Here is a 60,948-nt window from a genome sequence, read left to right on the forward strand (position 1 = left end):
TTTGCCTTCTCGAAATGATTGCTTCCACCCTAAAATCCAAATTGTTGAGGGCAACGCCAATTGAATATTATGCCTTATTAAACATCAGACAAGCTGGTGCATTAGTTAATTAAACTCCATTCACTTTTTTTTTGGGTAGAAAACTCCATTCGCTTTGAATAAGAAAAGTTGCCTAAAAAAAAAAAAAAGACAAAACCACCTCTAAAGTATTTTTAAACCAAATCTGAAGATGGACACTCCACCACACTTGCAAGCCTGCCGAAATCTACATGGAAGGCGCTTAGATGCCATGATTGAAGGGTGGTGTTCGCCTCTTCGGCCAATAAGGATATGACACGTCTGCATGCTCAAGATTCCCATTGCATTCACGAGAGGCATCCTAAGATACTTTCCTGCGATTCTCTCGAAAATAATTAAGGATTCCTCCTCGGCACCTCATTCTTGTCTATCATATAGTATGGGAAAGGTCTAAGCGTGACATGAAGAAGCAAGGGAGGAATCTAGGTGATGTCATGAATCAATTGGAGGGGGTGCGTTTCAGACTTAGATGTCAAGTTGTCTCTCTCTCTCTTTAAGGGGGTTTAAAAGACCTCGTCGTGGAGGCTGCGTACTCACCTCTCGGTGTCCTGGTGGTAGAAGGGCCCCGCCGTCAAAAACAATTACGGTCTACGTAGATAGTGTGTTCAAAAGGGGTTTGGTTGTTAGAAAAGCAGGGCTTTTCTTTCGTGGGCTCGCGCACACTTGGTCCTAGTGTGTGTCTATATATATATATATATATATATAAAAAAAAAAAAAAAAAAAAAATATATATATATATAGTGAATTTCAAACTTTCAATTATAAAAAATTTTTATTGTACCACGGATGGTGTAGAACCATATGCACCTCGTGGTGTAGAACCGTGCACACCAACCTGTGATGATTGGTTCACACATAGAATCGGAATGCGATGTGCGAAAAAAAAAATTTTTTTTCTTTCGATCCTGTGCATGAGCCAATCATCGTGAACGATGCGTATGATTCTGTATCATCCATGATGCACAGTGTAGAAATCTATTATAAGTGTCTGAATTCGAGTACAAATTGATTAGCGTTAAAGAGCTTGACCCTGTTAGATAACGCAATAATCAATTGAATGGTTAGAGAAAGAAAGACAAACCTCCAATATTTTGTACAAAATATTTAACTCGTGGGAAAGATTTCTTAAGTTGACCCTCATAATAAAATTTCAATTTCAATAGTAGAATAAGCATATGCAATTCATCAAATATCCATCTTCGGTGGGCGGTAGCAAAATCCTTACGGTATTTATAGAGTGACACCACATAATAGAGAAAATAGGGGTCAAACCAAGTATTGGATTCTCTGACTTGTAGGATGCATGCATAAAAAAAAAAAAAAAAAAACGAAAATCTACATCTTTTTGACCGTCCAATGGCAGATCAACTTTTGAATTGAAGGAAGTTAATTAAATTAAGCGAAGAACACACAAAACGGACCCATTAGAATTTTTGCGTGCGAGATCGAGAGCATGATAAGGGTCACGAGCCATTGTCTCTGCAATGATGGACACAAGTGCGCGACATTGGACGGCTCTGCTTTTGATCTTGAAGTAGACCAGTTAGGCTGACCAATTACTTTTTCGAATGCGAGCTCGCATGGGTGCGCATACCAAAGGTGCAAGTACATTGGAGAGATGGCCAGATCCCACTAAATAAAGAATCTAGGCCTAGCCCCTTGTGGAATCCAATTTGCCAGCAGAATCTTCTCATTTGGTGGAGATCTTTTTCCACGACTTCATCATGCAACTAACGTGATTCCCAGTGGCTTCCCCAAAGTTGGGATCCATCTTAACCTTCCATCCGTGAATCATCTCCATCCGGCCTCTCCCGCTGTTGCATGTACCGAAGGGCCAAGAATATATTTTTTTTCTTTTTTTCAGACACATCCGAAGATGGACTGTATCTTCTGCATGAATCCATCATTGGACTGCACAATAAATACTTTGAGATCTACATAAATGGATGAATGAAAGAATTTAGAGTGTTTGAAGATTCATGTAGGATGCGAACCAACAATTAGGGTTACAAAAGAAGATAAATGATTCCTTCACACGAAAAATACAAACTGAACCAGACACCAAATGGGTCTTATAATTAGGTGGTGCCCGGTGTTAGTGGCCGTGGGGCAAGCATGGAAGGCATCCCACCAGGGGCCGGAGGGTGAATATTTTAGCCAACCCAAGTGGAATCCAACAGCCTCAAAGGTATTCTCCCAACTAGATTAGGTTCTCGTGCTTCACTCAAATGACATGATACTCGGAAATTCTCGATCTTGGGTTCTCTTGCCCAAGGATTCAGGTCGCATCCATTCCCACCCCTTTCCCTCTTCACTGAGAATCTGATTTCCTCCATAGGGATGGAGTGACCAAAGTAGGTATAAAGCAACGCCAATAAGACAGTGGAGACGTTTCCAAGACTACTGGAGAGCTATTTATTATTAACAGGTTGTCCAGAGTTTGGCAAGCAGCCTGTCTGGAGAAAGAGATTCCAGTGAAGGCCCTGCTCTGCCCAACCATCATTATTTTTTAAATTTAATGAGTAATGTGCTCTGTACGTCTCTTCCTTTCTGTGAGAGTTTGCATCCACTGGCTAAAGCTAGCTCGCAACAATCTTGTGATTCTCCCCGTAACGTCCCATTAACGAACAAGTCACCTACTTCCTTTTGGTTCACCCTTTCATGTGCGAAACCGAGTCCTCGAGACAATTTTATCCGTTTGTACAAGGATGGGTACCGCACCCTAAAGAGTATTTTATAATAACATGGATTCTTTTTCCTCTCAAAAGGAGAGAGAGAATCTACTCCCCTCCGCTCTAAAATTCATGACACAGTATTCAAATCAAAGACCCATATGTTGGTAATAATCATACTATTGAAAGTACCTAAAAAACATTAAAAAAAAATCATGTATTTTATAGTCTGTCACAATTGAAATAAGTGGACATAAAAATGAATTATTTTCTTCATACTAGCATGCTAAAATACATACCAAAGCATTTAAATATATTAAGAATCTTTCTTATCGAGTGTATAAAATGAAAATCAATATATTTTAAAATTATATGATTCTGAATCCATAGATATTTTTAGTTATAGTAAAAATCATGATTAGTGGTATAGATCTTTATTTGAATACCTTATTATAACTTTAGACTTAAAAGAAAAGATAGAGTAACATAGTCTACCCTTTTTATTATAACACACTAAATGTTATTCACTTCATGAATGGTTTGGTTTATATGCAATTAAATCGTAAGTTGCTTGATATGGCTCAAAGTAATTGAAGCTTTTAGCAACTAATTAGATACTCATAAAGTGTTTAAGTGATTCATTGCTGGTGAAAAGTCATTCACCTAAGGATTTGGCCTTCCCCAAGGCAACCTCAACCCCAGACCAAAATAATGCAGACATTTCAATGGGCTTATGTAGTTTTACAAGGATTGTGAGGGCTACTTAATAATGCTTTAGCATTGCACTCAAGCGAAAATGTTTTAACATTTCACAGAATGAAAACAACCTGAGGACCAATTTGTGATGACACAAAGACAATGAGATGATCATCTTTATAACCGGACATCGAAAGAGACCACCATGGTTGTAATGTTCCTTAATTGGACGTTTCTATTTTCAAGGGGCATCTCAATTAAGTTAGTTCTCTTAGGACATATAACTTATTGATAGCACTAGATGCCTCCTCAAAGGGTGTCTAACGTGACCAAACGACATAACTTTATGAGATATTGGAAAGATGCACCCATATATACGCAATGATAAGTTGTATGAGAATACATATGGCAGTGGGAAATGAGACTTGTGGTCACAAGACAATTGCAAGAAATTTGGCTGCATTTTTTTTGATGCCTAACTTGATGTCCATATCTTTGTTCTAAATTATTTCTTAATCCAAAAGCTATCCGAAACCTAGCCAAGCTAGCTCAACTGTGTTCTGAATGAAAATCTTCTGCATCCAAAACGAACCTATTTATTCTCTCAGTTGGGACATATCAAACAAACATTTTAGAGGATCAAAGACATGAAGAAGTTTTTCTAAACAATTAATCTTCCGCAAGGCCACAGGAAAGGAGAGACATGCACTCACAGAAGTTCATACGTGTGCATGGTAAAGATTTCTTAATTAGAGGATATCTTTTCAATCATGAAAAAAAATATAATTTTATGAAGGGCTCTTTGTCCTCGGGATACCTTCTGAAAGAATTTTTTTAAAAAAATAATATTGACATGGAAGAACAAATCAAAGATACGGATTGACTCCATTTAAAATTAGTCTCGTGTATCGAAAAATTAAGGTGATTTGTATTCATTATTGAACTGACTTGCATTCCTTTGGAGCTCAATTCTCCGTCCGAGGTGACAATCAAAGAAATCAATTAACTGCTTATTCAAAATAATAATAATAATAAATAAATAGATCATGTTGTTGATCCGCAAAGTAAATTAGAGTTTTCTGCATGGTTCCTAACCTATAAAATGCTGTAGTTTAATTCCTGTGATTTAATATTATTCTCAAATATGATTTCGATAATTTTTTTTTATCAAAAATTCGATGTGGCAACCTCCGATGCTTATATAGTATTAAAATTTTAAAAAAATATTGATGCGATAAAAATAATGATTATTTTTTCTTTTCCAATCTCATTTTTCTTTCTTTTTTTTAGATTATCTTTCGATTTCTTTTCTTTGAGGAGGATAGGGCCATGGAGGGAAAGGAGATTTGGAAAGGGAGGAGAAAATGAGGAGACCGATGCCAGCTCAGCTAGAGACATTGGAAGGAGGTGTGGGAGATAAATGGAGGAGAAAAATCAAGCAAATTAAAGGAGGATGAGGCCATGAAGGGAAGAGGGTTTTTTCTTTCTTTCTTCTTTTTCTATTAGGATTTTGGTGATGAGAAAAAGAGAGATAAAAAATGAGGGATATGAAAAGATGTGGGTAGGGAGAGTTTAGTGAAATAGAGTGACAAAAAATAAAGAAGAAAAGATGGTGAGAGAGGAGGAGAATGGGGCCATAGAGAGAAGTGGATTTCCTTCTTTTTCTTCTTTTCTCATTGGGATTTTGAGGATAAAAAGAAGAGAGATAGGAGACGAGATTTGGTGAAGAAGATGAAGATTTGAAAAGATGAGAGATTAGAAATTTTGGCCATATCAGTAGATTTGGAAAAGAAGAAGATGACATGGCTCAAAATATTTTAAACCACATTAATATCAATTGAGCCATACGAGCAAAGGATACTCCACATAAGCACTAGAAGTTGGCACATCGGACTTTCGATGAGAGAAAACTACTGAAATCATATCTGAAGATAATGTTAAATTAGTTCAGATAATTCAAGGACTAAATTTTAGCTTTTTATATTTTATAAATTATTTAAAAAAATCTAATTTAGTTCAGAGATTAGGAACATAATTTATCAAAAAAAAATAGTTAACACCATTTAAAATTAGCCTCCCATATCAAAATAAACTTGATTTGAAATCATGTCGGCTTACATTTCCTTTCACTTTCTCTCAAAGGTCTTTGATTGCAAATTCTCGAACAAGCTAATGAGCAAACAAATCCATATATGCTAGGTTGTAGCACCGACAAAAATGAGTAGTGAAAGATGTGTGTGTACGTGTGTATGTATGTATATATATATATATATATATATATATATAGACACACACATATGTGTATGTATTTGAATGGGATGATAGTTCATGAATAATTAGAAATGTCTTTTATCTGAGCCACATTCGTATAAGTGCGCATCCTTTTGCTCCACTTGTTTAAAAATTTTGCATAGCAATATTTAAAGTCCTTATATAATATTTTGTCAAAAGTCTTGAGTTTGTTTCCAAGAATATATATATATATATATATATATATATATATATATATATATATATATATATATATATATATATATATATATATATATATATATATATATATAAAATTGATTTTCAAAACTTACGCAGCCTCAATAAAAAAGTTAGGAGAATTTATATTGGTAAGCAAACTTTTTGTGAAAAGACAAAGTATTAAGGTTACAAAATAAAACTAAATATTTTTAAATTCTCCATATTTTTTAAAAACATTCATTATAGAAAAAATTGCAAAAGAAAAAGATAAAATTGCTTTTATCATTTGCAGATTTGTATTTTTGATAAAAAACAAGATGGAGGTCTAGTAAAAAAATTAAACAATGACCTAACACTTATCATAACCTTAGAAAATCCTGTATTTCAATTAGCATTGGTCAATTAGCCACTCTACTAGAATATCCTTCGTCAACATAACTTCAAGATTCGATATATAGAGTAGTTTGACAAACAAGTTAGAATTGCATCTCTTAAATATAAGAAATAGATAAAGAATATTAGATTACCAATCAATCTTTCAATCATCGAAAGGTAATGGTTGCATGACATAGAGATCTTGGAATATTGTTGATTTGTTTGACCATGGTAATCGACTACAAATTTGATATTCTTAGATTTTTATTTTTTTTGAGTGGAGGAGTGGGGGTGGTTGCTATCACATGTTATCATGCCTTTAGTCTCTTTTCTAACAATTCATACCTTACTTACATAATGATATTGCAAATATTATATAACTTTTAAATATTAATTATAGAATTTGTAAAAAGCTAAAATTAAAATTTCGATCTTAAGCAATGTAAGCAAAGTCACATAAATTTTGCATGCTATTTATATAGTTCCACATATTTATTGTATATATAATGTTGTGTGTGTGTCTAGTATATATAGTATAGATTTTTTAGTAGACCAATAGCATGATTGGGTATGCTATGGCATGGGTACTTTAAATAGTATTCTATAAGTGTCACACCCTAAATCTAACATCTGAGTCAGCCATGTGATGGCTGCACACTCCCTAAGGTAAGACTCTAAAGAATATGTAAAGCCTTAAAATTTATTACAATCTCATAATCTCATGAATATTGTTGATTTCAATTAATAACAAATATTCTATATTAACAAATATCAAATCTTATATAATTTATAAAATTTAATTATCTATCTGATATTGATTGTATTCTATCTAATCAAACTTTTCTAATCATTATCCCAATCTTCATCAAGCGCAAGCATCCTGCAACTCTAAAGAAAAGAAAAAAGAAAGAAGGATGGTGAGCTTTACAATCCAGTAAAAATTTTTACATACCAATATCAATATAATAATAATAGATGAGAAACTAATAATAGTTGTTAGTCATATAAATTATATACCAAAAGATACCATGATTCATAAAACATGTATAGTAAAATATCTTCTTGTGTGATGAGTCATATTATACAAATATCTCAAATCAATGTACATCGAATCTGATCATATTAAGGTGCTCAACTTCGGACTACTATGATTATGTTTTTAATCTATAATAGGACAACAAAAGTGACTAATCTTATGGACTACCGCAACCACCCATGATAGGATAATAAAGTGGGTAGTCCTATGGACTACCATAACTATGTTTTAAGTCTATGGTAGGGTACCAAGAAAGTAGCTAGTCCAAAAAATTATAGATGCTCAACTCTAAACTACTACAATTATATTTTAAGTCTGTGATAGAGTACCAATAAAGTGACTAGTTCAAAAGATCATAGTGCTCGACCTTAAATTACTACAATCATGTTTCAAGTCCGTGATAGAACACCAATAAAGTAACTAATCCAGAGCACCACAACCCCATATTTAGTCATACAATTCAATTACATGCTTATTAAATATTATAATTCAAAATTTTATTCTTTTATAAAATTTGATGCACATGATTATCGAAATCCATCTAACTCAAACTCAGTGATATATCATACATAGCTCCATAAAAATCATATACATATATAATAAATAAGTATATGACATATAACTACAAAATCCACATATATTAAAATCACTGATGCATAAAATAATTTTTATATAAATAGATGATCAATGTCTAGGAATTCTTACTTTACTGATGACAAATCTTGAAACAACCTTCTCCGGTCCATAACCAACTTATCTAGCCAACCAATATAATTTGAACTTGTTCTCGATCAACCATTAGCATAAAAAATAATTATTAAATCTCTATTTTCGAAGCTTTAATATCTGAATTACTCTTGATCTCAAATTTCTCAATCTTACTTAAACTTGACAAATTAATTAAGATTTAGGGATTTACCTTTATTTAAGGATTAGAACATAGATCCTTTAGCTCAACATCTTCTTTTCCAATTGATCGCAACACCATAGAACTGAATCAATATCCAAAGAATTATAATGAATATTTATGGTGAAATAATTTAAGAAATAAACAACACATTAAACCAGATAGCAACATCTAACCATCCAAGGGTTTCAAATCCGAGTAACTAGTGGATTATGAACAAAAACCCAAGTTAGTTTAAAGATAGTATGAAGGATGTTTATCAATGATGATGTTTAGGGATGATCATGAACAAGAATCAAATCCCCCCAAGTCTTGCATCCAAAAATCATTTGATCCAACTAGAGAGAAGAGAGAGAGAAACATGGAGTGAGAGAGAACAAAAAAGAGAGAGTGAGGAGAGAAAAAAGAGAGACAACTCTCTCCCTTGTTCTTCTTCAAAAGAGGGGAACACCCTCCCCTTTTTTCCTTCAAACTTGGCAGCAGAAAGGCCAAGGTCGATGACCTATGTCGGCAACTAATGGTGGTGCCGGGCGTCCGTCCAGGCACAATATCCAATGAAGAATCATGATAACAAACAACCTTGTTAATTCACGATGGAAAAAAAAAAAGGGAACCGATCATGGATCGGCTTAAACAGAGAAGAATAAAGCAGCCCAACTCACCAATCAATAACTCCTCCTCTAATCATGGGGGAGAGGACTAGGAACTCAATCTAATCTCCAGTGAGGGCTTTAACCCTGAAAATAGCAACTCAATCAGAACCAAATCAAATATGAAAAAAGAATAAAAATAGAGCAATTTTCCTTTCAACTCAAATCCAGCAACTTGCTTGTGATAACCTGATCATTGACGGTAGCTGAGGGACTAAAAGAAGATGGAGAGACAAGTGAGGATCTCTTACCTTGATTCCAATGATGAATCGATGGTGAATTATCAAGCATACCCAACAGATAAATAATAGAAATCGAAGGAGTTTCATCAATGATGGATCGAGAGGAGAGGTGAGATCTCAAAGAGAAATAGAATGGCCCTTTTTACAGATGAACTCCTAGGGTCTTAAGAGATTCCAGCATGCCCAAGGAAACCTCCTTCTGACTGAATCAGAGAAGAAAAATCAGACTCCGATCAGCAGTCATTTTCCACAAAGCACATGTGTCTTGTGTGTGGGAATGGGTTTGGACCATCTCATAACTTAGTCGGTTAGCAGACCAAGCTTGGTTGGAAAAAGATCGACCCAAGGACCAAATCTTACAATAAGGAAGTGGAAGTTGCACATAGCTGAATATTTTTATTAATCTATTTTTTATTTTAAAAAGTTCCTTCATTGCAAGTTGAATAATTTCAACAAAGAAAAAAAAATCCATGGTAGGATGCACCATACCAGACATTTATGACCTAGGTTGAGGCATCTTCTTCTTTATTAATGAAGTACACATTACACACATTAGGTTGACCAGGTTCGGATTTGATCATTTGCACGACGTAAACCGTTGGATCATGTTCTATGCAAATCTGAAAGCACTCCAAACTTCTCTTTCACCATCTACAAAGAGCTTGAAGCGGCCATTATGGCATCCAACAGTGGATTCGCATGAAGGAAGGTGAATCCTTCTTTCATAAGAAAGATACAACACCATCCAGGTTGACCAAATACATTATATCATATTGTTTGGGAATGTAGTAGTTCTCAATTGCCAACTGCATTTCTTGCCCATGCCATGCTATATCTATCCGGAGCTATACCCACAACTCTACAAACCGGCCTTAAAGAGGATTGTTGAGGGTAAAGTTGGAAATTCAATTGCAAGAAATCAAGAAAGAGAAATCCAAATCTAGGGATTGCAATGGATTGAATATGGATCTGATTGTCCATATTCATGCCCATCCTTCCATTAAAAATCTCATCTCCATATCTACTTTGTACCCATCTCGAGTCTGATCAAGTAGAGATAAAGATCGGATCGAAGCGGATAGGATAGATAGGAGGGATTGGATCAGAATGGTTACACGTAAATAATATTAAATTATTATAATTTTGAAAGAAGGATATATATAAAAGTTATATTAGATCAAATTCATATTAGGAACATATCCTAAAATCAATCATTTAGACGATTGTACTCATTTTGTAATATACATATGAATTATTTATCAATGAATAAAAATTATTTTAATATTTTTTATCATAAAGTTATATCTTTCTTGCTAGAACTCTTGTATTATGATGAAGTTCTTAGAACTATAATGTAATCGATAAAGAAGAATTTATCGTATAGTTCTTAAACATATTCACGATCAAATAATACGTCATTAAAAGATAATGATGTTTATCGAGTGAAGGTCATTGTGTGCCATATAGATTGATTGTCCTCTTAACGAAAGAGTATGGAGATACTAGTATAGCCTACAAATGAGATATAGAAGTACATCATCACTGAATAAGTGACTCATCCACTGAGCGCTCTGCTGTCAAGAGTAGCTCGCGAAGTGTATAGGCATAAATGTCCCTCAGACTTGAGATCATCATAGTGACTTGCAAGCAACTCACTGTACTTTAGTGTCAGACTATCTGTATTTCTTATACAGTGATGGAAGACTATTAGATACAGTCAAGTACTTACGAAGTCTGTGTGTGGATCAAGATGAAATTGATCCCTCCGAATCATAGGAGCTAATGTATCACTGTATTTCAATTTAGTATCTTGATCAAGATAATTTATGTGATAGATTTAAAAGGTTAGAATACAATATGGATGATTCTTTCAGGGTTAACAGTTTAACCCTAGATCATTCTAGAGCATTCAGAGTTAAGGGGATAAATTATACAGTAACCATATGCATAGGTTCTTGAATATTGTCTTGCAAATACTCTATCTATTCAGATATTGAAAATTATTGCTAGATGATAATTTTGATTAGTACAAAAAATAGTTCTGTACTACCGACTTAGTGTACGAAGCTATGGAGTCATGCACAAACTCAAGTGACGTGGGAAAAAATTGACCTAAGTCTATATGTTCAATTTGATAGTACATGACTTGATTGAACAAATTGATTGACTTGATTAAGAATTAAGTTATGGATCATATGGAATTAAATAGTTGACTATGTCTAACTAGCACTAGACATAAGGTTCAGGTTCAATCCAGAGATGAACAAGATTTGATCTATGATCCAAAAAAATTATGAGAGATTAGATTTAAGTGGTAATTAATTTTAGATTAGATCTAATTTAATTAGATTTAATTAGTTTAAAAATTCAAGTTAGATTTAGTCCTAAATTCTAAATAGTTTGAAATTAACAGCCTATTCAAAATTGATTCGAATCAGGTTCGAATTGGATTCGAATTGACCTATAATTGAATTGGATCCTTAGAGTCTACTTTTGCTGGGACTCTCCCTCCTTATGGCCGATCAAAGGAGGGTGGGGGTGTTGGTTTTTCTATCCTCCTCTTGAGTATAGGGTGGGTGCATGGGGGTGCCTAATTAGGCACCTATCTTATCACAAATAGGATTTCTTGTTAAATAAAGGAAGGATTAATTCAAAACTGATTTGAATTAGAACTCCTAGTCTATTGGGTCATGGAGAATCATTTATAAATAGGAAAGATCTTTAACCATCAAAGTATAACAATTAGATTATATGCTAAGATGAGAAAGAGAAAAAAGGCATCCAAGAGAAGGAATCGGTCCCTCTCCTTAGCGTGTTGTTTTGGACAACCCCTCTTGGCATGAAGAGCTTTAGGCATCCCAATCCCTAGTATGAGGCATCACATCCAAGGTTCAAATCCTTCTCCCTTGCTATTTTAAGAAGGAATGAGGATCTGAGACTTCATCCCACTTTCCTACGAAGCCTGGCGTGCGTACGAAGTAGAGGATTTGTACGTTCAAATCTTTACGAGGCTTCAGATTCAAAAAATCTTTTTGAATTTGATCTTTATTCCACTGCATATCGGTAAAAGATAAAATCTTTGTTAGTTTATTATAGAAAAAATTTTAGATGCTCCCTGACGATTCGATTTTGAATCACATTTTTTTCTTCAACTGGTATCAGAGCCAGGCTTTGATACATAGATACATAATTAATTTTTTTTGATAGACTTATATATGGTATGTGATTAAAATTTTATGTTAGATATTAAATCAGATTTAGATCTATTTAAATAAAATTTATGATCTAATTTTGATTAGATTTCATGAACCTAATCAATGGTTGGTTAAGGTTTGTTATAAATTTGTTACAACAAAATTTTATTGTTACAAATTTTTGTTGAAATAATAATCTCTTTTAAAATCTATTTTAAATTAATTTTAATAAAAATTTTTTTGTTATTTCAAGATGAAAGTTAGACTTATTTTAAATCTGAATTGAATCTGTTTTGACAGATTTTTATATCTGATTTCTATCAAAATTTTGCACAACGTCGAAATAGATCTAACCAAAAATTTAATCTTTATATGTTCATATGTGCATCTAAATATTTTTTTATATAATTTTAGATCTAAATTTAATGCTTTATATCCTATATAAATTAAATTTTAGATCTGATATGATATATATTATGTATTAAATCTGATTAGATTAGATAAAGAACATGGTTGATATGATCAAAGTCATGTTCATGCCTACTTTGTTTTGACGATTACATATACATGTGATTTTTATTTGAAATTAGATTTTAGATCTTAGTAGTTCAATACTCGAATTGATGAGATCATCAGACCATTCGATCATAAGAAAAAGTAAGGATTGATGTTTCTCTCGTACCCATTCGATGGGTTCTCTTATGACGTGTAGGGATGTCATTATAATCCTGTTTTATGAAGAAGAATAGTGAATAGATTTTTATGAATTATTTTGATCATAAATAAGTTTAGATTAAATCTAAAGTGATTTATGACTTATTACAATAAGATAAATTTAGATATAAAAATTATTTTAAAATCTAAATAGCATGTTACATTAAATGTAATTGGTAATGATCTAAAAGTAATCATAATACATATGATATATATATATATGAAGTTTAGATTATACTTATGCATGTTTAATTATTAAACATAGATATGAAAATTAGTTTCATAATATGAAATATATGATATGCTTCACTTAAAACCCTAGTAGAATAGTTCTACAAACTAAAATATACGTTTTGCAGACTTAATTTGAAATTAAATTTTAAAATAATTTAGATTTGAGAATTGAAGATTTTAAGATACCAAATAAATTGATGGATAATGGGTTCGCATGAATCAGGTCCTCCTATTAGGTTAGACCTAGAATTAGAAACATATATAAACTAAATAGAGAAATTGATTAAATCTAATCAAGAGTTAAATTAGATTAGATCGAAATTTCTCTAAATCAATTTCAATAGTTGAAGCTTGATCAAGTCCATATTTTTAACCTTACTAAATAAACAATGAACATGGCTCAGTGATTGAGCCTGAATCTTTTGATGGACCAAACCGAAACTAATTAACCAGTTGGTGTCTAAGATAACTTTGATAGTTTTGATCGATGGTCATTATACTACAAGAAAAGAGTATTTTTGTGATAGAATTATTTACAATAAAAATATTTTTATCACTACTAACGGTATTTACGATGATAAAAATATTCAACATAAATAATTTACTATTTACGATGAAAATAATTTTTCATCACAAATAGTCCTATATCAGCGATGAAAAAATTTTTCATTGTAAATATTTATTATTTAGGATGAATATTTTTATCAAAAATATTTTTTTATTTATTTTAATTTTAAATTTTTAAATATTAGTGATAAAATTATTTTAGTCATAAATAATTTAAGTATTTATGGTAGAAATTTTTTTTTATCATCAATTTATTTATTTCCAACATAAATATTATCATCATCAATATTTAGAAAAAAATAAAAAATTTAAAAATTATAAATTATTTATGATGAAAATATTTTATCATAAATAATTAAATATTTGAGATGAAAAAATTTTCATCATAAATACTTGATTATTTATGATGAAAATATTTTTATCATCAATAGTTAAAAAAATTAAAAAATTAAAAATTACTCATTATTTACGATGAAAATTTTTCATCATAAATAATGTAGTGTTTACGATGAAAAAAATTTACATCATAAATGCTTAATTATTTATGATAAAAATATTTTCATCATCAATATTTAAAAAAATTAAAAATTTAAAAAAATCAAAAATTATTAATTATTTATGATAAATTTTTTTTATCATAAATAATTATATTTTTATGATGAAAAAAATTTATTGTAAATACTGAATTATTTATGATGAAAATATTTTCATCACCAATATTTTAAAAAATAACTATTTAAAAAATTATAAAATTTAAATTCTTGATTTTGTGTAAGAAAACTGCATCTATTTTTTGTAGTAGTTGTATACATCTTTTATCTTTTTACGTGGTAAAGAAGCAAATATGAATTATGATCCATTTCAAATTTTTTGTAAGAAAAAATTATATGAAAGTAGGTGATATTCGCAGAGTAGAATGAATAGATCCTTTTGAATAAAATAAGCTATACGTTTATTTGTGATGTAAAATTTATCTGTTCATCATGGTCACTGTTACTAATGATATCAATAAATCTTTCTGATGGAGTGTCTGCCTTAAACCGTATGAAAGGAGCCTCCTTTCATGCAGAAATCATATAGTTAAGCAGCATATTCTAGCATGTCTTCAATGAGCTTGAAAGGTACCGTGCTTTCTGCATTGATTGATGCTCAAATATATCTCTATAGGAGTTTCAATCATAAATATGAACTTGTTCTTTATAACACAACTTGCACTACCCACAAATTTGCTTTAATTCTAATTAATTGCTAGATCTTTGATGCTCGTATAATTTCTCTTGAATTTCTCAAGCTCGATCCTCACATGCATTCAATACACAAGATTCTGGACCTCTAACTTCTTATCCCTACCCTATCATCCAAATCTCAATCTTGATGAATTTCTCTCACGATCTTAGAGTATATCACCACGATATTCTCGTACTCTGACTATCGGAACAAGGAACTCCAAGAAGAAGACGAGCTTCTTGGAGATTGAAGATCTCAAAATGATCGATCTCCCAAAGTATCCATTTCATTGCGAAAGCCGAAGAGCTGTTCTTATAATAATTATTAGCGACATAAATTAATTTTTTATCATAATTATATTTTTTATTTTTTATTAAAGAATTTTTTTAAAAAAATCAAAAATTAACTATTTATATAAATTTTTTTGATTAATAAAAAATTAATTTCTTTAATGAAATTATTTTGAAAAATTTTTTTAGATAAATAATTTTTTATATTAAAAAATTAGATTTACTTTTCATCATGAATATTTTTTAATGTTATTTTTTTGTTAAATTTTTTGGATGAAAAATTTTTTTAGTGGAAAAATTTAAAATTAATTTTTTATGAAATTATTATTGAAAAGATTTTTTTAGACTGAAAAAATTTAAAATTATTAGCAACGTAAATCAAATTTTCATCACAAATAGTCTTTAATTTTTTTAAAATTTTTTTAAAAAAAAATTATTTGTGACGTAAATTTATTTTTTATTGGTAATCATGTTTTAAAAATATTATTTTAATCAATTTTTGTGAAGAAAAAAATATTAATGGAAAAAAAATTAGTAGTGACATAAAAAATTTTTGTTGGCCAAATTATTTTAAAAATAATTTTTTTATTTTTTTGAAGAAAAAATTGTTAGAGAAAAAAAAAATTTTGACGGTATTTATTAGTGATGAAACTTTATTTCAATCGCTAATAGCCTTATTAACGATGAATATTTTTATTTTTATCATCAATAATTTATTTCATGAATATTTTGGATGAATTTTTTTTAGAGAAAAAAATTTTTTAGTGAAAAATTTTTTGACGAAACTTATTGACAGACGAAAATTATTTTTTGTTGCTAATAATGGTATTAGCGATGAAAATTTTTATTGCTGATAGTTCTACGTTTATTAGACGTCAACTTGACATCTTTTCGCGTGAAACCCTCTTCCTCCCTCTCCCCTCTTCGAGCCCTCCCTCTCCTCTACGAGTGCCCTCCCTCTCCCTCTCCTCTCTGAGCCGAGAGCCCTCTCTCTCCTCTCCAAGCGCCCACCGAGCCCTCCCTCTCCCTCTCTTCTCTTTGAGCCCTCCCTCTCCTCTCCAAGCCCTCCCTCTCCGCTCCGAGCACCCTCTGAGCCCTCCCTCTCCCCTCTCCGAGCCCTCCCTCTTTCTCTTTTCCCGTCGGCGACCACGTCTCCACCATCACTGCCGCCGTTGTCATGGGCTTCTCCACCGCCGCGTTGCCGTCCGTCGAAGGTAAGGATTTTTTCCATCTTTTTTTTTTGGTTGATCGGGCCATTGGGGGGCTGAGGGGGTTGCGGGGGTGGGGGGCTGGAGGCGACATGGGGGCTGGGGGTTCGGGGGCCAGAGGGGGTTGTAGAGATGGGGGTGGGTAGCCGAGGGTGACACGGGGGCGGGGAGGGGGTCAGGGGGTGGAGGGGGTTGCAGGGGTGGGGGTGGGCAGCCGGGGGCAAGACAAGGAGGGAGGAAGGTCGGTCGGGGCGACCGAGGAGAAAGGAAGAGAAGAGAGAAACGAGAAAAAAAATAAATAAATAAAATAAAAAATAAAATATTAATCAAATATTTTATTATTTGATTAATAAAAATAAAATTTAGATCATGAACTGAATTAGATCGAGGTCGGGATCTGAGTCGAGATCCTGATCCGGGTTGGGATTCAGATCGGGATCTGATCAGGATCCGAGTTAGGATCCAGTTAGCGGGGGGTTGGAGAGGGCGGCGGCACCGTGGAGGGTGGGTCGTGCGGGATGGGTGACAGTGACGGTGCCACAGGAGTGGAGATCACGGGGGCCGAGTTCGGGCGGCGCGGGATGGATGACGGCTCCAGCGTCGTGGGAGCGGGGGTCATAGGGGTCAAGTCCGGAGACCGTTTAGGAAAAAAATATTTAGAAAAAAATATTTTTAAATAAAAAATATTTTTTAAAAAAATAAAAAAATATTTATTATATATATAAAAGTTAAAATACGGATTGGATCGGGATTGGAAGAGGGGGGTTAATTGACCCGAACCCAATCGGATCGGCTCTGGCCGGGCCAAATGTCTGCCCAAGCCCAGCCCAATGGCCAAATGAGCCCTATTTTTTTGGCTGCAGCCCGATCTGAATGGTTTGGGACCGAGTCCGAAGTCCGACCCGATGGACCTCCTGACGGTCGGACCCACTTCCAGCCCTATCTGCTGGATTGCCTCCACGGTGCTGCTTTTGGTGAATTTGAAAGATGAAGAAGAGGGAGCGGAGGATATTCGATACGAAATTAGATTTCATATTATTATTTTGCATTAATATTATTTTACATGATCAACTACTTATAGTTTATTTTATATTTATGCATAAATTTTTTAGTGTTACTGCTGAAATTTATAAATTTTTGATTATTCCACTAGCACAATGCATATTGCTTTTGCTTATTATAATTTAATTATTCTGTGTGCTATTTTATATACTTTTGCTTATTATAATTTGTTGCCCAGCTATGCAACCCAAGAGGGGGGTGAATTGGGTTTCTAAAAAATTTTAAGCCCAACAGATACTTTATGAAGAACAAAACAATGGCTTTAAATCAATATTAATTAACTAAAGCAGTATTGCAAGGATATAATAAAGAAATAAGATAAAGCGATAAAGCACACCACAAACACAAGGATTTATAGTGGTTCGGTGCTAACCTTGCACCTACATCCACTCCCCAAGATCCCACTTGGAATTTTAATCCACTATCCTTTGTATTCAACCCGAATACAAAACGTCGGAAACTCCGACACTAGCTATCCCAAGCTAGAATACAAGACGTCGGAAACTCCGACCCTAGCTATCCCAAGCTAGAACACAAGACGTCGGAAACTCCGACCCTAGCTATCCCAAGCTAGAACACTTGTTTCCCGGGTACAAGCAAACCCAAAACACTCCGATTTCAGGTTCGGATCAACCTTTCCTTGTTTTGGAAATCCTCCAAAAACAAGAGCAAAAACTCACAAAGAGTAAGAATATTTAGAGCACAGATGAATACAATAACAGCTCCTTAAATGAGCAAATATAACAATAAAAGCTTTACTCAAATGAAGAACCCCTTTTTCAGATTTTCTCAAGATGAATGAACGGTTGAACGTTTGAGAAGAGGTTGATTGTTGATTGAAGATCTCTTGAAAGCTTTGAACGATCTCTAGATCAAGGTTGAAAACAATCGACTTGAAAGATTCTCTCTTTGAATGCTCTTGCTTTTCTTTTTCACAAACTCTCTTGAATATTGTGGATCCTCTCTCTTCTTCTTGAATATTTCGTTGATCTCAGATTTAGGATCCTCTCTTCTCTTTTGATCTCACGTTTGATCTCCCGATTTCCACACTTTTTCTTTGCAATTTGATCTGCTATTTAATCTGCAATTTCCTTTCACCATTTTAAGCATAAGGCATTAGTAGCAAGAGAAAACAATTTAGGCAGATAAAGAGCCGTTAGAGGATTTTTAGGAAGCATAAATGACAATTAAAACGGGCAAAAAAATAGCCGTTGCTGACATTTCCCGTCGCAGGGGTCGACTCATGAGTCGACTCATGCTTCAGGAGTCGACTCATGAGTCGACTTCTGTTGCAACAGACCAGAAGATCTGATTTCTGGATTTTTCGGCTCAAATCAGCAGAGGTCGACTCATGAGTCGACTCATGCCTTGTGGGTCGACTCATGAGTCGACTCACAGGTCGTGCCAAGCCAAAAATCCAGCGTGCCATGGGAATTTTTTTCGTGCCATTCAGCTCATAGTGCCATGAGTTGACTCATGAGTCGACTCATGCACTTCAAACCTTCATAACTTCAAAAATATTAGTCCAAACACAATGAAATTTTCACCAATAGATTTCAAATCATTTGTTCTACCAAATGGTACTATCAAATCAGGATTTTAGTAAATTACGATTTTGCCCTTGAAGAGCATAAGGACTTTTTCAATTGAATGTATCCCTTCAATCTGCTTTGTAATCATCAAAATCAATCTAGGAGCAACATAATTAAATATAAAAAATATTTATATTTAAAAAAAAATATTGAAATTTTTGATAAAAAAATTTCAATGTAGAGTTACTTTTTTTTGATAAATTAAAAATCTAACTTTGAATGTATGTTCAAAGATAGTAGTTAAATTGTATTGAGCCGTAAATTTCTATTCAAGAGTCGATTTTGATCAAAATTGACTCTTGGATGTCCCATATTCAAATTTTTTGAAAAAAAATAATCTTATTGTTGTTAATAGTTGATATTTTATTTCATTATATGGTACTCAGCAGTTATCTGTCCACTGTTCTCCGGGTATATGGTGGATAGGATCCGTTAGTACCATTTCACGTTGTATATTCGGAGAACCATGAGAAGATGCTGTCAAAATTTTCATAATAATGAAATAAAATATTAACTAATAATAATAATAAGATTATTACTTTTCTGAAAGGGATAGGGCCACACCTATTAGTAATGATTTGAAATGGATAGGATTATATATTTTTGCTTCATAAAATTGATGGAAAAAGATTTTTTATGTTATTGTTCAGTCTGTGTTCCTTAATGCATACTGTTTTGTATAAAATAATCTGTGTCTGGATCCAAATCAAGATTTAGTCTGGAATTTGGGTCGGGATTCGATCTGAAATCTGGGTCGGGATCCTGTTCGGATGAATACCACTGAAATTTTTTTTGTTGTTAATGATTTTTGTGTTCATTGTTAGATGGATATCAACAAAAATTGGATGAATGTCAGAGATATTTTTTTACCTGCATATCGAAAAAGTGTTCGAGATTTTAGTGAGTTTGCACAGCATAAGGCTGACAGTGCTAGTCGGATAAAGTGTCTATGCAAGAGATGTTTCAATATGGTATATCATCACATAATACTTGTTGAGAAGCATCTACTATATTATGGTATGAATAAAAGTATACTTGCTGAATATGGCATGGAGAGGGTGATCTGAATGAAGTTGTGCACGACAATGGCGATACTGAAGATGATAGTGATGCTACTGAACTTGTCGAACATGGTGGTATAGGAGAACTATTAGATGATTTATATCAGAATATTTATTCAAATGTATGCATGAGTACTAGTGCATCTGAAGGCAATTTTGATCATGAACACAATATCCGACTTGAGGTAGAAGGAACTTCTGAATAGTTTGCAAAGCTTTAAGGGATGCACGAGAGTCACTCTATCTAAATTGTGCAAAGTTCTTCAAGTTAGAGTTTTTAATAAAATTGCTTCATATTAAAATCATGAATCGATGAAGTCAAAAGTTATTTGACCAAAATTTGATATTGATTAAAGCAGCTCTTTCCAATAGAGAGAAATTTTCGAAATCGTATTCTGAAGTAAAAATATACATGTGAAAATTGAGACTTGACTATATTCTTATACATGCCTGCAAAAATGATTGTATATTATTTTATAAGGATAACAAACAGGTAACTGAATATCCAAAATACAGTGAGCCTAAGTACAAAATTGATAACAGAAAAGAAAAGAAGATACCTCAAAAGATTTTGAGGTATTTTCCATTGATTCCAACACTTCAAAGATTGTATACGTCCACAAAAACAACTGAAGAAATGAGATGGCATCATAAGCAGTGGATTCCGGAAGAGAACATACTTAGCCACCTGGCTGACTCTGTAGTGTGCAAAAATTTTGATGCAAAACATCCAAACTTTGCGAGTGACCCGCGCAATATCCGGCTTGGTCTAGTGACAAATAGATTTAATCCCTTTGGCAATTTGAGTACTTCCTACAGCAATGTGGCCTGTGATGCTAGTTGTATATAATGTGTCATCTTGAAAGTGCATGAAAGAACTATTTATTTTTATGTCACTGTTGATTCCAGATCTGAAAGCACCAAGTTATGAAATTGATGTATATCTATGACCGCTAATCGATAATCTGAAGGAACTATGGAAAAATAGAGTACAAACATATGATTCTGTGAGTCGAAAGAATTTTAAGTTGTATGCTTCGATTTTATGGATATAAATGATTTTTCTATATTTAGAAACTTTTCTGGGTAGAGCACCAAAGGATATCTAGCATGTCCAATATATAACAAGGATGCATCCTCCTTACATTTAAAGCATGGATAAAAAATATACTTCATGGGTCATCGACGGTTTCTACCTGATAATCATGCTTGGAGGATCCGTTACAATCAATACTTTGATGATAAGTCCGATCGATGTTTCCCACCTAAAGAGTTAAGTGGAGCAGAAGTTTTAGAACAACTTGAAGTCATTGGAAACGTCCAATTTGAAAAAACATCGGGTACTCGCAAGCGAAAGCATACTGAAGCTGAGTTGAATTAGACAAAGCGAAGTATTTTTTCGAACTATCGTATTGAAAGCAGCTACTATTTTATCATAATCTAGATTTAATGCACATTGAGAAAAATATTTGTGATAATATCATCGCTATAGTATCGAACATCTTAAAAAAATAAAATATAGTACAAAAGCTCATTTTGATTTATAAAAAATAGAAATCTGATCAGAGTTGTATTTAGTTTATCAAGGTGATAGATTTTTTATGCCACCTGTATGTTATTCACTGTTTGACAAGAAAAAAAAATTTCTGTGGATGGTTCAAAATCGTAAAGTTTCCTGACATATATGCTTCAAACGTATCGCGATGTGTTGGCAACAATAACGGCAATATCTCTAGTATGAAAAGTCATGAGTCCCATATGATGATGTAATGTTTACTTTCTGTAATCATGCATGGCTATTTGGGTGGTGATGTTCAAACTGCATTAATTGAGTTGGGAGTGTTCTTTCGAGAACTGTGTTGTCAAAAATTGAAGATTAACTTACTTGAGAAGTTTGAGAAGATATCGTGCTCATTCTTTGTAAGTTAAAAAAAAAATTTCACTATCATTTTTTGATGTTATGGTGCACCTGACTATTCATCTTCCAAAAAAAGCTCTTTTGACTAGACCGGTACATCATCGATGGATGTATCCTATTGAAAGATAAAAAAATTATATTCATTTTATTTTATCAGTTATAAGATGTAAATATATCTTTAAAATTTAAATTTATTTTTAATTATAAATTTTTGTGTATCCTAAAAAAATATGTGCGCAATAAAGTATGGCCTAAAGGGTCTATAGCGAAAGCATACGTAGCTATGGAGTGTGTCATATTCTGCTCGATGTATCTTGACGATATCGAAATTAGATTCAATCGTATAGATCGTAATACAGATCGTGAATGATGGATAATGAACTGACACTGTCTATACTTAAACAAACGGTTCGACCCATTAGTGGAAGGAGATATGAATTTATGGACGTGAATGAGCTATCCAAAGTATACTTCTACGTTCTAAATAATTATGAAGAAATTAAAAATTTTACTGAGTAAGTACCATCTTAGCATACTATTTAATATTCTAAGTAATTTTTTCATGTCGATTTAAATTAAAAATCATGATTTATTGCAGTGAGCACAAGAGTATACTATGTCGAGAGAATAATACGGATACTGATGATCGACATAGGAGAGAATTTGCAAAATGGTATGCAGACCTTGTAAGATGCACTAGTAATATGTTATTTTTAATAATTATAAAAATAATTATTTGAACCAACATACTTTTTTATATTATGCTATAGATGAAATATAAGTATTTCAATAAAGAAGAGGGTGTGATCGATGAGTTGTATGATTTAGCATGTAGTCCCGATCGAGGGATTAATCACTGCACATTCTGTATCATTAGAGGAATGAGATTTCATACAAAGAAACTTGAGATACAACGACAGATCCAGAATAATGGGATTGCTATGATAGGATATGAAGAAGAAGAAGAGATTGAATATTACGGTATACTAATAGAAATCATAGAACTGAAGTATGGATCCAATAATTCTGTATTCTTGTTTCAGTGTGAATGATGGGATATTAGCAATAAAAAGATTGGTATTTATATCGATCTATACTTTATCAGTGTAAACTTTGCACGAACATCGTATCAGAATGAGCCATATATATTAGCAACTCAAGCAAAATAAGTAATATATTTGAAGGATCTAAAGTATCGAAGTAATTAGCACGTTGTACAAAGAATAATACCTAGAGACGTATATGACATACCAACCCGACTAAAAATGGATGAAAATTCAAATTTACATGAAGAAAAAGCTTTTCAAGAGGAAGAACAAATATTAGCCAAGCTTCTTATTGATGAAGAACTTATAACAGCTCCTTTGAATAGGGCTAATCTGCCGTCCAACGAAGTTGAAACTAATTTTATATTTAATCTTGATGAGTTAGAGGACGACGATCAGTTCATAAATGGCGATGAGATAGAAGATGATACATTAGTCGATTATGATAATTTGGAGGAGGATCTACACATCGAGAAAGATACAAATATTAATGAGTAGATTTATCTTTGTTGAATCTTCTCTTTCAATAATGGTATGCAATATAATTCTATTCATTAGAATGTAATTTATTTTTTACTATTATTATTTAATATTATATTTATTTATACATCAAAAATTACAGGTATGGCACCATGAGACAGACGATGATGTTCGCATTCGCAACCTACCCCTGAGGCTGAGGCACCTTCATCCATTTTCACTACCGCACCAACAGAGATGCCAGAGGGTCCTGCACTGGCAGGTCCCAGTGAGATAGGTCCGAGTGAGGTAGATCCGAGTGAGGCACGTCAGAGTGGTATTATTATATTTTTTATATAATAAAATTTTATTTTTTTTATTTGGATAGCTATCATATTAATGATTTATTTATTGTTGTTTCAGGCCAGTCTCCACCGGTGCTGAGGCGAGGGTGAGGTTCATCGAAGAACCTCGCTCTAGATTATTGGAGATGCGAGCACCGGAGATAGCATCTCCATATTGAGATACCACCCGGTTATACCAGGTCTATTAGGGGATGCTGCGAGCCGTGGCAGATCGAGCTGGGCATCATATGCCGCTGCTATGCCCCTGTGACGCTTTTTGATTGATGTCATATTGTACGGACTCAGAGAAAGATTTTCTACATCTAGTTATAGGTAAAATAAATTATACTGTGAATATTTAATTAGCACAGTATTCTTCTAATATTTATTATTGGTAGGATGTATTTGATATTATTGATTTTGAAGAGGATCGCGTGTGGTGAGTTGTGGACGCTCATTTATATTTGTGTTTCAAGGAGTATCACCACCGCATTCATCAGCATTAGTATCATGTGATGTAGGACCATGGGGTGGAGGCAGCATGGCAGCAGCCTTATGACAGCATCACTATGGATGATTGGGCTCTCGTATGCTGGTATTACGAGGATCCAGCAAATCAGGTTACATATTTAAACTTTTTTTTTTAGAGTTTAATGATTGAATCATTTATTCTTAAATTCAGTTTGTTACCTACTAATTTGACTGCTAACTGTATAGAGACGATGCATCCAGAACACCACGAATTAGATGAAACAGACCGTGTCGCATTGTTAGGGTTCGAGGTTGTTAGCTCGTCATATGGAGCAGATGGTAAGTAATTTTTAATTAACATATTTTAATTTTTTAATTATTTAAAAAATAATAATTAATTATTCTCAAATTGCAGAGAGATGCAGAGAGTGACAAGCTTCCTGGTAGGATCGATATCTACCAATGGATCCACCAGCAACGGTCAGAAAAGTGGATGATGGGGAGCCAGAAACTTTTTGTAAGTTTTTTTAATTATCTTTTTCATTCATAATTTAATTTTTAATATAAAATTAAAATAGCTATAACTTTAATTTTTAGGATCATATGATAGGCATCAGATCTCAGTCTACCCCTAAGGGCTCGATCACACCCACAGATGACGAGATCTGTGATCAGATGCTTGGTATGAGATTCTGTTATGTTAGGGGTCTAAGGCATGGGATCAGTGCTCCCTCTCCTCACGCTCGTCCAGGACTGACATCCATGCTCCTTGCGATGCTCGACTAGTGGAGGTGCAGAGACAGACTACTGAGGATCGACAATGGATAGAGCAACGAGCTGATGAGTTGGCTGCACGCATCGATGAATACCAACTGCTCCAGACCCAGATGATGGAGCGAATAGCACAGATGGAGCAGATGATACAGCTGATGAGGCAGCAGCAGGTCGGTCCGAGCTCTTTCGAGCGCTCTCCTTCCCCAGTCCATTCTTGTTCTGCAGATGCTGACACTTGACGGTCTCTTTGTGTAGCTTTTTATTTTTATTTCAGATCTCTTATAATTTTAATTTAATATAATAAAATGATAAAATTTATTTATAGATTGATTGTGTTAATTTTTTATTTTAATTTTATAGATTATAAATAAAAAATATTATAAATATAAATTAAAAATATATATTCATAAATTATTTTTAAAAAAATATATGTAAATTTTTAGTGATGGAATTATTATCGATGAGATATTGATCGCCAAAAAAATATTAATGATAAAAATTAATCGTAAATAATTTTTTAATAAATTTAAAAATATTAAAATTTTATATTAAATTAATGGTGATGAAAATAATTTCATCATAAATAATTGATAATTTAGTGATGACAAAAATTTACGTCAAAAATTGTATATTTATGATGAAAAATTTACGTCGCTAATATTTTTTAAATCTAAATTTCATAAAAATTTTTAATTAAATTAATAATGATGAAAAATTTTTATCATAAATAAATTATTTTTTTATTAATGACGTAATAATTCATCATAAATTTTTTTTATGACTAAAATTTTTTATTGTAAATAATTTTTGAAAAAAAAAATTAACGATAAAAATTTTTGATCGGCCAAATCGATTATTGGTGATGAAAATTTTTTTTCATTGTAAAAAATTATCAATGACGTCAGTATTTGCAATTAAATATTAACGATGATAATTTTATCGCTAATAACTATTACCGATGAAAATTGATTATTAGCAATGAATTTTTTATATCGCTAATACCCCGTTCTGTTGTAGTGTTAATTGGAAGCTACTCACCTAGATGGCGTCTATAGCAAGTTAATAACATATCCCTCCAATCAATCTCACTTACCTGGCCAATAAGATAGATTATATTTTGATTAGGTTACTAATCGATTCGAGCAAATATATACATTAAGGTAAATCAGTATGACTGATTTAGGTATCTTTAGATCAGCTTGTATAAAGTTCTCTTCGTGACTTAGTGAAGTCAGTCAGAGGATTTACTACTTGCAGGTTAATTTCTTCTCTTATTCTTAAATCATTAAATCAAATCTTCTAAATTATTAGATCCTTCAAATGTAATAGTTATGAGGATAACTAATTTATAGCCTCCCATTAAGATGCATGATAACGAGTCTAATATTTTAAATAGGCATTCGAGGCACCGCACGCCTGATATCTATTGGATATTAGAATTATCATTCATTATATGACCATCTTATTATGCCCTTCAGATCAATGCTCAGGTTGGCTAAGCCACACTTGGACCTGGATATTCATTTATTGGATGCACTTGGTGTAGTCATATTAATGGTTGGACCTAACTAAAATTTTCAATGGAGGTACCACACGTCTACTGAAGAGATATCTGAGGCAAAACCTAATTGCTAGAAGTTGTTTAGAGAAACAATTGATTAGAAACCTACCCATGGATGTACTAAGATTGGTCGAGCCACACCCGAGTCTGAATGCAGTCTGTGTGGATTCTAGTACCCACTAAAGAATTAATGTAATTCCTTGAATTGGAGGTAGAGACTATCAATTCATATAAAATAGTGGATGTACCTTCAGACTAAAATTTATATTTTTAAGATTAAAATAATTCATATACTGATAGGTTTATGTTTCTTCTTTTCAGCTATGGTCAATATACTATTGCTCCATTCACTGTTGGACAGCGACAAGCTTACCGGACCCAACTTCGATAGCTGGTATCAAAAGTTGAATATTGTTTTGGAGCATGAAAGGATCTTGTACGTGCTTACGGATCCAGTACCCGAAGAATCTGCTGCCAACGCATCCCGTGCTATGAGAGACACTTATTTGAAGTAGCTCAGTGCTTGCATGATTGTGCGTTGTATCATGAAGACAGCCATGAACGATGAACTTAACCGTAAGTTCGAAGATGTGCAACCAGAGGATATGATTCAAATATTGAATGAGTCCTTCGGCACCTCTGAGGATATGGAGAGACATAAAATCTTCTGCATTGTGTTCAATATCCATATGCGAAAGAGGGTGTCAGTCACTGATCATGTATTATACATGATTGAGCAGATTGAATGCTTAAGCAAACTTGATTTTTTGTTATATGAATATGCAGTTGGACAATGATGCTATTCGAAATTTGCTATCGAAATCCTACCTATCCTTCTTGAGTCATTACAGAATGACTAAGCCTGCAGTAAACTACCATATTTTGTTAGGATTGCTGCAAATGTTCGAGAAAGACCATCAGCTCCAAAAGGAGCCAATGCATATAGTGGCAGGTTCATCTGCAGGTCATCGATTCTCTAAGAGAAGAAAGAAGAAAAAAGGTACAGAAGAATCGTACAGCCGATCCAAAGCCAAAGTAGAGCAAAAAATCGAAAGTCAACAAGAGCCAGACAGAATGCTTCTTTTCCAAGAAGCTGGATCATTGAAAAAAAAATTATCCAACATATATAGCTTTTCTTGACCCAAATAAGCCAAAGAGCAAGAGAAATAAGTAATCAGTTGCTTCACAAGGTACTTATATAACAACTTTTTATAATTTCTCTGTTTGTAATACTACTACCTAGGTATTGGATACCAAAAGTTCAATTAATATTTGTAATTCGTTGCAGAGACTGTAGATTAGTGAAAAATTTAGAAAATGTGAGTGTTTTCTGAATGTTGGAGATGAAAGCTTTATTTCAATTCTGACTTTAGAAACAATGCAGTTTGTTTTCAACTCTAATAGTGTCATGTTAGATGAGTGTCATTATTGTCCTTCTTTTTTGATGAATGTCATCTCTTTAAGTCTTTTGGTCAAACTTGATTTTAAATTTTTAATAAAAGATGATTTTTATGATATCATTGTGAATGATACTACAATTATGCGTGGATAATAAAAATATGGCATATACATATTATCACAGCCTGTTAGTGCAATGTACACATCGAACAAATATTCTAGGATAGATAATATCTACGACTCCTATCTTTGGCATTGTAGACTGGATCATGTGAATAAGAACAGAATTGATAGGTTAATTAAGGAGGGTGTCTTTGAAATTAATGATTGTGAATCATTACCGACCTGTGAATCCTGTCTACTTGGTAAGATGATCAAATCATCTTTTAAAGAAAAAGATAAATGAACCAGTGATGTTCTAGATCTAATACATAGTAATGTATGTGGATCCATGAACATAAGCATCAAAGAAGGATACTATTATTTTATTATATTTACAAATGATCTATCGAGGTATGGGTATATCCACCTTATGAAGTATAAATTTGAATCATTTGAAATATTCAAACTATTTTATAGTAAAGTAGAAAAACAGACTGAAAAGAGTATTAAAACTCTTCGATCAGATCGAGGAGGTAAATATCTCATCAGTAATTTTCAGACATATCTAGAGGAGAATAAGATTCTCTCATAGTGGACCCCTCTTGGAACACCATAATATAATGGGGTGTCTGAAAGGAGGAATCGAATCCTGTTAGACATGATTCGATCCATGATGGATTTTGATAAGTGATATATTTTTATATTTATTGAAGATATTTTTGATAATTTAAGGTGCTAACATCTTCTTAAAAATCTAATTTTATGAATAAATTAGATTTTCTGATAAAAAAATAATTTTTAAAAAAAATATGAAATTAGTGCATATTTATGAAAAATAAAAGTTGATTTAATTAAAAATCTAAGTACCAAAATGTTGAAAAATTAATAAAAAATTTAATACATATTTTTTCTTATTTTTTCAGATAAAAATTAGAGCAAAAATAGAGCAAAAATATTCTAAAAAATAAAAAATATTACCTCCGGTGTACGGTGGACCGGTCGCTCAGGAATAGTGGCGCGATCCATGAGAATAGGTGCGGCTCACAGCAGATAAAAGATTCTAGGCGCGATCCAATGGCTGAGATTCAATCTGATCTAGATCTAACAATCCAGACATGTTGCCGACTTTGAATAGGACTCTTCTGTACGATCCGATGGTCCAGAAATAATCTATCATGCGATCGGACGGTTGAGGATATTTTCGACTTTGAATAGGAGATCAGAAGTGCTGATCGATGGCCTAGATCTCATCTGAAGCACGATCGAACGATCAGAATTGAATTCGACACTGATCAAGAGAAAAGAGCTGATTTTTGGGCTAATCTGGGCGGTCCAAGCTCCATCCGACGGCTAGAAATATTCTTATGGGTTTAATACATTTTCTAAGGATTTTATGACTCTTTTTTCTATCAAAAAAATATAAAAAATTTATCTAAAAATAGGAGGTCCAGAAATAAGCTTTGAGAGAAGAAAAAATTAAAGAAAAAATAAGAAAAAAATAGAAAAAAAATCAAGGAGCTTTAGGAATCAAATATTGGGAGATTATGGAGTTAGAGAGCTTGATGCATGGCTAAATCCCTTCAATCTAGGAATACGATGAAACCTGTAAATGGATTTTTATTTTTTTTTCTTATATTTAATTTTTATGTAATAAAATTATACTTTAATTTCATATCTTTTTATTTTCTTTTGATATATTGATCTAGCCTACACGGCCTATATCCTCTATTGACGTGCCGTAATCTCTGAATACGGTACGTACTTTGGAGAGATAGATCGTAGTATGTTAGATTGAATCTTATATCTTGTAATTGAATCTAGATAGTTTATACTCTAACAGGACAAGCTGTGATCTACTGATACAGTTCATACCCCTTAGAGTAAGCTATGCTAATATCTTAATCATAAGAATTAATATTGCAACATAAGAAAAAATAAATAAATCTAATATACATGGTGGATTCAAAATTTCTAAATTATTTATTTATTTATTTATTTTATTAATTATATTTTTAATTAAATTTTTACTATTTTATTTCTTTTAATCCTTCTACAATCAATTCTCTTTTATTTTTTCTTTAAAAAAAAGAGATAATCATCCTAAATTTTCGTGGAAACGATCTCTACTCATCCTATATATATAGTTTGAGTTGATTTTTATTTTTGATCGCCTACTTCAGTGATCAAAATTTTGACGTCGTTATCGGAGATCTAGGCATAATTATTTTTAAAACAAAAAAAAATTCTTAGTTTCTTTCTAACTTGCTTAGTTCCTTAATCAAACTTACTTTCTTAAAAAAAAAATCTCTATCTTATAATCTACTTAGAAAATTAGATACTTAATCACAAAACCTAAAAAGTAAAACCAATCAATTTACTCTTAAATAACTATCAAATCTAGTCACCTTTTGTTCTTGCATTGCATAATTCTATAAAACATCTTAAGGGCACAAACCCTAAACAAGATAAGGTGAAGATTTTATCACCCTTCCTTGGCCCACAAACCAACATTCTATATATTGTATTGACCTAAATCTTAACTTAAAATCAATTAGACGTTGGCCCCTAAGGACTTTCGAGCTCAATAGGACAAGGGATCCTAAGAGTAAAATCAGATTAGGATTAGTCAGCTTGACTGGTGTCTAGAAAAGTGATTCAGAGATTACGTCCTAAAGGAAGATAGTTATTTAATTGGTTCTGTTTGCTTACCTGACCAACTCAGTTGGTGTTTAAGAAAAGCAACGGGGGGACCTCCACCAACCTTACACTTACCTAACTAGTTGAGTGGCTAGTTTTTTACTTGAAGTGCTCAAAGGTGATCTTGGTAGTTAGGAGCTATCTAGATCTAGGATTATCCTCAGCTAGGATTGATTGCATCATGTGATTACTAACCTACAAACTTTAACCCTAATTAAAATACTCTTCTCTAACGTCTCTAGATTTAGGACTCCTTAGGACTCCCATTCCTAAAACTCTTCTTCTTCTCCTCTTTTTCTCTTATATATTAAAATTTAAAAAAATTAAAAAAAATTCTACTGGGATAAAATAAAAATTGCCAAACAATCTAAAACCTACAAGCCTATAAGGTTACTGAAGAAAAAATAGATTCCAATAGACATTCTAGAACTCTACTGGACCTGCGTTATTTGATTAGCTCTGTCCAACCGTCTAGAATTAGATCCTCGACTAACAATTTTACAATTGATTCTCAAACGACTAACATGCATCCTACATTCACTAAAATTGAAAATGCATATATTTATTCAAGGGAGTTTGAAAATACTAGAGTTGTAACTTTGACCAAGAGAATTGAAGCCTTAGAATTCAAAAGACATATCCAATTTAATCAAGTGCTAGCACCCATGTGCATTGGATGTGATGCACCAGATCATATTGTGGAGGAGTACCCTTATTTGATGAATCCAACTTAAACTGAGCTCATACAAGAGAGTGCATTCAATGAAAGCTACATAAATGAACCTTATGCACCAATCTATAATCTAAGGTCAGAAAGTCATCCCAATTTTACATGATCACAAGATGCAACATTCGGAGCCCATAATTTTTATCAACCCTATCTAAAGCTCAACCAAACATGAATTATCAACCAGGTTTAGATCCTGAGGAAGGAGTCAACATATTAGAAAAGAGTCTAGATGTCTTAGTGCAATCAACCTCAGACATTAAAAATACTCTCAATAATTTTATGCAAACTACTAACCAATTAATTAAACAATTGGGCCAATCAACTATAGCGGTTAGTAAACTAAAAGAGAGTAGATTATCAAGCCAACTAGAGGATGACCTAGAGATCAGAATGGTCTAAAACTTAAAGATCAGTTTAATCAGTTGAGAACATTCAGATCCGAGGAATTGGAGGAGATACCTGAAATTGATAATAATGAGGTATCTATACCTAGTGACCATTACACTCAGCTACACCCAAAATTAATTGTTGAACCCCTCATGACACTGATTGAACCTCTGCTTAAAAAGAAAGAGGCAACAATACGAGATCCAGAAACACTTCCTCAGCACATCAACTATATAGATCTAGATCTCTTAAAATCTCGACTAGTACTTACGTTATACCTAGATCTAATTATAAAGGAAGAATTGTTAGTTATCAGGAGAATGAGTCATATAATGGTTCCAAGTAGAAAATACTTTGAGGAAGAGTCTGAATTACATAGAGAATTACAGACTCATGTTTAGATTTGGACAGAAATAGGATAGACACTCTTTTAGCATCGGGCTGAAGATGTTAAACTTAGCATTTTTTAAGAAGCAATTCAAATTTTTTTATTTTGTTTTAACTAATCTTTATTTTTTTTTAGGAATAAAGGACCGCTCTGTATGGAAGAGCCTGTCAATAATCTGGTCTAGTTGAAGGCTTAAAACTTAGCACTTTATAGGAGGAATTTGAAGGCAATATTGGCTAAGATGGGGGAAGCACCAATTTTGAAAAGAGCTTCTAGATCTGGTGATATCTCTCCTTTTCTTTCTCTTTTTATGCATCCTTTATTTTTCCTACTCCATTGAGGACAATGTCGATTAAGTTGGGGGGGGAGAATAAAAATTTCTAAAGTCCTTAAGTAAGTTAGTATTTAGTATTTAAGCATCTGATTACACTTAAGAATTGAGTTAAACCAAGCATTTTTAAAAGAAAATTAATGTACAAATTAGAGAGTTTGTGAGATATTGAGGGATCAAGTATTAAGAAAATTCAATAAGGAGTTAAGTTTAGAACTTAAACAGTTTTCTTTGAGCATTTCTAAATTTTTCTACCAGCATCAAAAAAGAGTTTACTTCTTATGGACTAATGTAGGATAACTATATATTTTTTTATATATTTAATATTAAAAAAAAAATTTAAGTACTTCATGCTGAGTAACCGGGCCTCTTTACCTAAGCAAGCATTGAGTTTTGCATCAAAAGGTATGAAGGACAAAGAAACTTTGTTGTAGAGCTAATTTTAACTCGTAGCCTGTTTGATTCGAGTAAGTAGGTTCGAGGGGTATTCTATATCTAGTGCCCTAAAGCCATCTGGTTTGGGAGTCATTAGCTGAAAACTCACTACATGGATCAAACAAAAAGCTTAAGGGGTTAAGATACTCAATAGCGATACAATATTAAAAAAAAATCAATAAATAAAAGATGGAAGTAACAATATACTTGTCCATATGAGGTTAATGATTTGGAGATAAAAGTAGGAATAATTTAGAAAAAGTTCAGAAAAAGTTTAGTATTCTTAGTTTAACTCCTACATTGATTAGTATTAATACTCCAATGACATATCTTATTCATGCTCTACTGAACATTAGTGGCTCTTTTGAAAATTATTTGGTAAAATTCAAAACTTTAAGTTAAAAGGTACTTAATTCTAAATTCTTTCTTTACTTGAGGACGAGCAAAGTTCAAATTGAGGGGTGTGATAAGTGATATATTTTTATATTTATTGAAGGTATTTTTGATAATTTAAGATGCTAACATCTTCTTAAAAATCTAATTTCATGAATAAATTAGATTTTCTTACAAAAATAAATAATTTTAAAAAAATATAAAATTAGAGCATATTTATGAAAAATAGATGTTGATTTAATTAAGAATCTAAATACAAAAATATTGGAAAATTAATAAAAAATTTAATACATATTTTTTCTTTTTTTTTTAGATAAAAATTGAAGCAAAAATAGAGTCAAAATATCATAAAAAATAAAAAATATTACCTCCGGTGCACGGTGGACCGGTCGCTCGATCCACAGAGCCAGAGCACAGTCCACAGGAATAGTTTCATGGTCCACATGCACGGCTCACAGTGGACGAAGGATCCAATGGTTGAGATTCAATCCGATCCAGATCCAACGGTCCAAACGCATTATCGACTTTGAATAGGACTCTTCTACGTGATTCGATGGTCCAGAAGCGATCTATCACACGATCGGATGGCTGAGGATATTTCTAACCTTGAATAGGAGATCAGAAGCACAAATCGACAGTCTAGATCTCATTTGAAGCATGATCGAACGGTCAGAATCGAATCCGACACTGATAAGGAGAAAAAAGCTGATTTTTGGGCTGATCTGGGCAGTCTAAGCTCCATCCGACGGCCAAAATATTTTTATGGGTTTAATATATTTTTTAAAATTTTATGACTCTTTTTCCTACCAAAAAAATATGAAAAATTTATCTATAAATAGGAGGTCCGAGAATAAGCTTTGAGAGGAGAAAAAATAAAAAAAAAAGTAAGAAAAAAAAAAATCAAGAAGCTTTAGGGATCAAATATTAGGAGATTATGGAGCTAGAGAGCTTGATGCGTGGTTAAATCCCTTCAATCCAAGAATGTGATGAAGCCTGTAAATGGATTTTTATTTTTTTTTTATATTTAATTTTTATATAATAAAATTATATTTTTATTTCATAATTTTTTATTTTTTTTTGAGGTATTGATCCAGCCTACACGGCCTATACCCTCTATTGACGTATCGTGATCTCTAGATACGGTACGTGCTTTGAAGAAATAGATCATAGTATGTTAGATTGAATCTTATATCTTGTAATTGAATTTAGATAGTTTATACTCTAATAGGATGAGCTATGATCTACTGATATAGTCCGTACCCCTTAGAGATAAGCTATGCTAATATCTTAATCACAAGAATTAATATTGCAACATAAGAAAAAAAAATCTAATGTGCATGGTGGATTCAAAATTTTTGAATTATTTTTCTGCTTATTTTCTTTCATTAATTATATTTTTAATTAAATTTTTGCTATTTTATTTCTTTTAATCCTTCTACAATCAATTCTCTTTTATTTTTTCTTTAAAAAAAAGAGATAATCGCCCTAGATCCCTGTGGAAACGATCCCTACTCATCCTATCTATATAGTTTGAGTTGATTTTTATTCTTGACTGCCTACGACAGTGTTCAGGTTTGCAAATTTATCAATCTTCTTTTGGGGATACGCTCTTGAAATTACCTACTATATACTTAACAAAGTTTCGAGCAAGTCTGTTGATAAAACTCCATATGAGATGTGGATAGGGTGTAGGCCGGTGCTCTCACACCTTAGGGTTTGGGGGTGTCCAGCTTATGTCAAGTGTTTAAAGACAAATAAGCTTGGACCAAAGTCCGATAAATGCTTATTCATAGCATATCCAAGGAAAACTGAAGGATATTACTTCTACGTCACTGAAGAACAAAAGGTGTTCGTCAGCAACAAGATAATCTTTTTGGAAAAGGAGTTTCTTGGAGAAGAAATTAATGCCAACAAAATTGAACTTGATGAAGTTCGTGAGGTAGAAGAACCGGTACATACGAAATCAGATTTGATTGGAGAATTGAATTCAGAGCCTGTAGGGGCACCATTAAGGAGATCCGATAGAGTATCGCATCAACCGGATAGATACTATGATTTTTTGGTCCAGAATGGTGATCTTATCGAACTATATGAGAACGATGAGGATCTGATCATCTATATAGAAGCCATGCAAAGGTCCAACTCTCAGAATTGGCTTGAGGTCATAAAATTCGAAATGGAGTCCATGGAGATCAATAATGTATGGATACTAGTTGATCCATCCGAAGGGATAAAATTCATAGGGTGCAAGTAAATTTTCAAAAGAAAAAGAGGAGCAGACAAGAAGATGAAGATCTGTAAAGTCTGTCTAGTTGTCAAGGGTTACCGTCAACGTTATGATATTGACCATGATGAGACATTCTCACCTGTGGCATTGCCCAAGTCTATCCGGATTATACTTGCATTAGTAGCACACTTAGATTATGAGATCTAACAAATGGATGTCAAGATCGTTTTTCTTAACGGAAGATAGAAGAAGAAGTGTATATGATACAACCTGAAAGATTCATATCCACAGACGAATCTAAGGTGTGTAAACTAAATAGGTCCATCTATAGACTGAAGCAGTAATCTAAGAGTTGAACATGTATTTTGATAAGATGATCACAATATATGGCTTCTTAGGAACGGAGAAGAGCCTTATGTTTACAAATAGGCTAACGATTCTATAGTCATCTTCTTTATACTGTATGTAGATGATATACTGTTAATAGAAAATGACATCCCAGCATTGCAAAGTGAAAAGCTATGGCTTTCATCATAGTTCTCCATGAAAGATTTGAGAGAAGTATCCTACATCCTAGAGATAAAGATCTATAGAGATAGATTTAGAAGATTGCTTGGATTGCTCCAATTTATATACATCGATACCATGTTGAAATGATTCAATATAGAGAATTTTAAGAAAGACTATCTTTCGATAGATCATAGAATTACTCTCTCCAAGAAAGATTGTCTGACAATCCTTCAGGAGAGAGAGCATATGAGTAGGATCCCATATGATTCGGTAGTGGAATCTATCATGTATGTCATGATGTGTACGAGATTGCATGTGATCTATTCACTAGGGATAGTAAGTAGATGTTAGTCTAATCCGAATGAAAATCGTTGGAAGATTATGAAGATAATCCTTAAGTATTTGAGAAATATTAAGGACCAATGGTTTATCTTTGGAGATACTGATTTGAAACTTATAGGATATACTGATTTCAATTTTCAGTTAAACCATAATGACAGCAAAAGTATGTCAAACTATGTATTTACCTTAAATAGAGGAGTAATATACTGAAAGAGTTTCAAGCAACATACTATGGCTGATTCTATGTACGAAGCAGAATATATTGCTGCATCTGAAGCTGTAAAGAAGGCGGTGTGGTTGCGAAAGTTCATCACCGAGCTTAGAGTGACTCTCATTTGATAGTCCTATTCTGCTGTACTGTGACAACACTGGAGCCATAGCTCAAGCGAAAGAAACAAAGTCACACTAGTGTACCAAGCATATTTTGCGTTGCTATCATCTTGTATGTGAGATCGTGGATCGAGATGACATCGAGCTTCAGAAGATCGATGGAAAGGAGAACATAGCCGATCCCTTCACTAAAGCTCTCGGGATCAAAGATTTTGATGATCACAAGTAGAAGATGAGTATAAGATACTGCCCCAATTGGCTTTAGTTCCAGTAGGAGTTGTTAGAAAATGTCTTAAAGCCAATCGTTTGGATGATTGTACTCATTTTGTAATATGTATATGAATTATTTATCAATGAATAAAAATTATTTTGATATTTTTGATCATAAAGTAATATCTTTCTTGCTAGAACTCTTATATTATGATGAAGTCCTTAAACCTATAATGTAATTGATAAAGGAGGATTTATCATATAGTTCTTAAATATGTTCGTGACTAAATGATACGTCATTAAAAGACGATGATGTTTATCGAGTGAAGATTGTTATGTACCATATAAATTGGTTGTCCTCTTAACCAAGAAGTGTAGAGACACTAATATGATATGCGGATGAGATGTAGGAGTACATCGTCACTGAATAAGTGACTCACCTGCTGAGTGCTCTACTGTTAAGAGCAGCTCGTAAAGCGTATGGACATAAGTGTCCCTTAGACCTGAGAATATCATAGTGACTTGTAAGTAACTCACTGTGCTTTGATATCGGACTATCTACATTTCTAATGTAATGACAAAAGGCTACTGGATACAGTCAAGTACTTGCAAAGTCTGTATGTAGATTGAGATAGAATTGATCCCTTCGGATCATAGGAGCTAATGTATCACTGTATTTTAATTTAGTAAAATCTTGATCAGGATAATCCATGTAATAGATTTGAAAGGTTGAAATACAATGTAAATGATTCTTTCGGGATTGACAATTTAACCTTAGATCATCCTAGAGCATTCAGGATCAAAAGGATGAATTATGTGGTAGCCATATGCATAGATTCTTGAATATTATCTTATAAATATCGATCTATTTGGACATCGAGAATCATTGCTAGATGGTAACTTCGATTAGTACAGAAAATAGTTTCTATGCTACTGACTTAGTATTCGAACTTATGAAATCATGAACAAAGTCAAGCGACATAGGAAAGGATTGATTTAATTCTATATGTTCAATTTAGAAATACATGATTTGATTGAATAAATAGATTGACTTAATTGAGAATTAAGTTATGGGTCATACGGGATAAAACAGTTGACTATGTCTAGCTAGCACTAGACATGAGGTTCAGGTTTAGTTTTGGAGCTGAACAAGATTTGATCTATGATCTAAGGAATCTATGAGAGATTGAATTTAAGTACTAATTAATTTTAGATTAAATCTTATTTAATTAGACTTAATTTGGTTGAAAATTCAAATTAGACTTAGTCCTAAATCTTAAACAGTTTGGGATTGAAAGTCTAATCGAAATTGATTTGAATCATGTTCGAATTGGATTCAAATTGACCCATAATTGGATTGAATCTCTAGAATCCACTTTTGCTGGAACTCTCTCTCCTCATGGCTTACCAAAGGAGGGTGGGGTGCTGGTTTTGCCGTATCCCTCTTGGGTGTAAGCGTGGGTGCATGGGGGCATCTAATTAGGTGCCTATCCTATCTCAAATAGGATTCCTTGTTCGATAAGGGAAGGATTAATTCAAAGCTGATTTGAATTATGACTCCTAATCTATTGGATCATAAAAAATCATCTATAACTAGGGAGGACCTCTAATAATTAAAGTATAACAATTAGATTATATGCTGTTGGGTATAAAATACCCCCAGCCGAAGTCTTCAACAGAATCAACGACTCCACCAACAAGGCCGACCTTAAAAGAAGACTCCGCCCGGACTCTTACGGGAGCCGGGCTTCATCCTCGACTCCAACGGCTGCAAGACAGACTACGTCCGGACTCCTACGGGAGCCGGACTCCGCCGATAACATCAACAGCAAGTAGACTTCGTCCGGACTCCATCCTGAACATCAGCTGCCGGTAAGCCCTGTCCGGACTCCTACGGGAGCCGGACTCCGCCGACAACTTCAACCGCAAGCAGACTTCGTCCGGACTCCTACGGGAGCTGGACTCCGCCGACAACTTCAACTGCAAGCAGACTTCGTCCGGACTCCTACGGGAGCCGGACTCCGCCGACAAGTTCAACCGCAAGCGGACTCCGCCCGGACTCCTACGGGAGCCGGGCTCCGTCCTCAACATCAGCTGCCGGTAAGCCCTGTCCGGACTCCTACGGGAGCCGGACTCCGCCGACAACTTCAACCGCAAGTAGACTTCGTCCGGACTCCGCCGACAACTTCGACCGCAAGCGGACTCCGCCCGGACTCCTACGGGAGCCGGGCTCCATCCTCAGCAGAAACAGCTACAAGCAGACTTCGTCCGGACTCCTACGGGAGCCGGACTCCGCCGACAACTTCAACCGCAAGCGGACTCCGCCCGGACTCCTACGGGAGCCGGGCTCCGTCCTCAGCAGAAACAGCTACAAGCAGACTTCGTCCGGGCTCCTACGGGAGCCGGACTCCACCGACAACTTCGACCGCAAGCGGACTCCGCCCGGACTCCTACGGGAGCCGGGCTCCGTCCTCAGCAGAAACAGCTACAAGCAGACTTCGTCCGGACTCCTACGGGAGTCGGACTCCGTCGACAACTTCGACCGCAAGCGGACTCCGCCCGGACTCCTACGGGAGTCGGGCTCCGTCCTCAGCAGAAACAGCTACAAGCAGACTTCGTCCGGACTCCTACAGGAGCCGGACTCCGCCGACAACTTCAACCGCAAGCGGACTCCGCCCGGACTCCTACGGGAACCGGGCTCCGTCCTCAGCAGAAACAGCTACAAGCAGACTTCGTCCGGGCTCCTACGGGAGCCAGACTCCGCCGACAACTTCAACCGCAAGCGGACTCCGCCCAGACTCCTACGGGAGCCGGGCTTCGTCCTCAACTCCAACCGCTGGTAAGCCCCTGTTCGGACTCCTACGGGAGCCGGACCTCTCCTTTGACTTTAATTGCAGGGAAACTCCGCCCGGACTCCTACGGGAGCCGGGTTTCGTCCTCAACTCCGACGGCTACAGACAGACTGCGTCCGGACTCCATCCGGACTCCTACGAGAGCCGGACTCCGCCGACAACTTCAACCGCAAGCAGACTTCGTCCGGATTCCTACGGGAGCCGGGCTCCGTCCTCAACCTCAGCTGTCGGTAAGCCTTGTCCGGACTCCTGCGGGAGCCGGACTTTGCATCTGATTTTGATTGCAGGAGATTCCACCCGGACTCCCACGGGAGCCGGGCTCCACCCACGACCCCAACCGCAAGGAGGACTCTGCTCGGACCCCTACGGGGGCCAGACTCCGACCGCTGCCGAACTTCAGCCAGCAGATCTGCACTCCCAAGCCACAATCACGGCCACGATCCTGCTCCACTTCCTGCGGCGGATTCCGTGCAGCTCCATCACTCCCTGACAGGCCGCAGTAACGGTCGCAATACTGCTCCACTCCCTGCGGCGGATTCCGCGCAGCTCCATCACTCCCTGACAGGCCGCAGTAACGGTCGCAACACTGCTCCACTCCCTACGACGGATCCCACGCGGCTCCATTACTACCTGACAGGCCACGATAAACGACCACGATCCTGCTCCACCTCCTGCAACGGATACCGCACGATTCTCCCATCCGCTGGCAAGACGCGACAGCAAACGCCGCCCCACTTCCCGCGGCAGATTCCACTTGGCACGCCCCAATGATGGCCACGGGTCTACTCCACTACTCTTCGCAGCAAATTTTGCCTGACCCTGGGCAGCCCACTACCAGGCGGTTACAAACGTCGCCATCAATCCGTTACCTCTTCCGCCTATAAAAAGGAGGACCCAGATACGTTATTCTCTAAGCTCATTTCTTATCTCAAAACTCTGCTAAATTCTCCGTTCGAGCGCTCCATTCTTGTTGAGACAGAGAACTGACTTGAGCGTCGGAGGGTCTTGCCGGAGCAACCCCACCTCCGGTTTAGACTTCCCTTGCAGGTCCCTGCGGCGACCGCGACTTCCCCGACTCCAGCTTCTCCGGCGCAAGCGGATTTTTGCACCAACATATGCTAAGGTGAGAAAGAGAGAGAAAGGAGGTGTCCAAGAGAAGGAACCAATCCCTCTCTTTGGCATGTTGTTTTGGACGTCCAACCCCTCTTGGCATGAAGAGCTTTAAGCATCCCAATCCCTGATGTGAGGCATCACATCAAAGGTTCAAATCCTCTCTCTCTTGCTGCCTTGAGAAGGAACGAGGATATGAGGCTTCATCTCACTTTTCTGCGAAGTCTAGCATGTGTGCGAAGTAGAGAATTTGTACGTTCAAATCTTTACGAGGTTTCGAATTCAAAAAATCTTTTTGAATTTGATCCACATTCTGCTGCGTATCGGATAAAATATAAAATTTTTATGAATTTATTATAGAAAAATTTTTAGATGCTCTCTGACGATTCGATCCTGAATCAAATTTTTTCTTTCAATTTGAAATAAGGCATACCATTATTCATATTTGATCCGAATCTACTTAGAATTTTTTTTCTAAAATATATATCTATCCAAAATTCTAATTAGATAAAATCTGTCTTATTCGAATCAGATATCCAATGGATCGGCTATAATTGCCATCCTTATTTGAACCTCTCGAAGCACAAAAATATCTGATTTGTGCACTTGCCGGGTGAAGATTGGGGTAAGCTAATAGCTGTATTTTTTTTTGATAACTTTCAGAGCAGAAAATGGTTTAATACTGGAATATAAATATAGTACAAGCACATAAAGCAGCTCTACATCAGAACAGGGCTTTGGTCAGATGAGAAGTGGCAGAAGGTTACATGATGTTCTTCTACATGTTGCCCTTTCGGCCAGAAGCTTAAGTCATCAGTCTTTATGATTAGGTATATTTATTAATTAAACTGTAAGTCATATATGGACACTTTTTTTTTGCTAAAGTCCTAAATTATATTAAACACTTTTATCTTCTTATAATTAGTTTCTAAGTATGAATGAGTTTGAGCAATACTACCTATTTAAATGTCTAAGCATTATTTATTGACATTAAAGAGGAAAAAAAACTTTATTGTTGCCTTGGAGCATATCATTTAGACCAACTTAATCATCCATTTGACAAATTTGTTATTAAAAGGACTTCAAGTGCAATGAACACTGGCTAGTATATTATAAATCAGAGCTTGCTTTAGTGGTTATACCTATTTGTTAGGCTCAGGATTCAAATCTTAAATGGTGCATTCTCAATAACCATAATCCAGGTAGACCTCTTTTTTTTCTTAGAGAAGGAAAGAACATGTTGGTTATTATATCAAGAGCCATATTAGTCTCGCAATTCAATTTGCAAGAAAAGATAGATTGGTGCATTCATCACAAAGTTCTATAATGATAGTGAAATAAAATTTTTTATTTAAGTGCATCTAAATCAATGAATTTACAAGGATGAATTAATAATACATACTAATCTTTTTTCATAAGAAAAGTACAAATGAAGCGAAACAAAAAAGGCTAAAGTATGGGATCAAGAATTAGAGAACATCATATAAGATCTAACGTTATTTTTATATTAATTTGCCTATAATATCATTATTCTTATCATACATCAAACATTTCAAGAAGGAAATTTAGACTAATATAAATTGCAAGACATTCTTATCTAGCTAATTCTTTTACTTTAGGATTTGGCTATTTCATTAAGTCCTTGAGAAACTTAAAACCATATTTTATTCTATTGGGATCTATCTCTTACCAAAATTTGAGCTCACTTTCTAATTAACCATGTTTAAGTTGACTTTTGTTGCACTCTTTGCTTTCTTGAAGCATTGCTTTCTGAAGTTATGAAGCTCCTAGCCTTCAATTTTATTTAATTCACATAAAATTTTATTCATTTAAACCTTAATTTATATCAGGGGGAATTGAATATAATAGAACAAAGAAGAAATCTTATCATGTTAAATCATCCCAAAAATGTTGTGTTTTATGGTTTTCATAACGATAAATTTGTGTGATAGCACAACCATTACAATTATTGCCAGCTATATGCATCTTATTGTCAGCAATACAAGCACACTAAAAATTTTTAAAATATATTAGTGATAAATTTTCTTAAATTTAAGTGATATATGTAAATTATCAGAATCTTTTTTTTAGACAGGAGCAACATTGCACTGCTATTTCAAGTATCCATCATCTTCTTTTTTTTTTTTTCGCGGTTAAAACAGTTTATTCAAACAAATTTTGTGTAAATACATCAAAAAAAATTTTAGAAATAAAATATTTTTAAATTATTTTAGAATTGTCCCCAAAGAAGCCTACAAAAAATCTCCAACATGTTCCGCAACGTAAGCCATCATCCAATTTACTACAAAGTTTGCCTCTCTAATGACATGTTTGATAATTAGCTGGAGAGTTTCAAGATTTTAAAGAAAGAACCTTCGGAAGCATTGCTAATCGGCAAGCTTTATAAGAGATAGATTGCACACTAGATGCTGCTGCCAGTTGGTTATTAATTCAGCTATAAATGCCGTATTGCATGAACGAGAAAAAATGATATAACACAGTAATAAGAATAGCTGATTCAATTATAAATATCATGTATGAACAACTAAAAGCGGGCAAACATGATAACTATGTTTACTTGATTCAATTGTTTATATCATGTTACACGAACAACATAGAGCGACAAAACATGATAATTAGCCAGATATAGTTTATAGAATTGTAGATGCCGTGTTCTGTTATCGACAAAGAGTGACAAAATCTGATGATCAGATGCGATTGGTTCCAACCCCCTACGTATTACGATGCAGAGATAAAAAGTGGTACAGTTACCTGACACCCTATATGATGCCTATACTAACATACTTGATTCAACCATATAAATTAGTATTATTTATATTCTCAGTATGCATTATATATGTAAAGTATATGTACTAGTATCTACGTTACTGCAAGAGAGAAGCTGTCATTTTCTGTAAACTGACCCGTTCGTGCAAATCTAGAACCGCTCACAAGTCACATGTGCATACGTTATGTAATAATTATAACATAGAAAGATTTTTGAAAAAGTAAAGAAAAAAAGGAAAACCACGCAGGAGAACATCTGGCGGCGGACAGCCAAGGCGACAAATACGTTACCTGGCCCACAGCTCGTCATCCGCTGGATGCTTGAGGGATTAATGGGTGTTCTGATGGTCGCCGTAAGTGGTGCGGTCCAACTGGCAGGTTGCAGCTTGTGGGGCCTGACCGGCGGTTTACTCCATCTCCATCTCGTCTTGCGACGCGACTCCCCCGAGTTGATGCCGAGCGTCCACGTGTCGGTCACAAAACAAAAGGATATTTCAGTTTGCGAAGTATTTTTTTGGGTAATATGTGCGGAAAGGATTATTCCCAAGTTTTGGCGAGAAAAAAAAAAAAATAAATAAATAATGCACGTAGTTTCTAAACTAAATTAATTTTTAAAAATAATTTTTAAATTATAAAATTTAAATTTAGTTTTAAAATTTTTGAATCATTCTAATATTATTTTTAGAATAAATTTTGATTATTTTCTTCTATCAAAAATCTGATGTGGTAAAATTAAATACAAATATAATAAAAAATAATATTTTATTATTATTTTTAATTTTTTTATTCTTTTTTTGTCCTTGCACGAATCAGCAAGCAACCAAAAAAAAAAAAAAAAAGGAAGACTCATGTGTGCCCCCTCCTTCCTCCCGACCAACCCCTCCGACTGCACCCCGCCTGCCTCAACATACCCCGTCTCGCCGCACCCCCGCCCCGCCCCTGTATGCCCCCGCAGTCCCACTCTTCGGGGCACCCTATCCCGCCCATCACCGTCAGTGGGTTCTACGCCTCCCTCCCGAACCAACTCAATAGGGTGGGAAGCTTAGAGCAATGGAATAAGGAAGCTTAGACGATCACTGGAGTTTTGTGTTGGATATTTTTTTTTATTTTTTTTATTTTCAAAGATATACGAAAGGAAAACACTTGAGAGAGGTCGGAGGAGAAAGCCGGCGCTGGTGACGATAGAGATGAGGGTGATAACACAGATCGACGGAGGTGATGGTGAGGAGGGTAAGGATGGGCAGCAGAAGGTGGGGAAAAGAGACACAGGGCCAAGGGGGCAAGAGCCATAGAGTCTCTGTCGATCGGAGATATTGGCATAGACGGGAAGGGGGCTCGGTGGGAGGTGAGGAAGGAGAAAGGAGGGCAGCGTGGGGTCGGAGGGCGCCAGCGCACAATCCATCGGTGCTGGAGCGGGTGGAGGTGTGCTAGGGTGGGGCAGAAGCCCCGAGCGCTGGATGGGGGGGTAGGAGGGGCGGGCTAGTGGGGGGGTGCGCAGGTGGCAAGCCGATGGGTGGGGGGGTTGGGGAGCGGGAGAGGGGTGGATATTGGCAGAGATGGGAAGGGGGCTCGATGGGAGGTGAGGGAGGAGAAAGGGGGGCAGCGTGGGGCCGGAGGGCGCCAGCGCATAATCCATTGATGCCGGAGCAGGTGGAGGTGCACTAAGGTGGGGCAAAAGCCCCGAGCACTGGATGGGGGGGTAGGAGGGGTGGGCTAGTGGGGGGTGCGCGGGTGGTGAGCCGGTGGGGGTTGGAGAACGGGAGAGGGATGGAGTGGATTGAGGGCAAAAAGAGAAGAAAAAAAATAAAAAAAAATTAAAAAATAATAAAATATTAATTTTTATTATGTTAGTATCGAATTTTATCATGTCAGTATTAAATTTTATCATATCAGATTTTTTATGAGAGAAAACGGCCGAAATCAACTCCAAAGCAGCATTAAAATGATTCAAAAAATTTAAAGTCTAAAGTTTAAATTTTTATAATTGAAAAATTATTTTAAAAATTTTGATTTAGTTTAAAGACTATCAACATAATTTATTTAAAAAATTTCTGTTGTGTGGATGATTTTTTACAGCGGCTACATCTTTTTGTTTGCTTGTTCTTTTTATGACATCGAGACGACGGCTGCATCTTTTTCTCTTCTTGTTCTATTGATTGCGGTCACCTCTTGTTGGATTCACGGAGCTGTGACCAGATGCTCAGGGTGCAGAAGTTGGACTAAGGATGGCAAAATTAATCCGATCCGATGGGTATATATCCTACCCGAACTCGGTCAAACCCAAAAAATAGGGTTTGACTGGGTTTGGGTTCGGGTTTGGGTAAAATCCAAAAACTATAGTATGGGTATGGGTAGGTATGGTAGTGCTATTTTCTACCCGAACCCATGAGTATGGATAATATCCGAACCCATATCCGAATACACACACACACACATATATATATATATATATATATGTATGTATGTATATGTATATGTATAAATATGAATATATATATACATATACATATATGTATATATATACATATACATATACATATATATATATATACATATACATATACATATATATATATATATACATATACATATACATATATATATATATATATATATATATATATATATATATATATATACATATATACACACACACATACACACACACATATATGATCTCTCTCTCTTTCTCTCTCTCTCTCTATATATATATATATATAATTATATATATGTATGTATGTATATGTATGCATGCATATATGTATGCATGTATGTATGTGTGTGTGTGTGTTAGAAGTGTGTATGTGCGTATGTATGTATTTATATATATATAATTGGTAATTCTATTTTTGATTGATAATATGCATAAAATTATTTTCTTTTTTTTTGGGTATAGAATGGACGGGTATGGGTTGGGTATGGGGCGGGTATGGATTAGGTATGGAGAAATGGGTTACCCACGGGTATCTTCGAACCCGTTGGGTATGGGGATAGGTATCTCTTTTCTTACCCGATTGGGTATCGGGTAGGATTTGGGTATAGGATATTAAGTTCGGATTTGGAGATGGGTAGTATACTATCCGATCCAAACCCTATCCATTGCCATCCCTAAGTTGGACTGTGTGGTGAGAAAATTATCAATATAAACAAAATCCTATGGTAAATATAACAGTAAACGGTGCATGCGCTGAAGGTACATGGACCTCAGACAGTTGATTTTAATTCTACAAACACAAAAATTATGATTGAGATGATGGCTTGGAAATTAAATTCATTGAAGCTCGCACACTTAATGCACAGATCACTCCACTGAAAAAGAAGAAAAAATTTCCATCCAAAAAAAAAATTAAAATATTATTTTTTAAAAATATAATAAAATTTATAAATAAATAATAATATATAATATTTTAAATATTTTTATTATAAAATATTATAAAGAATCATCATAAAAAAATTCTATATATTACTAAATATTAAAATTATAATAGCTAACCAAAAATTATTCTAATCATATATATTTCATGGGAATGAAAAAAAAGATAAAACAAAGAAAAAAATTAAAAGGGTGTTAGAAAAAAAAACTAAAAGAAGCGTATCTAATTCAGGTTAAGAAGAGAGACAAAAAGAATATATAATTTTCTATTATATTTAGATTGATTAGAGTATAAAAAATAAATTGATATATAATTTAAATATAAAAAATAGATGGATGGGGACCATGAGATTAGGATGGAGTGTTGTGGGATCACACCATCTTAGTCGATGTCCTCGAGACATACTCAGAAGTTCTCAGGTTGACAAGAATATTAATATGAGCCTCAGCTGTGGATGTCATCAAGACCTTCAAAAGATCGACATCGTCAGAAGATCGAGCTCATAAGAAGACTGATCTCTTCAGAAAATCAACCTCATCAGAAGACCGACCTCATCAAAAGGTCGATAGTCAAGCTCATCAGAAAATCGACCTTATCTGTAAGTCGATCATTGACACGTGGCAGCATCAGAAGACATCAGCTTCATACTCATCTACAAATCAAATATCTCTCGCTAGCACTATACTAAACCATATCGGTTAATTACTGACTTGATACTATGACAACCGACCTGCTCAGTTTATATTAACGGGATATTGGTTTTAACCGACTTCTCACTTAGCCAGTAAGACTTCAAGTCAGTTATCTTCCAGTCATATTATAATTATATTACAGTTATGGTACAGCTATTTTCCGGTTAGAATAGTTCACAACCTTCCTACAGTTCACTATTCTGTTATAACAAATTTTAGGTAGTTATCTGTAACCATCTAACAAACTCATAATCGCCCAACAAACTTTTTTAATGGCTTGAGCAAGCTCCCTCTATATAAAGAAGGACAGAAAATTCTTCAGAAGGTAAGTCATAACTCACAGAGTCCAAATTTTGCTGAACTCTCTCCAATTTCTCCATTGAAGAGAATCTGAGTTCTCTCCATTCTAATTTACACTTTTGTTCTCTACTTCTCTATTTTTTACTATCTATTCTCAAAGTCCTGACTGATTTAAACATCGAAAAATCCTAAATCAGAGAGTCCTTCATTAATTTTAAGACTTCTTTGTAGGATCATCTGTGGTTTATCGACTTGATCCTCTTCAGCACTCTAGCTCAGTTCTTAATCGACCTCACTGTTCTTCCTTCGGAGTCTTGCAGCAACAAGATGGGGTATTAAAAGATAAATAGAAAAGTAATAAACAAAGAGAGAAAAAAATAAGAAAGAGGATAAGAGAGGTCAAAGTGGCGTGAGAGAAGATGAGAGATGAGATATGTGAGTTATTAAAGACAGAGAATGTAGGTCATAACTACTTTTGTCATCTTTTGATGTAATTTTTTAGGGTATAAAAGATAAATTAAAGTGAGATTTAAATAAAAGAGATGGATGGATGAAGTTGCAGTGGGGTATTAAAAGATAAATAAAAAATAATTAATAAAAGAGAGAGAGAGAGATTAAAATAGTGTGAGAGAGAAAAAGATAAAATATGTGAGTCATTAAAGAGAGAGAATATAGATCATAATTATTGTTTTAATATCATCTTTTTCATTCTTTATTTCTTCAAAATTTTACATGAGATATGAAATCAATTTATAAAATTAGTAAAATTAATTTTTATTTTTTTTTAATATATATATGCCTAATATTTTTTATTTTTTTATTAAATTAATTGACTTCACATTTACTCATATACGTCAGTCAATGCTTTATGTGAAAATAAATATTCATGTATACAAATTGGTTGTGTTTTATGGTTGGTTTGATCTTTTTGTACCATCGATATGCTAAAATTTAAAAAACTTTCTCATGAATTGGATAGTACAGTCCTACCCATATTTTGATTTCGATAGAGATTTGTCCTATTTTAGTTCAAAAAAATGAAAAAGTTAGCTTAATCAATGTTGAAACTTAAGGTACAAATTTAGAAATATAGATACGGTTTGTATCAAATTATCGTCAAGCCCTAAGTAAAGTGCATATCTATTTTTTAGAAGAGAGATTTATAATTTATATCTAATATTTTGATTTAATTAGATGAAATCAAACAATTTGGAAACCAGAGAGCTAGCAAAAAAGGATAATTTGAATTTAACACTAGAATAAACCTAATTTGTTGAGTGAATGAGCTAGCATAAGGTCAAATTTGTTAGTTTTAATATTTTTTACAAATTTAATCAAGATCAAGTTGAAATTAAAAGCAATCTAATGCATTTGCATCCAATATAGCAATGACAAAGGGTAATTAGAAAAATAAATTTTGATGGATCTTTTTGTGGGATATGCTATGTACCTTTTCTCAAATATAGTGTTAATCAAACTTTATAAAATATATCTAATATTATTTTTTAGAATTTAATTAATTCTATATTAATAGAACAAGTATGATGCTTGAGCGATGTGTCCGAGGATAATAAAACTATAAGTATTAATTTTTATATAATACAAGAACAAGTAATTTATGGAGGGAAATATTTTTGAAAGTAAAAATTTTTCCTCTGATAAATAAAAATTTTCATGAATTTATTTTTCTATACATAGAATTTAAACAACTAATAAACTCTAAATTTGTTAACGAGGCTTCTAAATACTCTCAATATTTAGGAAGACACCCCCTCAAATTCTAACTTGTTTGAATTTTTTTTTCAATTTTTTTAATGCATGCATGGAATTAGTTAAAAGCTTTCTAAAATAATTATAAATTCAATTTCAATTTCAATTATGAAGGGTTCCTCTATTTTTCTGATTTTTTAATAAGTGGGTCCAATCCATTAACCTTTTTCTAAATAATCTAAATTCAATTTTTAAAAATAACTAAGAAGGGTCTAATAAAATTTATTTCAATTTTTTTCTCTGCATGCATGGAGAAAAATATTTCCAAAAGCAACATGATTCTCTAAAATATTATTTTCTGTATGTGATGATTTGTAATATATTTAGATATACATGACTTCCTGCAATTATAAAATTTATTTTAATTTTTATTTCTTAAAGAAATGTAGTGGTGATTTCCAATATACTTAGATACACACAACTTTTTAAAATGATAAAATTTATTCCAGAATTTTTTCCTTTATGTGTACAAAAGGAAATATTCATTTAAAGAACATTATTTCATCAAATATTTATTTTCAATGCATAATTATTTTTGATATATTTAGATATACATAGTTTTTTAAAATATCAATTTTTTTTTATTTTTTTCTAATTTTTCAAACGTTTGAGAGAGATTGAGTTTTTCTACCTCCTTTATCTCCGATAGGTGTGTGCGTATATGTAGAGAATGAAGTGGGGGACATATTAGCAGTCTTTTCATATGTTAGCACCGTCAAAAATAATACCTGCTGCCAAAAAAAAAAAAAAAGAAGGAAAAAAAACTAACTTAGTAAACGTCTATCATCAAAAAAAAAAAAAAAAAAAGTAAATGTCCAAAATAATGCCTACCGCCAGAAAAGCCAACTAATAACTAGTAAATGCCGGACTTATCACTAGATAATCATGGTTCCAACTCTTCTCCGTTCCTCTTCATTGTTCCAAAGTAGCAGGTGGATTAAACGAAATTTTTTCAGTGTACTTCTCCTGATTCTCTCTTTCCACCATTCCAATATCTCCTGAGATATTAACGAATCCCATCCCTTTGGATCTCTATTTAAGCCCCTCCCTCTTGCCCCGTCCGAAAAACAGAACACAGAGAACTAAAAGACCCTCAGGCCCGGAGTAGACGAGAAGAGCGCAGCGCTCTCTCTCTCTCTCTTCCTCTTTCTTATCTCTAGCCTACCCCCATTACTTCAAAGTCCTAGCAATGGCGTTCGGCAAAACCCTTGCTCACCGGTTCGTCAACGCGGCCAAGTCCCTCCCCGCCGGCACCCTTCTCCCTCCCCGCCTCCACATCGCCGAGCCGTCCTCTTACCTCCGGCGCCTCCTCCCTGACTCCAGCGAGGAGCGGGGGCTCCTCCGCCGGTTCCTCCAGTGGCGGGCCCTCTTTCAGTCGGCGGAGCGGCTTCCCCTCCCGGTCGGCAACGCCCTGGCCGATCGTATCCGGCAGCTGAATCGGGAACGCCTCCGCCTCGAGGGGCTCGTCCCCCCGCCCAGATCCCCGTCGGCTGGGACTCAGGAAGAGGAGGAAAGGATCTCGGTGGAGGAGGCGAGGAAGGTGCTGCGGGCGGCGCAGATGGAGGCGGCGAGGGCGCGGCTGAGGGGAATCCAGAGGAGCTGCGTGGCGTACACGGAGTTCACCCAGATCTGCTGCGAGGTCGCCGGCGTCGATCAGGGGCTCGGCGTCGCCCGCGCGCTCGACGAGTCCGGGGCCGTCATCGTCCTCGGCGCCGTCGTCTTCCTCCGCCCCGACCTCGTGAGCCCCCTCCGTTTTTTCTCGTACTTGGCAGCCAGTTTCTTTCGTTCTATCGTCCTTCATTAATTTATTTAACAAAATTTCTCGTGGGCTTTTTTTTTTTCCGGGTTTTTAACACCGCTGCTGGGTCTAGCGTACAAGTTAGAAATTAGGGAATCGACTTGCTTTATCTTCATTAACGGCCATTTTGGATACCCTCTCCCTGTTATGGGAGGAAATATGAGATATTCGGCATCGGTTTGGGACACGATTTTGGCGCGGTAGACATTCGTGACATCAGCATCGTTTTGTCCAGAGAGTTCTCGTACTGATACACCGCCCCAGCCCTCTGCATCTTTGAATGGGGTATGCTTCGAGCATAATAACGATTGGGTGACGTCGTTCTTTTTTCCTTCTTGAAATAAAGATTAATTTTCTCTTTAAGAAGGTTAATATGTTTTCTTTGGCAACTGAGAAGTAGAGGTGCACAATATGTTGGGTGTCAGCGTATAAATTTTGATGCAGGGGCCTCCTCCGGACGGGGGTTGTATCTTTTTAGCGAAGGAAAGATTCACTTTTCTTCCCGGTGAATCCACCGTTGGATCGTGCATAGCCGCTTCAAGAGCTATGCAGATGATTGAATAGTTTGAAATACTTCGAGAGCTGTAAAAACAAATATATACTTCTTTTTCCCCCCTGTTCTTTTGGACCTTCTACTTACTTGCAAAATATACTTACTAGCTCTTTTGTTCTTTCTATAACTAAATATACGTATCGCTTCCTCTCGTGTCGATCGCTAGGTGGCAAAAGCAATCGAGAACATGATTCCGACGGCATCGGTGGCCCCTGCGAACAACCCGCAAAACAAAGAGCTGAAGGAGATGGAGAAGAAAAAGGCGGAGATCGACATGAAGGCGGAGGGCCAGGTGAGGAGGGAGCTCTGGTGCGGGCTGGGCTTCCTGGTGATCCAGACTGCGGCCTTCATGCGGCTGACCTTCTGGGAGCTCACCTGGGACGTGATGGAGCCCATTTGCTTCTACGTCACCTCCCTCTACTTCATGGCGGGCTATGCCTTCTTCCTCAGGACCTCCAGGGATCCCTCCTTCGAAGGTTTTTTCGAGAGCCGCTTCGCCGCCAAACAGAAGCGGCTCATGAAGGCCCGCAACTTTGATATCGCTAAATTCAATGAGCTCAGGAGAGCCGGCCCCTTCCCTCCATCGCAGCCTCTAAAAGAGTCCTCTTCCTCATCTTGCTCTTCCTACAGCGATTGCCACAGGAGGAGCACCTTGTTCGGACCCATGCATTAGACTGCTAGTTTCATTTGAGATAATATTGTCTCCATTGGAACAGGATTTAAGAGAGAGAAAAAAAAAAAAAAAAGAGGAAGATGACAGAGTAGTTGTAAATAAATCGCTAGTGAATCCACCCCCCACCCTCCTCATCTTTTTTTTTTTTCTGTGGTATAATCGAATAGAGCCAACATTTAGTTTCGTTTTACATATGAAATGAAGTAACCGGACTTCTTAGGCATCGTGGATGTTTATCACCAGTGGTTTGTGGTTGTTGCTCATTATATTGGCATGTCTCGAATGGAAAATAATAAAGGCCCGATTCCATGAGCTACGGGTGGAGCAACAATGATTCCGAAATTCTGGGGTTGCAATCTGGGACACTTCCAATTGGACGTGTCTATGCCGGAACGTCAATTCAAGCCCCCGTGTGTCACACTCAGCAAATACCAAAAAAATTTCCCTATAAATAACGCAGACCTCTCTTTGGAAAAGGAGTCCGATTTTTTCAACCTAACCGCAAAAAGAGAGGGTATCCTCTCCTTTTCCTTTTTCTTTTTCTTTTTTTTTTCTTTGATCATTTACAACCCGAATTGTAGAAATTTCCTGTTACTACTTTTGCTGCTTTTTGTTGATGGTTAACTGTGCTACTTTGGTGCTTATTCAATGCAGTAGGTTGGTTGGTTGGTTGGTTGTGTTCTTTTCCCTAAAAACTCACTATCTTTTTTCTTTTGGTCTTTCAAAGATTGCCACTGTGAAGAGGATACCGCAAATTTTTTTATTTTGCAGATGCTTACAACATTATTAGAAATGAGACAAAGAAAACAGTCTCACTTATGGATTAGTTTTAAATTGAAAGCCTCGATCCATAATTGTCACTATAATTCGGGTCTCTATCTTGATTTTTGGCAGTGGCTTTGATGACTTTCTCGCCCCCTGCCTCTATCACAACCTCCAATGTTTACCATCTCCTTGACCAGCCTTTGTCGGCCTAGAGTACTCAATTTTTGACCACCATGCTTGCTCCTGCGTGCTAGGATTTGCACTATCCTGCATGCGTTGCTTATGCGCCTGGAATGATCCCATCAACTCATCGACGGTCAAATCCTCTAGGTTTTTGGAAACTGCCATGCCGCCTCTTGCTTGGCAATGGGTTCAGTGTACCCATTGCTAATAGTCTTCCAAATATCTTCACTTCCAATTGAAGCTCTGATACTTCAGTTGTTGCAGTTCTCCTTTGTCGATCTTGGAACCTGGAATTAACAAGATTTGAGACCATCTCTACAAAAAGGAATAGCTAGAGGAAATTGGAGCTAGACTTGGTCACCAGGCTTCATACAAATTTTGCTGGTGGTAGCTAGAATGAGGGTTTGATAAATTGCTAAATGCTAATCCCAAACACCTATAATATGCTGGCGGCTAAAAAAGGCGTCCACTCAAAGCACACGCACAAATGAAGTCAAAATAACCAAGGAAAGGTTGATCTCTTCTTCCTCTTTCACCACATTTTACAAAGGAATGGACTATTAGAGACTACATCAAAATTGAGAGATAATATAACATGAATTAAAAATATGAAGCTCCAAAATTACCATTGATAATAACCCCTAATTTATTTAGCTTCTACAAGACTTAGGTCTCCTTCTCTACGGCTCTAATTACAGTAACTGGTTCCCTTTGGAATTGGTTCAGGTTTACCTGAATTTGGAATTGGTTCAGCATCATATTCTTTCGATCTTTCTCATTTTTTGCATTCATAGTTGAGGTTCTGGTTGGCTGTAAACTCTTCATTTTCATCGCCTTCTTCTACGCTGTATCTTATCTGATGTTCCCCTCCTTGCTGTAATTTATCCATCGTATCGAATAAAAGCCGGGGTGGCTAAATTTAGCCTCCCTTCACATCAAAAAGATAAATCCCCTCTCCTAGTACAGTAACGTTCATATTGAAAATTTAGGTTTGAAGCTATTAATCCAGCATTACAGTTTCCGGTTTGAAACCATAATTCCAGCACAATCGGCAAGAATATAAGTTTTCTTGCAGATAAAATGCCAAATAATATGAAGATATATGCACAACTGTGGAGTGCTGTTGTCATGCACCTCGATCGGTGAATGATGGACAGCATACGCAACCTATAAAACCATATGCTCTTGCTCACCCAATGACGTAAACGAGTGTCTCAATCCTCATCCTCGGATGAGAAGAGCTGCCACCAAGCAACTGATCTGAAACCCATTTTACCACAGTATTTCAGAGACTTCTCCAAAAACACTACAATAGTATCACAATGACAACCCTCTTGAGTTTTTTTATATACCCCAAAATTAGCATGCATCTCTTGGCAGATTAGGTGGCCATTTTGATCAGCAGAAAGTCTCTATTAATTCCTTCAGCAGGCCAAGCTGATGCATGCATAAAATGAATATTTTTCCCCTTTTCTGTGTATGTGAGGGAGAGACAGAGAGAGACAAAGCAAATGAATCATCTGCTATGAAATATGTGTTCTTCTCTCCGGCATCTACTCAACTTCAATTTTTCACATTAGGTCCTGGTTTTACAAACACGTACCCCATTATCTTTTATTATTCATTATTATTATTATCATTATTATTATTATTTTATTTTACTTTTATTATGAAGACCAATTCCCATTATCATCCAATCAGGTCGTCTCACCCCTACTACTACTACTAACTTGCTCTGCTCAAATAATATTTGGAATTAGGTGCCTACATTATACAGACATGTGCTCCCATATTCCTGGCATTATATTATTGTTCAGCAGGCAGAGCATATTCCCATCTATCCGTACACTCATTTACACACGCAGACACAATGCGAGGGTATATGGAAGTGTGGTGTTTCAGTGAAGAGGGGAGCACATTTGGAACTACACTCTACCACCATCTCTCCTGGATTATTAATTGCGTCCCAGTATCATGCTTGGCTAGAGTTTATAAATGCAAGGAATAAGGTGGCGGTTAAGATAGTTTTCAGGGGAAGAATATGGTAAATCAGCTAGCAGTCCGAGACAAAATTAGTGTGAAACTTGTTGGTGTCGCACTGGAGTTTCTGGAACGTTGCACTACAACAGGGTGATAATTGGTCGAACAACTTTGAGCTAAAAATTTGTTTTCTCGATTAAAGGAATCGGTACCAAGAATCTATTCTTAATCAGATGAGCATTTTTTTCAATCATGTGAAAATTATTGTTTCCTCCTCGTCATTCGGATGTGGTGGGGAATTGGTAGCTAAAATGGTGACAGCATCAATATTTTAAGTTGGCGTAGCAAATCTTCAGTTCACATCACGGAAACCTTGGGCTCTTTCATAGATTTTGTGTCCATAACCATATGGTACAACATCATGCAATATTCCGATGGTCCTTCTTTCAAGAATTTGTTCTAGGTACTCTTACTTCCCAGAATGCCTCTTCCACTGCTTATCCAGAATTCCAGACATGGTTCGATCAATTATTGCCCCTCTAATTGCATCGAAAAGCTTCAAAGTTTATATTCTTGTGTAGCAGAGAAACATCACTCTTGGTCGCGAACTTAAACCCGAAAAAAGGAAGTGAGAATATTGGAATGAATTGAAGTAATGAATATATATATATATATAAGGTGATTGCAAGGTCCAAAATATATGGAGAAGAAAATTTTAACTTTAGGTGGTTGTTGGAGAACAGATAATAACCATGTAACTAGAAGAAAAATGCTAAGTGAGCTGAGAGGTGAAAGTGTCGCATTTTCGTTTTTTGGATCATTTCCTTTTTCTTTCCAAAAAAAGAAAGGGTTACTGCAAAGCTGTCTGTGAATCATTTAGATCGCATGTATGGACAACACCAGACAACGTGGTCGAATGGAAGGAGAACAGGGGCTATGGCAGAGATCTAGTAGCTATTAATACTAAAACCCCCATGTCTTAGGCTGCATCACAATTATTGTTAAGAAGGGATGTCCAATATATAATAATGTCCGGTGGAGGATTCTAAAATGAAGCGATTCAAGCGTCTCCATTTCTAACGTGCTTGTGACCAGGCTCAACCTGAGGCCACGAGGAGAATTAGTCTCGGCCTGGCCCAACCTTGGATTCGACCCTGAACGCTTTCAGGCCCTGAGAAATAAGAACCAGCCCATGATGCATACTGGCTGGGCTGCATAAGGCTTGCACGCTTACTATTACCAAGATCGCGCTTCCCTCCTGAGCTGTGCAATTCACCCAGAGAAACTTGCGTAGATTCATGTTACATGCTTAGGAATTTTACCTTTGGGCTGTCCAAAGTGGGTCTATCCACTACTGGAGGTTTCCCCCGCCCATAGCTCAGACTGCTCAATTTTGATATCCTGTCTTCTCTCTCTCTCTCTGTTTTTTGCCTTCCGGTAAGCAATGAAACTGTGAGCTATATTAAATTGAAATAGCGGTTTACATTGAAGTGGACAGACCCAGTATGGGAATACTTATACAATAAGTAACTGACTTGGGAAAGGAGTTAAGTGTACAAAAGATGCTAGGAAACAAGAAAGTTCTCAGAATTTTGATTGGGAGGTGTTTACATTGGAAGCTGATTGTCGGGTGTGATAATGCGTTGCTATTCCCTGCTGAAGCCAGGTGATGAGCCCAGAGCACAAGCCAACCTTTTGATTATAGTATTTCCAAAAGAGAGTGGTTGTGACCATGTTTGAGTACCATAATTCCATCGTAAACAAACAGTTATAGAACGCACCATGAATACGCCACAATGTAATGTCGTAACAGAGAAGAGGGAGCAGCAAGAAATGTTCGAGTAACAGGGGGGAAACTTGTTAATTATCGCTACCACCCAATCCTCCAGTATGCCATTGGATGTTGCCGACCAAATCCCATCAGAATTTTTGGCAAATGAATCATCATATGGGATAGTACATCTGAGTGATACAGTCTTTTTTTTTTTTTTTTTTCTGAGGATTCTGAGTGATACGGTCATAGGCAATATAGGATAACACAGGTACCTGGAGGCGGTTGGAAAAAATGGAAGCAAAAGAAGGAAGTGTAGTATCTGTTTAGCACAGCCTAAAATATAGGATACACTTCAGCCTAAAATAATAATTGAGCATGAGAATCAAAGTTAAGCACCATGAAAGAACGGTACTCCATAAACATCAGCCTAAAATAATAATTGAGCATGAGAATCAAAGTCAGACCATGCATGACAAGTAAAATCGCCATCTAAGGCTTTGTGAGCTAAGTTGTCAGCCACTTGATTCGCCTCCCGACGCACATGCGATGTAGCAGTATGAGAAAAGGAGTGTAACCAATGCCTCAAATCCAGGAGTAAAGGGTTAACTTGGGGATGTTGTAATAGTGCATCATGCAACTAAGAAATTACCATGATAGAATCCCCCTTGATGAGCACATTAGGCACGTACAGCTGCTGTATAGTAACCTTAATATCAAGCCATGCTGCAGTCAGTTCAGTAAAGGGCACTGAAGATGTAACAACTCAGATTTAAAAAAATAAATAAATAAAAAATAGAGGAGGAAGACTCTTAGCCGGAGTCTTCTTCTTTCCCGTCTCCGGCAAAATCGGATCGATAGAGTCCGATTAGGGGTAGGAAATCACCTCTATAAAATCCTCTTTCCCTCCCTTATGTCTCTACAATTGGTTTTGGAGAGATTTTTAAGAAATTTGAGAGATTTTTCCAAGAGGATCCGCGGGTTCTTAGATGGGAAAAAGGGGTTCGCCGGAGCTTTTCTCAACCGCCGGAGCAAGGTAAGCCCCTCCCCTTCTTCCTCTCCCTCTTCCCTTTCTCCCCTGGCCCAAAGCCTCGCCGTCGGCCACCGTCTTTGCCGAAAATCAGTAGCGAAAGAATCCCCTGTTTTCTGAATCTTTCTTTGATTTTTTGTCGGTCGAACCTTGCCGCCGGCCGTCCATTGCCCACCGCCGCCTCCATCTGTTGTCGGATCTCCGGCCAAGCCGCCGGAGCCCGAGCCACCAAGCGGGGGGGGAGGACCTCACGGTCTTCCCCTGTTTCAGCCAAGGGAGGCCGCGGGAAGAAAAGAAGAAGGGAGAAGAAGAAGAAAAGAAAAGAAAAGAAAAAGGAAAAAGAAAAAGAAAAAGAAAAGAAAAAGAAAAAAAGAAAAGAAAAAAAAAGGAAAAAAGAGAAAGAGAAAAATAAAAATAAAAATAAAATAAGAAGAAGAAGAGAGAAAAATCTTTCCTCTCTCCTCTCTCTACTTTCTCTCTCTAGTTTCTCTCTCTAGATTCTCTTTCTATTTTCTCTCTCTAGATCTTTCTCTCTTTTTGTGAATTTTATCTCTCTAGAATCTTTCTACTCTCTCTGATTGCATCACAAACCCTAGGATATATTTGAATTAAAAATATGATGAATTGAGATTGCTCCGAAATTCGTGCAGTAGATCTGATCCCAGTCCGATCCTATTCGAAATTTGTAACACTTGATTCATATTAAGTCACCCTGATAGGACCTCTGATGATCTCGATCATGAGTGCCTCATCGAAAGGATACGAAGATTTCTCTCTCCACTTTCTCTCTCTAGAATTTTCTCTCTCTTCATGGATTTTCTCTCTCTAGAATTCTTATGGATCAGTGGAGGATCCAGATACTTAGATAAATCCTAATTTTGGTTAATCCTAAGAGAGGTCCTCGATTTGTGTTATTAAGATCGATTATCGATAATTTTCTCCATATATGATCTTTATATTTGATCAGGGTTATGAAGAGATGATTGTCTGCAAATGATATCGAGTAGAATATTTTGTTAAAGAATTCATAAATCAAAGAAGAACATTGATTTTTGTGCTTGGATCAGTCACCGGTAAAGGTAAGAATCTCTGTACATGATCACTATTATATATATGCTATTTTACTGTTGGTCTTGCATTATTGGTTTTGCATTGTCGGATTTGAGATCGATGAATTTATTATATCTGAGATACTGTTATTTGATTTTGAGCATGAGTATGTTATGTTAATATATATGTATCATAGATTGATGGCATGATTATATGGATATGACATATCTGAATTGATCATAATGCAAGACAGAATTGATTGATGAATACAACACATAATGATTAAATGAAAAGAAAGAGATATATGGTATGGACTAGCCTTGTCATGTGGACCAACCCGCTAGGAGCTTATGCCTGGGACAGCCTGCCAGAAGCTTATGCCTGAGACAGCCCCCACTGGCTTACAGGTGGATCAGCCGGCCAGGAGCTCATGCCTGGGACAGCCCGCCAGGAGCTTATGCCTGGGACAGCCTCTCACGGGCTTTGGTACGTGGGACAGCCGGCCAGGAGCTCATCCTGGGACAGTCTTGAAAGACTTTTTTAAGTGGATTCGATCCGGATGATGACTGAGGTATAGACTTGGATAGTCCAGAGCCAGAAAGAAAATGTTAAAAATCATGTGATTATGAAAAGAGAAATGAAAGATAAGGCATGAAACAATTGTTGAACAAAAGTGTTTTACCTGTTAACATATGATGATGCATCTATTTTGACAAGACAGCAAATTTATGAATGTTTGCATTATTCTGGACATTGAACATGAGATTTTATATTTTATTGCTATTCTTTATTTTCAGACTATATTACTATATCAGTGTGATATGGGAATTCTTACTGTACTGTAAAGCTCACACCCCTTCATCTTTCTTTTTCTTCTCAGAGTTACAGGATGACTTAGATTGGCTATGGCTTGGATTTACGGATGAGCAG

At 35.5% G+C, this 60,948-nt stretch overlaps 1 protein-coding gene across 1 annotated transcript; it reads left to right on the forward strand.

Annotated features, from left to right (window-relative positions):
- The first annotated feature begins 51,145 nt into the window (after positions 1 to 51,145).
- Positions 51,146 to 53,462, forward strand: LOC105055837 (calcium uniporter protein 2, mitochondrial). The gene is made up of 2 exons (XM_010937835.4): positions 51,146 to 51,953; positions 52,733 to 53,462. The coding sequence occupies exons 1-2, from the start codon at positions 51,405 to 51,407 to the stop codon at positions 53,237 to 53,239; spliced, it is 1,056 nt and encodes a 351-aa protein (XP_010936137.1). The 5' UTR covers positions 51,146 to 51,404; the 3' UTR covers positions 53,240 to 53,462.
- Positions 53,463 to 60,948: the final 7,486 nt, after the last annotated feature.

Source organism: Elaeis guineensis, chromosome 13 (assembly GCF_000442705.2).
Source record: "Elaeis guineensis isolate ETL-2024a chromosome 13, EG11, whole genome shotgun sequence".
Classification (NCBI taxonomy): Eukaryota; Viridiplantae; Streptophyta; class Magnoliopsida; order Arecales; family Arecaceae; genus Elaeis; species Elaeis guineensis.

Coding starts and splice junctions, on each gene's coding strand:
- LOC105055837 (XM_010937835.4), top strand. CDS start 51,405: ATGGCGTTCGGCAAAACCCTTGCTCACCGGTTCGTCAACGCGGCCAAG. Junction 51,954..52,732: donor TCTTCCTCCGCCCCGACCTC/GTGAGCCCCCTC, acceptor GTCGATCGCTAG/GTGGCAAAAGCAATCGAGAA.